Source organism: Xenia sp. Carnegie-2017, unplaced genomic scaffold (genome assembly GCF_021976095.1).
Source record: "Xenia sp. Carnegie-2017 unplaced genomic scaffold, XeniaSp_v1 HiC_scaffold_6, whole genome shotgun sequence".
Lineage (NCBI taxonomy): Eukaryota > Metazoa > Cnidaria > Anthozoa > Malacalcyonacea > Xeniidae > Xenia > Xenia sp. Carnegie-2017.
In genome coordinates, this window is record NW_025813526.1 from 5,540,693 (window position 1) to 5,611,605 (window position 70,913).

At 33.4% G+C, this 70,913-nt stretch overlaps 11 protein-coding genes and 1 long non-coding RNA gene across 12 annotated transcripts in view; 7 read left to right on the forward strand and 5 right to left on the reverse strand.

The window, feature by feature from the left end:
* The first annotated feature begins 202 nt into the window (after nucleotides 1-202).
* Nucleotides 203-6,386, forward strand: LOC124457721 (nucleolar protein 10-like). The gene is made up of 4 exons (XM_047007914.1): nucleotides 203-270; nucleotides 2,225-2,257; nucleotides 5,867-6,021; nucleotides 6,261-6,386. Exons 1-4 carry the CDS (start codon nucleotides 219-221, stop codon nucleotides 6,324-6,326), a joined length of 306 nt encoding a protein of 101 aa, XP_046863870.1. The 5' UTR covers nucleotides 203-218; the 3' UTR covers nucleotides 6,327-6,386.
* A 1,945-nt stretch (nucleotides 6,387-8,331) lies between these two features.
* On the reverse strand, nucleotides 8,332-8,967 carry LOC124456992 (protein ALP1-like). The gene has a single exon (XM_047007291.1). It carries the CDS (start codon nucleotides 8,965-8,967, stop codon nucleotides 8,332-8,334), a length of 636 nt encoding a protein of 211 aa, XP_046863247.1.
* An 8,560-nt stretch (nucleotides 8,968-17,527) lies between these two features.
* Nucleotides 17,528-19,817, forward strand: LOC124456993. The gene is made up of 6 exons (XM_047007292.1): nucleotides 17,528-17,629; nucleotides 17,712-17,816; nucleotides 17,895-17,957; nucleotides 18,019-18,246; nucleotides 18,310-18,572; nucleotides 18,653-19,817. Exons 1-6 carry the CDS (start codon nucleotides 17,528-17,530, stop codon nucleotides 19,815-19,817), a joined length of 1,926 nt encoding a protein of 641 aa, XP_046863248.1.
* Nucleotides 19,818-33,160: 13,343 nt separating this feature from the next.
* On the forward strand, nucleotides 33,161-34,264 carry LOC124456995 (protein ALP1-like). Its single transcript, XM_047007293.1, has one exon. The coding sequence runs from the start codon at nucleotides 33,161-33,163 to the stop codon at nucleotides 34,262-34,264; it is 1,104 nt and encodes a 367-aa protein (XP_046863249.1).
* A 910-nt stretch (nucleotides 34,265-35,174) lies between these two features.
* On the reverse strand, nucleotides 35,175-36,161 carry LOC124456996 (transcription factor Adf-1-like). The gene is made up of 2 exons (XM_047007294.1): nucleotides 35,993-36,161; nucleotides 35,175-35,806 (listed from the first exon to the last, which is right to left on the reverse strand). Exons 1-2 carry the CDS (start codon nucleotides 36,159-36,161, stop codon nucleotides 35,175-35,177), a joined length of 801 nt encoding a protein of 266 aa, XP_046863250.1.
* Nucleotides 36,162-39,601: 3,440 nt separating this feature from the next.
* LOC124456997 lies at nucleotides 39,602-40,612 on the forward strand. Its single transcript, XM_047007295.1, has one exon. It carries the CDS (start codon nucleotides 39,602-39,604, stop codon nucleotides 40,610-40,612), a length of 1,011 nt encoding a protein of 336 aa, XP_046863251.1.
* Nucleotides 40,613-41,258: 646 nt separating this feature from the next.
* On the reverse strand, nucleotides 41,259-42,397 carry LOC124457682. The gene is made up of 2 exons (XM_047007888.1): nucleotides 42,095-42,397; nucleotides 41,259-41,911 (listed from the first exon to the last, which is right to left on the reverse strand). Exons 1-2 carry the CDS (start codon nucleotides 42,313-42,315, stop codon nucleotides 41,494-41,496), a joined length of 639 nt encoding a protein of 212 aa, XP_046863844.1. The 5' UTR covers nucleotides 42,316-42,397; the 3' UTR covers nucleotides 41,259-41,493.
* Nucleotides 42,398-60,168: 17,771 nt separating this feature from the next.
* On the forward strand, nucleotides 60,169-60,518 carry LOC124457863. Its single transcript, XR_006952847.1, has 2 exons — nucleotides 60,169-60,230; nucleotides 60,363-60,518. It is a non-coding gene; the product is annotated as an uncharacterized LOC124457863 (long non-coding RNA).
* Nucleotides 60,519-62,967: 2,449 nt separating this feature from the next.
* LOC124456998 lies at nucleotides 62,968-64,054 on the reverse strand. The gene has a single exon (XM_047007297.1). It carries the CDS (start codon nucleotides 64,052-64,054, stop codon nucleotides 63,209-63,211), a length of 846 nt encoding a protein of 281 aa, XP_046863253.1. The 3' UTR covers nucleotides 62,968-63,208.
* A 2,497-nt stretch (nucleotides 64,055-66,551) lies between these two features.
* Nucleotides 66,552-68,067, forward strand: LOC124456999. The gene is made up of 2 exons (XM_047007298.1): nucleotides 66,552-66,701; nucleotides 67,081-68,067. The coding sequence occupies exons 1-2, from the start codon at nucleotides 66,552-66,554 to the stop codon at nucleotides 68,065-68,067; spliced, it is 1,137 nt and encodes a 378-aa protein (XP_046863254.1).
* Nucleotides 68,068-68,195: 128 nt separating this feature from the next.
* On the reverse strand, nucleotides 68,196-70,050 carry LOC124457000. The gene is made up of 3 exons (XM_047007299.1): nucleotides 69,780-70,050; nucleotides 68,650-68,745; nucleotides 68,196-68,452 (listed from the first exon to the last, which is right to left on the reverse strand). The coding sequence occupies exons 1-3, from the start codon at nucleotides 70,048-70,050 to the stop codon at nucleotides 68,196-68,198; spliced, it is 624 nt and encodes a 207-aa protein (XP_046863255.1).
* Nucleotides 70,051-70,531: 481 nt separating this feature from the next.
* The window catches only part of LOC124457001, a 675-nt gene continuing 293 nt past the window's right edge, over nucleotides 70,532-70,913 (forward strand). Inside the window, exons 1-2 of the mRNA XM_047007301.1 lie at nucleotides 70,532-70,705; nucleotides 70,844-70,913. The exon at nucleotides 70,844-70,913 is cut by the window's right edge and continues 77 nt beyond it. Of these exons, the coding sequence (XP_046863257.1) occupies nucleotides 70,610-70,705; nucleotides 70,844-70,913 (166 nt within the window). The 5' untranslated portion in view covers nucleotides 70,532-70,609. The remainder of the gene's footprint in view (nucleotides 70,706-70,843) is intronic.

Here is a 70,913-nt window from a genome sequence, read left to right on the forward strand (position 1 = left end):
ATTTTTATATCATGTGTCACTTGCTTTGAACGTCCGTTTGCTCTTGTAAAGGCATGAGCATCGCCGCGTTTACGCATCTCGGTGCCCAAGGCATTTTCTTATCGCGGTACCCCATGACGCACTGTTACTACCTTTTTGCATGAATCGCGGGGCACATGGCATATTTACCACTGTGCGATATCGGCGCTGGTCATAAGTTTGTTCACGCTGTACAGCTAATGATAAACATTACCTTCTATTTAGAAATGGCTGAAAAAGAAGCACGAAATGGTAAAAAGATAAGTAACATTTTTTGCAAAGTTTCTTAGTATCTGCATGTGAAAAGAAATATTGCAACTTGTCTTTATGGCAAAGTGTGAAATGTTCAACAGTAGTTGATACAATTTTCTTAAATCACCATCAACCTTGCTTGAAGGGCAATGGCAATGAAATTTTTTTTTCCATACGTTTATCATAGATAGCTATGGAATACTTAATTTTGTGTTTCTGTATCTCTTTTAAATTTTGTTGTCGAGAAAATTTGACAAAGTTGAATCCTTATCCGCCATTTTTGAAAAAAAGCTTTGCTAAATTATGTCAGAATACATTACTGACGTCATTGGCTGGTATCACTGAATGACACAATATAACATAATAGTATTTTATAAAATATAGCACATTTGTTCACTGGAATTTTAAAACAAAAACAACAGTCGGCGGTTGTTAAGATTAAAAAGTTGTGTAGTATATCACGCTTATATACTTTTCCAATATTTAGTCGTTATAAGACGTAGAAACGTTTATTTTAGCAGATCTTACAACGAGGCTTTCGCGACATACCAAGTGTAAGCCCAGACAACAATAAGCGTGTTTTGTACACTGAACATTTCGTGCAGTAGAAATATTTCCTTTTCCCATATTAGAAACCTGTGACCAACAAAGAGTTTAAGTTTAATTTATTATTTCTATATATGAGTCTGCGAGATTATGTAGTTTTATATAGGTGATAAGCTCTAAGCCGCTATGTTTTGTTCTTGACTGTACAGTTTCGTTTATCCATAAATTTTACGTGCGTGTTTGCGTGCACAATGTAGAAGTACACTTTTCTATTAACTTTATAACTTATGAATGAATACAAGTTTTGGGCGGATCACTCATGCATTTTGATTTTGCGCAGTTCGTGACAATCCTTCGACAATGTATGGCATCGCAATTGCAGACCATAACAAAGAACATCAAAGAGCGTCTGTCTAAGATTAAATTTACGGTATATCGTAATAACATGCGTATTTAAAATGTGTATAACGTCCGTCTGGTGAAGCGAAGCGTTTTCGCATGCCAGCATAAACACAAGCAGGAAATGGTCTTCGATGTTTATTCCCTAAAATTTGAAAAATCCACCTAGAACATCTTTGATATGCGACTAATCGATACAGCTTGTGTATTCTCTCCAGATCCTCATCAGACAGGGGACAGTTTTCTTCAAGATTCCGACACACATCTATCTTTAACACACTTTCTGACAGCATATTGTCCCTAAATTCTTGGTGAGTTGTCAAGCATTACTCTCCTTGAGTTTCTGTTTGGCCTAGCAAAGCCTCATACTCATCGTATTCAAGCGCTTTTTCATGGCAACAAAGACACTCGATTGCCTTTTTCGACAAAGTACAATGTCCAAACTTACACCAACTAAGAGTTTGAAGGCGGCAAGTATTTGCTCATTCAAATTCAGCATCTATTTCATCCTCCGACGAGGACAAGTCGCTCTGCTCACTCTCCTGTTTGGAACCGCTTTCTTCGCTTGTTTCAGCCTTCATTTCAGGTTCATATTGATAGGGCAGAACCTCACTTGGTTCATTTTCGTGTATGTCATCCATTACAGCAAAAAAACCCCGTAAAATACGCTTTAAATGTGTTGTAACGCCGTAAATCACAAAGTATATTGTATTGTTGTTTTCACTGCTCACCAGCCAATGACGTCACTACCCTCGAGATAATTTTATCAAAATTTTATCCAAGATGGCGACATTTATAAAACTTTTGCTGCAAATATCTCAGCAACAAAATATTTTTGAAAAATTTTTTTGCTATTTTAGTTGTTAGACATCACAAAGGTTCAAATATAAGCTATAAATTTTTCGTTAATGTCCTTTAAACGAGCTTATGAGAAAGAATAGTCTCAAAAGAATTGTGTTTATTAACATGAATGTTGTCCAATCAGTTTAATGTGTGTTCTTTGTTTCAGATAAGCAAAACAAACGAGAGAGAGGGGATGAAGGTGAGCCAGTTCTTCAGAATAGATATAGAATTTCAGAAATGTTAATAGCTAAAAACATTTGCATGCAGCTGACTCAAACCTACATAAAATATCTCTTTTATTATGAATCGTCTTAAAGGAGTAGTCAGACCTTAACACAACTTTCACTCATATGAAAGTGTATATTGTTCTTACATCTCTCGCAAAATCCTAGGTTTCCAATTCAAATTTAACTCCAGAAATAATGCCTTAAATGTGTGTATTTTTGCCTCTTCTTCGATCGCCATTGTGTACTTGCAAGCGAAGCCGCAGTCCAGCAGTGGTTTTTCGTCGTTACATCACTGCGCGGTGATCGTTGTCAACATTGGACAAAATATACTAGCAAAACTAGAAATTGCGCATAAGCATATTCATAGTTGCATTTTATTTTCTAAGTTTTTAAATTAATTTGCGCAATGGATACGGATAACTCAAACGATTCCTCTAGTAATTATTCTAGAAGCAGTGTTTCACACTACAAATAAATGATTAACGATCAAAACATGATTCAACCATATGCTTATGAGCCGATTAAAACAGACTCTAGCAACGAGCCTATGCACGACTTCGACGAAGTTGCCGCAGCACCATCGACTGAATCTGTATCGGAACGCAACAGACTTCAGGATAAATTCAGGTAAATACTATTATTTTACTCGTTTCTGCAATTTATGTCGTTTTTGTTTTTACATGTTTCATCGCACGAATTACGCTGCCGAATTATGTTATGCGTATGTCAAATATCACATTACACTTGAGTTTTCAACCTTTAAATATTTTGATATAAAATGATTTAGTTGCTGTTTTACCTGAATAGGTGCACATGTAGCCATTGTGGAAGAATGTGTTTGTTGCAAAGAAATTTCAGCTGTTGTAACAATGAATGAAGACTCAGCACAATTTGAGGGAATAGATCCTCCAGACTGTATTACAGATAATCCTGTTTTTCGAAATCTTTGTTTAAATTATTGGGTATTATACTGGCATAGAGTGAGTACAAACAACACTATGGTTCAAGAGCTGAAGAAGGACCTGAACACAAAGACAAAGACATGTGGCTTACAGGTAACTGGTTCGATGGTGTTGGAATGTATTGCAGGGAAATCAGAGTACCACTACCATCTTGCGCTGTTAGCTGCATTAGAGCACATTTCCCACCACCAGGTCTAGAAGAGGACTTTGTCTTTGAGGGTTTTAAATTTGCTGATGAATAATAATGGTAATGTAAACTATTATAGCCATATTTATAAGTATTGTTAATGATGAATTACTAATAAATGAAAATATAAATTGGATTTAGTAAATGAACAATAAATACAAATTATAATGGCCCCTCTGAAACCAATACTTTATTTGTGCTATGCAAGGATTTTGGTGTACATTATTGAAAAGTGCCTTAGCTAATGAATTTGCATAGCAAAACAAAAAATTGGGCTACTTTACTATTAGAGATTCTCTTATTATTAATTATAAATATTGATATATACATAAATATTTTTGGGGACTATTTACCCATTCTTGATTTATGCTTGTAAAACACTTTCTTTGTTTGGCTTTTCTATAGATGCAATATTTCTTGGAATGTTTGCTGGTAAAGAAAGCTTGTTATGTACATTTTTTACATTAAAACAACAGACATCTTCCATCATACCTTGCACAAAAGAATATGACTTACTCGCCATAATTGGCTTGGCTACCTAATTTTTTCGCCCTTTTGGGAACACGATATTGTTTCCCTTGCTGCTTTCCACATTGAACTAGTGCTTGTTTTCTGCCATGTTTACATTGTGGTCTATCACTGCCAATTTGGTTCTTGCAAGCATACCTTTGTACCTAAAAGTGAAGACGTTGGGGAAGTATTTTAGGAGAAGTGAGTGGTAAACTTGCATATGCTCCATATTGGAGGACTCTCTAGGCTCATTATTACACTGTTCTAACAAGCTCCACACTTCCTACATAGAATATATATTAAAACATCTAATACATAAAGATAAAAGTTTCTCCAAAAAAATGGATTACAATCTTTTAATCCATGCCTGGATTACAAATTTTCAAACTTAAAACATCTAAGTATATAATGCAAGGACAACAGTGTTTAAATTTTGTGAATTACAAAGAACAGTACCTGTCGTCGTGCAATTTTTCTCTTGTTTGGGCTCTATTGCTTGACAACTCATTCCGGTTTCCATTTCACTTAATGGAAATATGGACGGAAACTACCAGGTTTTAACGTCTTCTTTGCTTTCATGTTAAATAGCTCTTTTAAGGAATTTTGAAAACAATCAGGCGTAAAATGCGCGCTGCAAACGTAACATGAATTTGTTTTCTAACAAGCTCCACACTTCCTAAATAGAATATATATTAAAACATCTAATACATAAAAGATAAAAGTTTCTCCGAAAAAAAAAAGGATTACAAATCGTTTAAATCCATGCCTGGATTACAAATGTTCAAACTTAAAACATCTAAGTATATAATGCAAGGGCAACGGTGTTTAAATTTTGTGAATTACAAAGAACAGTACCTGTCGTCGTGCAATTTTTTCTCTTGTTTGGGCTCTATTGCTTGACAACTCACATTCCGGTTTCCATTTTACGAATGGAAATATGGACTGTAAACTACCAGGTTTTAGCGTCTTCTTTGCTTTCATGTTAAATAGCTCTTTTAAGAAATTTTGAAAACAATCAGGCGTAAAATGCGCGCTGCAAACGTAACATGAATTTGCTTTAGGTAGGTTTTCGCGTCTGACACGACTTAGCCACATTCGAGGAAGATTTTTGTTGTTTGGCAATCGGTGAAATGATATTTTGCTACCTTTGGTTTTCTTCCAACAATTGTTACATCCTGGTACCATACAGTAGGGCATTTTTACAATTGTATTAAAATAAAGTGAAACAATTGTGTCTTTAAATCTGTGTTTGTATTGTGATTTGTATTTAAGTATACTCGCCAAACCGTGCAGTGACGTAACGACGAAAAACCGCTGCTGGACTGCGGCTTCGCTTGCATGTACACAATGGCGATCAAACAAGAGGCAAAAATACACACATTTAAGGCATTATATCTCAAGTTAAATTTGAATTGGAAACCTAGGATTTCGCGAGAGAGGTAAGAACAATATACACTTTCATATGAGTGAAAGTTGTGTTAAGGTCTGACTACTCCTTTAATAAGAAGAAGCAAATCAAAAAAAGCAAAAAGGTTTGTTGCATAATTTTTACAATATATCTACTATAAGTGTTTTTTGTACTTGTGCTTAACATAGTATTTATACATGTATGCGAATGCCAATGAATATAGTATAAAAAGCAGCTCCGCAACACTGTAAAATTCAATCTCGCTTTTTATAACAACCATCTAAATGCATTTTGCGAAATGCAAAACTAAGTATTTGTAATGCAGTATTTGTTTTGTTTTGCAATTCTGAGACATGTTTTTTTGTATTTTGTTGGACATGGAAAATCTCTAATGTCTTAATCGTTCGCAACTTTTTAGCATATGTTGAAAAGCTAGAAGAAATCAGTAAGCTTAAACTAATGACACACTTGTTCACACAAATTATATGTTTATTTTATTACTTTATTATTTCAGAATGTAACAGATGCAGTGAGGTGGGGCACGCCCCTGATGATTGCCCTACCAAAAACAGGCGAGGAAGGCGGGGTAGCGGGAGAGGCCGCGGCGGACGGCGTGGTCGTTGCCAAGGGCGTGGGCGTGAGCCGAGTAATCATAAATATTTTTACAATGTAAAACGATTTTCATTAAACATATACCAAACAATAAACATTAAAAATTTACTTGATTAATTAAGTAGTGAAGTTTACAAAAACAGAGTTTTTTAAGCTATATTCGTGTAGGGTAAAAAGAAAACATTCTGATTCTGAAACTATTTGATCAATCAAAAATAAAGCTTATTTCAAAACATTGCAAAAAATAAATATGATTTCCTTTTGTTATCTTACAAAGTTCTTACCATCTTTTGCAGGGAGTAAAGACGTCATCCGTAAGAAAAAGTAAAAAAAATAACTCTAAGAAAATAAAAATATTCTGAAAACATCTTTTTGTGTCCAATCATTATTACCAACAACTATTCATTATCAAACAATAAAATTCGCCTAGATCGGGGCAAATTTAGGTCCCGTTATTATGACCTTGCTTTGAAGCACTAAAAAGTATACACAAAGAAGCCAAAATCATTTTGCTATCTGCTATCCAGTTTTGTTTGGCTTGTTTTTTAAAATACTGCATGTAAGTTTTTTCATTCTTAAGAAATTTGATTAACTAAAACGTTAAAAATGTTTTTTGCAAGCTGTTATTGTAGTTATATGTTGTTTATAATCTATATGATTTGTTCATTCAAAGAAACAACATACAAAACATTTTTCTTCCTATTTGTAATCTTCAGAACAAGATCTTTAAGATAATACTAAACACAAGTATATTGCAGCGTATTAACCTCTTTAAAATCAGGTATATATATACATGTCAGTTGAGTACAGGAAATATTAATTAATGTGAAACTCATAAGTATTTACTAAGCTGTAGAATTACTCCACGAATTTGGGCCAAGAAATAAAACCATACTTGTAATCCTAAGAGCAATATCTTTAAGGCTACGTTTACACGAGACCGGATAAGTTTTCGTCCGCTCAAAAACTTGCACGGGCGAAGGTGTTTACACAAGTCGTTTAAAACTCGAGCGTTTACGCTTTCCGTTTACACACTATTTAGCTTTGTAGCACTTATTAATGGGTAAGAAAGGATTCGTGGGCATTGTTCGTGGGTCGTTTATGAGAAGTGAGAACACTTTATGATAGCTTGTGCACACAGCCGCGCATGTGTAATACATTTCACTTAAAACATGGCGTTCGAAATCATAATTTTGTTTGGAGTGACGAAGAGACTGCTCTTTGATGCGCGTAGTTATCGATTATAAATCTGATAAATGTAATGCTGGTTTCGACTGGGAAACAATCAAGAACAAGTACGAAGAAATACTACAGCGTTTTCGCGCAGCCTACCCAAAAAATGAAACAAGCATGGAACACTATCCGAACTGCAACAATTTAGCTGTTTTACCTAAGAAAAGATATCGCAAAGATAAAGCGTATCAAAGCTAATTTTCGTAAGGCTGTGGACAGTGGTCGAAAAGTGGTGGTGGAAGAGTTGTGCTGGGTCTGTATGACGAATGCTTTGAAATTTGGGCAGGATCTCCAGCAGTTGAAAGTATGCCAGAGGGAATTGAAACCGTTGACCTGGATGGTGGCAATGTTGGAAGCTCAACTCCAAATGTTAGGAGTATCTCACCAACATCTTCTAGTAGTCAATGCGATGATTCCATTGATTTATATGAAAGGAGTGAAGTTGATTTGAGAGTGAAATTGAGAGAAATGCTTCAGATAAACAAGATTTGTCTCACAAGGTCAAAGATATGGGTGAATTCAGACGTAATTTAATTAGAAATCTGAAAGAAAAGAAAGATTCAAAGCTGACTAAGAAGCGATCTTTAGATGAGAGCACAGGCTTCAATTAATTAGCAATTCAAAGGAAGAAGTTGTTCTCAAGAAAAGAGTTGTTGATATGATGGAGGAAGCCAATAGAAAACATGAGAATGACATGCAGTGCTTAAAAGAAAGCATTGGAAATCTCACATCAGCTATTAACAATGGATTTAGTTCCTTGCAAGTGTTCTTTCAACAGCCAATGCTGCCAACTGACCAACATGGCTACAGAAACCATCAAAATGGATATTCGCAATCTTTCCCATCTTATCCAAACTTTGATAGCCATGCTTTACTTTTTGGCTTTTAATAGCCCAAAATTTGTATTTTTCTATACTTAAGCTGTTTTTTTTATTGGAAAATTATTTCTAGACTTCATGTTTTGTGTTTGTAACACTGAAATTGGATTATTCTTATTGAGCTAAAACACATGTCCTTTTTCAGCTAATACACAATTAAAAATATTCATATTATCATCCGATAACTTTAACTAGAAAATTTTAAGTGATTGTTATTGGTTTCATCAATCAAAAAATTTTACAAAAATGTCTCTAATTATTTTCCCACTTTGTTCATCATTATTACCAAGGGTGTATCTGTTTCCCAGAATGCTGGTTGGAATTGTTTTTCACATTCTATTGCTTTGCTTATTTCTTCTTCAGCAACAACCTGCTTTTCCCCTTCACAATAGTTGTGGAGAACAAAGCATGCATAAATGACATATGGTAAATCTTCAGTGTTGATATCCATTTCACGCTTTAATATTCCAAACCTGCCTTTCAGTCTTCCAAATGCACATTCTATGACCATTCTCGCTGAAGAAAGGCGCCACCCAAAATATTGTTGTTGCACACTGTTGCCACCACCTGGGAACTCTTTCATAAGAAATGGAAGGAGAGGATAAGCGGGGTCACCCAGTATACACACAGGGACTGGCATCTCATCATCAACAGTTTGTTTTTGACATTTAAAACTCTCATTTTCACGAAACTTACGGTTAATGTTGGAATTAGAAAATATCCGTGCATCATGTACACTACCCAGCCATTTAATGACCACATCCATGAAACGATATTTAAAGTCACAAACAGCTTGAACATTAAGAGAATACCTGTTCTTTTTGTTAAGGTAATCTGTTGGTGAGGTACTGGGGCGTTTAATGAAAATATGCGTACCATCTATTGCACCCATGCACTGTGGAAACCCATGTTTAACAAAGAATTTTGAGACAAGAGTTTGCGTCTCTTCCTTATTTTGCGGTAGTTTTATGTATTTGGATCCCAGACTTTTTGTCAAAACATGGCATACTCGTCGAACGATTAGTGAGACTGATGATCTCGATACACCAAAGGCATTTGCCACTTTACGATATCTACCCTCGTCCGACAAATAATAGTGTTATTGCCAGTTGCTTTTCAACCGATATAGGTACGTGCATATTAGTAACTTTTTTCTCGAGAAACGGCTGAAGTAAATTGCATAATTTGGTAAAAGCCATTTTCGACATTTGAAAATTTTCTCGCCATTCTTCCTCAACAACAAAACCATTCATGAAATTCGTCCACCATTCGGAGCTCCTTGCTGGTCTCACCCAGAACCTTCGCCTTCTTCCTTTTCGCTTCCCTCTTTTAATGGAGTGTAAAAGCAAGCTGAATTTTTTTGTTTGCATGCCCAAAATGGCTGTCATAGCTGTCAACCGTTGCCTTCGTTCACGCTCTCTTTCTAATGACATTACAACAGCCGGAATAATTTCCAAAGTTGCAACGGAGCTTAATAAAGCCGACGTGAATAAAACTAAAGGAAGTTTTTTCTTCCATTGGTCCATGATTCGTGTATATATGTATTGCTACTACTGTTTTGTATACATCTATATTACCGAAAAAATCAGAGACATAGTGAGGGGTATGGATCGAATCCGATCGAAAAAACAACTGGATTGCGTTTACACAGTACAGCCAAAATATTCATCCGCACAAGTTTTATTTGCTCGCTTTTACAGCAGCACGAATATTCTTCGGATACATGTTAAAAATTAGTACGGATGCGTGTTGTAGTGTAAAGGAAGGGCTAACGGCGCGAGTTTTGAGCGGACGAAAACTTATCCGGTCTCGTGTAAACTAGTTCAAAATTAGGCTTATATATGCATGCCAGTTAAATACCGCGTATATTAACGCGAAAGTCACATACTTATGTTTTTCTTCGCTGTAGAATTGCTCCACGAATTTGGGCCAGGATAGTAAAACATATTTGTAATCCTCAGAACAAGATCTTTAAGCTGATACCAAACACAACTATATTGCAGCGTGTAAACTAGTTCAAAATCAGGCATATTTAGACATGAGTGAAATAATGCTACATGACAACATGAATATTAATTAATGCAAAATGTTCTACCTTTCTCAAGCTTTAGATTCGCTCCTGGACTTTGGGCCATGATAATAATGACATATTTAAAATCCTTGAAACACGCTCTTTCAGATGATATGAAACACAAGTAGATTGTAGCGTGGTTATAAAAAGCGTACTATCTTGAATCCTATTATTGCTGACTCATTGACATTTATATTTAACCATTCTATTACATCTTGTAACTTCCCTAATGATTGGAAAAATGCTAGACTTACTCCATTGTTGAAAACGCCAAAAGAATTTGACAACCAACTACAAACCGATTTTTGTTTTACCGGTACTCAACAAAATTATGGAGAGAATTTTATACCACCAGCTTTATGATCACTTAACAAAATTTCAATAGGTCCCAAATCACTTACTACTTTATTTAGTTTTAAAAGTGCGTCTACTGATTATCAACTTTGTGGTATTAAAAAAAGTCCTAAGCTTACCCCAGCCACAAACAAATAGCCTTGCAATAAATGGTCCACAAATCTGGAACTTATTACCTATTGATATCAGAGAATCATGCTCTCTAACGTCCTTTCAAAACAAAATTGCTGCTCACTCCCAAATAAATTCGTGATGTTTAAATGTAAATATTTACCTAACTTTGTAGTCAATGGAATGTAATTTTATTAATTTAGTATTCCTGTTAAAATTCATTTGTATTAAATTTGCGCACGCCCAAATTGAGAAACAACTCACTTGTTGACAATGGTTAGCAGGTTGAAATAAAATTATTCATTCTTTCATTCATTCCTGTGGTACCTTCACAGTTGACTTTGCATGGCTTTAGATTAAGCTTCACGAATTTGGGCCACAAAAGTAAAGATTTATTTGAAATCCTCAGAAAACTTACTTTCGGATCTTACCAAACAGAAGTATTTACCAGCGTGTTTACTTATGGTATATATATAACTTATATATGTAACTTATATATATATTTGAAAAAAAGACATTTAAATTTTTAAATAGTATTTTATATTTAAAATTATTTACAAAAAAATGAGAACTGATCGACAAAGAGGAGGAAGACAACAAAAGGTGGATTTATTATGTTTCTAAAATTCGCAATATGCTTAAATCTGGATTTAAAAAAGCATTAAGTAAAAAACATTTAGCGTTAAAATCTGCAAAAGCTGCAAGAGCTTTAGCAATATCAGTAATACTGGGTTTTAAAGCAAAAAAAGTGTAAATTCGCCTTTAATGGATAAAGCATTTGAAATTGCAAATAATCAATTGGGTAAAGGTGCATTTAGAGGACAAATGTATGTAAGGGGTAAAAGAAGAGATGAAAAGGGAGGAATTATAGGATTGTTACCATTATTAGGGAAAATGTTTTAATTCATTAAATAAAACATTATTTATGTAAAAAATATTTTATTCAATAAAAATAATATTTATATACAAATTATTTTACTTTCTATTGTGTAAATTGAGAGAATACTAATAATATCTCAAACAAAATTCGTTTGCTGTTATCACATCTATTAAACAATTATCTTCAATACCTGTGACTGGTACAATCTGACACTGACTTCAACAAAATCGAAAATGTGAATTTTGTATTAAACCAAGATGCAAAAAATTGTTTTCACCGCTTTAATGTATTTAATAATCAACGCAGTTTGTGTTATGACAAAAATCGCAAGTTTTAATATATAGAATCATACCTAAATTAAAACAGAATTGTGTAAATTCGAGAGAATACTAATAATATCTCAAACAAAACCTGTTTGCTATCATCACATTTATTAAACAATTATCTTCAACAAAATCAAATATAAGTTTTCTATTAAAATTTAGTAAAATTCTGACATTTACAGTATAACTTTTCAGTTTTTATGTTCTTTTGTATTTCTTTGATTCACTTGAGATAAGCTTTACATATCAGAAAATATTGATGAACTTGAACTTGATCGTAATTTTTGTTTTTTAATTCAACGCCAAAAACAATTAAAGTGCCCAACTTTTTCGAGAATGAAATCTAGGCATTATTCCTAGTATTTTTGCGAAAACAGAAATTAATTTGGTCAAATTGTTAAATTTTTATCATAATATATATTTAGTATTTAATGGCTTAGGAATCTTTATTTTGCAACGGCAAATAGGCTGGTTCTAGCTTTGTTTTTCACTCATTCTATAACCTTTTAATCATAGGTAAACTTTTTTGTCATTTTGTGGTCTATTATCAAAATGTAGATTTTGAGTTCAAAATCTGTTATGCAACAAAATGACAATAATAAAATGACTAAAATATTATAAAATCCTAGATATGACAATATATTTTCATATAATGACAAATTTTTACTGACATTTTCATAAAATATTTAGGAGCATCCACTTAATGACAAAAAATAATCCACAATATGACAAGACAGCTTTATTTTCTTATTATAACTATGTCATGTTTTAATATTAGGTAGCAAATGTGCCACACATCAAGTGCCTGCATTTTGATGTAAAAAACGATCTATTGAAAGATTGTCTTTGATATATAAAGCAAAATTTCTAATCCACAAAATAACAATTAACTACCAAGAAATCATAAAATCCAAAATATGACAATATTATTTCATCTAAATGACAATTTGTCCACAAAATGACACATAGTTCCATATAATGACAATAAACTACCAATTTTTACTGACATTTTTATAAATTATTCAGGATCATCCACTTAATGACAAAAAAGTAATCCACAATATGAAAAGACGGTTTTATTTTCTTATTACTAATATGAGATGTCTTAATTTTAGGTAGCAAGTGTGCAACACATCAGTGCCTGCATTTTGATGTAAAAAACGTTCTATTGAAATATTATTCTCGTGATATATTAAAATAAAACTAATTGTCTGCAAAATGACTTTAATAAACTGACCAAAAAAATCATAAAATCCAAAATACAACAATAATATTTCATCTAAATGACAATTTGTACGTAAAATGACAATTAATCCACATATTGACAAGCTTTACTAACAATTTCAAAAAAAATCAATAAGAGTCCATTGAAGTTCAAGGGTTTATCCACAAAATGACAATTAAATAAACATAATGAAAACAAAAATTTTAAAAATATCCACAAAATATCAATTGATAGAATTGTAAAAGTTTAATGAGATATTTCTTAAGAAGGAAAATTGGGGGTTTTATGAAATTTTGATATAGTTTACTTGAGATGTAATACTACACACATACAAAAAATTATTGCTTTTAACATAACGATCGTTACATTTTAAAGACAAACACATAACTATTGATTAATCAAACAGGATTCAACAAAATTTAATTAAGCTTGGAGTACTAATAAAGTTGAGCATGCGCAAAATTTCTGCAAAGTTTCAATGATATTGATTAAAACAAGGTACACAAGTACACTCTACTTTCCAAGTGTTAAAAAGTGGTTTTTCAAGGTCTGCTACCTTTATGAAGTTTTCTGTCACCACGCCAAATTTTCACAGAATTTGGGTAACTCTAAAAACATACATCAAAAAAAATGCATCCCATGGAGAAATTGCACAAAATCGTATTACGTTTATATGAATACATTAATTCTTGTTAAAGGCCTTTACTCAAAACCAAATTTATTTTATCGTCTTTATTATGTGATGTTCTATTTTTCATGATTGATTAAAAAGTAGGTAAGTTACCATCTTTAATAAAAAACCACAAAATGACAAAAAAATACTGACTTAAAATCAAAATATCCAAATAATGATAATAATTTGTAAACAATATGACAAATATCAACAAAATTACAGTTAATCCAATAAATAACATGAATAAACTAACATGACAAAACTGACCTTTTTTGTGTTTTCACTTACTAACAATTAAAAATCCATGCAAGGACAAATAAAATAATTTTCTTAATTACTCATTAAAATTAAGAGGTCAGGCTTTGATGATAGGTAAGCGATTCAATAAGAACATTACCTTTAAGTAGGCATAAAAATTTTCATAAAACAAATTTACTAATTATCGATCAAAATAAAAATCATCAAAATCACAACTAACCCACAAAATAACAATTTTTTGCTGAACTTCAAAAAAGTTTAAAAATATGTCAAAAATCGATAAATATTGCAAAAAAGATATCATCATGTAGAAAATCAAACGCTCTATTTAAATCTGAATTTTTTTGTAAAATTTTCATTTTTTTATGCCATATCTTAAAAAATTAGTATTAACAGGTTAATTATTAACTATTCATGGCAAATTCTTCCAGTATCATAAAGAGGCAATTATAATGCAACATTCAAGAACTCGTTAAGTAATACCCAATAGATTCCCTTAAATAAAGTAAAATAGAAATCCACATATTTACAACAAAATCAATCAAATGACAAATACATCCTGAGTTTGCACAATTTTTTCCACTAAATCACATCTCAAAATGGCAATTGTCATTTTGACGGGATCCACAAAATGACGGTTGTCATTTTGAAAAATAAAATTGTAATTATGAGGATCGAAATCCACAAAATGACACTATGATCCTGGCCCTAATTAGGACCATTGGAAATTTGTTGATCGATACTTTAATGGCATTTAAGAAGTAACGAGGCCGTCTTTGGTGACCTGCTTTTGCATGAGGATAGTGCTGCTGACACACAATTACATACCTCTTGGGGACGGCTGTATCTCTAAAAGGGGCGGAGTTAAAAAATAATACAAAAAAAAAATCAACAAATTTCCACTTTTCTGAAAAGGCCACGCCCTTTTCACCGCGTGAGCTGAAATTTCGTGGGTGCACTCCCCTGCCTCCCCCGACCTTCCAGTGCGAAACCCTGTCGATGGTCCTACCTCTTTTTTTCTTTTTCGGCAAAGTCTAGGTAGTGTCAAGTAGTTCACTCATTGATACATCTTCTTCATACGAAGACCAAATTTTGAAAAAGTTAACTTAAAATATCTCAGAAAAGAAAAAGCTATTGTTCCCTAAGTAAAATGCGATGCTTAGAATGAATCTGTGCTTTTTTCAAAAAAATTCGATCTTTATGCTGAAATCTGAACAAATTGAATTATTATGGAATTTTGTTGATTTTGGAAATTTGTTGATCTGTGGAAATTTGTTGATTTTTTATGGAAACTTGTTGATTTTTTAAAATGAGTTAGGACCATCGTGGAAATTTGTGGATTTTAAAAATTGTTTTATCTAAGGAATTTTTAATATTGAAGCACCAAACACTGCATGAGTGTTCTAATAACAAATTATTCTTGTGCTATGTTGTTTGATTCATTTTTAGACAAAAACTGGCTGATTTACTTTTTCTTAATTGTCGTTTTACCCTTAAGAGATATGAAAATTTGTCCTTAGCTACCAATGATTGGCATTTCATAAGCTATCTAACTGTGTGTTTTTTTTCAAATTTGGGAAAATCTCAATAAACTACCTCCAAGACAAAAAATGTGGAATATTGTTGATTATTTGGAAATTTGTTGATTTTTTACTTTTTTTGATGGAAATTTGTGGATTGAAGGGAAATTGTCTTTAAATCTTATTCAGTTTTTACAAAAATGGCCATGTGCGTGTGTCTATGGTTATACAGACTTTGAGACTTTGCCATACAGACTTTGAGAAGTATCTGTCATATTGATCCTATTTTTTTTTAAAAATATCTTTTTTATTTGTTTAATATGCTTACTTTTCAAGATATGAAATTTTGTCCTTAGCTACCTATGATTGGCATTTTATAAGCTATCTAAATGTGCTTTTTTTTACAAATTTTGGGAAAATCTCAATAAACTACCTCCAAGACAAAAAATGTGGAATATTGTTGATTATTTGGAAATTTGTTGATTTTTTACTTTTTTTGATGGAAATTTGTGGATTGAAGGGAAATTGTCTTTAAATCTTACTTTCAGGAGTATCTGTCATATTGATTCTATTTTTTTGTAAAATATCATTTTTAAAAGTCTGGATTCTTTTAAAAGTCATCAAAATTACATGGTTATATTTTCCATCTAATAATCTTACAACATATATCATTTTAAAATGTTTAAGAAAATATGAAATTGATTTTTTCCAAAAATATAAAATTTTAAATGGTCCATATCCCCCCTGGATTTTTTTAACAGTAACCGAAGTTTCATAGTATATTTGGCATGTAGTGTTCTTACATATGGCTTTAAGATGTTTAAGAAAATATATCTTTAAAACAAGTTTCTTCTAATAATTCTGTAAAAGCTCCTGGATTTCTTCAACAGTCACCGAAGTTTAATGGTATATTTGGCATACAGTGTTCTTACATATGGCTTTAACATGTTTAAGAAAATATTAAACTATATCTATAAAACAAGTTTATTCCAATAAACGCCTGTTTTATAAGTTTCACTTCCTTTTTCACCTGGCAGCCATATTGGAAACACCTTGTTTTGAGAGAGGAGTGTTTTTGGTTCGTTTGGGGGAATCTGAAGCTTTTTCGTTAGCTTTTTCTAATAATTAGCAACATAAGGTATGTAAGAACCTGCTTGATACGAAAATTTAAAGTTTTTCATTTAAAAAGAGGGTAAACTTTGACAATATCATTTCACTCCATGTTTTTATTTTTTCATCTTTGTATTTCAACTTCCATTTGAAAATTAAAACTTCATCTTAAGCATGTAACGTGCTTCTTATGCTTGCAACTGCTTTTTATTTGGTTTTTGAACTTTGTCAATCTAGTTTGCAGTGTTTTTTTTTTGTCATCATTACTACAGATGATATATTGTTAAACTTGTTGTTAAGTGTATACCCTTCCGAGTCCATAACTCATTTGTTTAATCGTTTTAAGAAAAGAACACCATGCTATCTTCTTTATCATTACCAAATCTAGGCAAATGCCTTTGAGCGTCTCGAGCCGCCATGAAATCCAGGGGGGGAAAATTGACTTTCTTCATTTTTTCCAATTATTTAAAAGTGATACTTATTTACTTAAACGTTTTAAAGCCATATGTAAGAACATTCAATGGCCAATCTAACCATTTAACTTTGGTGACTGTTAAAAAAATCCAGGGGGGGAGATACAGCTTTAAAATTTGAAATTTTTGTAAAATGTCAATTTCCTATTTTCTTTAATGTTTTAAAGGTATATGTAAGGACATTCAATGGCCAATGTAACCATTTAATTTTGGTGACAGTGGAAATAATCCGGGGGGAGATAAATCTTTAAATTTTTTTAGCAAAATTACAAAAAAATCCATTTTTCATCTTTATTACTTAGGAAGATGTCAGCAAAAAAAGTCAATGTAAAACTTGTCTTTAATGAGATTGCTGAAGATTTGGACATGATCTGACAGGGTGAAGGTGATTGTGAAAGATACAGACTTTTTATAAGTCTTCCGTGACCGAGATGACTTAAACTTTAATGTCCCAATGGGTTTTTTTACAACGAATGAACATGAGGAGACATTGCAGTTAATTCTTGAAAGATACAACATTACCAAAGCCAGTAATCTATTTGACTTTGCATCTTCGGTGCTTCTACCTGAAGCACTCATTAGAATTTATGGAACTGCCAACAATTTCAATTACAAAAGGCAAGCAAATTTGTTTATAGAAAAAGTGGCGATCAACAACATCAAAAGAGGAGGGAGAGATTATTCAAACATCATCGAATGAAGAAAAAGAAGAGGGTGAACTGTCATCAAGTAGTAGCGAAGAGGTAGTTTTGTAACTAAAAAGAACAAAGCTTTACTATCTATGCTTTTTTTATATGAAATATGTTTTATTTCATTTTTAGGAGATTTGTGACAGTCCAACAAGAACAAGGCACAAAATGAAAAATATTGCTTTTCATTTTGAGGTATTTTTATCTATTCAATTTTACATTGTATGAATAAATTTAACAAACCTTTTTCCAAAAGGAAAGTGATAATGAGCCTCCCGAAAAAAGAAGAAAAGAACTGGAATGTGAAACTGAGGAAGAAATTGACGAAACGCCTGGGGATGACGTGTCTTCAAATGGAGAAGAGAAGGTGCTATTTTCGGTGTCTTTCCCTGATTTTGTATTTTTAGTTGTTACACATTTATATTTGAAGGAAATAGAAACACTTTCTGAAAGTAAGTATTATTCTGACAAGAAGAACAAAAAGGTAAAAAACTTTTTTAGATGCTTTCATTTGAAGTTTTGTCAATTTAATATTTTAATTATTCAGTGGCAAAGACGATACAAGCGATGCCCTCAGTGCAAAGGACAATTCAAGTATTTATCATCTCATTTAAAAAAATACCACAAAATGTCCAAGCGTCGTGCACAAACGTTGGCCTCAAAGCACAGAGCTTTAAAAGATAATCCAAAATCTGCAAGACAACGAAAAACTAAATGTCCTGTTATAAACTGTGAAAAAACTCTAATTAGACTTGACAAACACCTAATTAATTTTCATCGCTTTCAAAGGGAAAGTGAAGAATATAATCGGTATGACAAAAAATTCTTGTTAAATGAGCATTCTCTATCTAACCAGTGGTGATGTCATTACGTATTCCACTATTTTGTAGTTACAACAGACAAGCCATTGCTGCAAGAAAATATAAAAAAGATGAGTTGAAAATGAAGAAAACAATGGCAAAACGACGGAAAGAAAGAAGCAACTACGTAAATTACTCACAGTTTGTACCTCATGAAGAAGAACAACAAAACACAACAGAGGATGATGATGTCGAACAAGCAGTCCAAAACATGTCCCAAAGACCAAGGAAACCGAAAGATGAGCTTTCATCGGAAAGAATAAAAAGAATAGAAAAACTGCCTCTTATCAAAATGTTTTACCAATACTTGATATCATTTGAAGGAAAGTTCAGAAAACCAAGGGATGCATCAGATCATTCTCGTCGGATTTGTCGCTTGCTTTACGAGCTACAAGATGAACCAAATGACGCATCCATCTTGTGGCAAGATGAAAGCTTAGATCAGCTAAGAAATTCATTCTTCCTTGGAAACGATCTCTTACAAAAGCCAAGGGCTCCAAACACGCTAAAAACATATGTTGTCTCTCTGAAGTTATGGTTGAAGTTTATGCTTGCCAGAAAAGTGATGATAAACAACATTTTCCCTCAGTTAAATTCAGAGCAATTTGAATTAATTCAAAGTGCAATAAAAAGATTGGAATGTTGGCCATCTTCATTCAGAACGGCTAGTCAACAACGCAAAAATGAAAATAGAAAAAAAGCAGAAAAACAACGGCTGAGGTCAAAGGACTTTGAGAAGTTGACCAACACTTCAATATTGAAAGAAGTGAAAGGAATTTGTGCTAGAGCACAAAAACCTAACTACTACATTGAAGTGAATGAATTTTGCACAGTCCGAGATTATCTCATGTTAATGCTTGTCCTTGGAAGTGCCCAACGATCCGGGGCACTTGCAAACTTAACTGTGGATGAGTTTGAAAAAGGGGAATGGATAGAGCACACTTATGTAACAAAAACACTATTACACAAGACACAATCCTTAGGTCCCGCAAAGCTATATTGGGACAATACCCTAAAATGCATAGCAGATGCCTACTTAAATAACATGAGGCAAATTTTTGCTACATTGTCTTCTCATCATCGTCCTGAGCCTGGCAGAAGCAATAGTAGAGGTGCATTTTCATTGCCATTTCTGGAAAAGCTCTGGATGAGAGCCGAAGTTAGTAGAAGGCTGATAGAGTTCGGAAAAAGTTGAACATAGACTTACCTGGAACACTGAAAAGTAGTAACTTACGCAAATCTATAATATCATTGCAAAGAGAGCAGCACTCCACCATAACAAAAGATCAGTTGGCAAGACAAATGACGCATGATGTGAGGACTGCTGAGAAATATTACAATGTGTGCAACACCGACCGAGAAGATGTGAACATATCTAAAGCCATTTCAAAATTGACCACTAACTTAAAGGAAATTGCTGATCATGAAAGCAAAGATGAAGAGTCAGAAGAAATAAATGCAGAAAAAATACGTCAAGAAGCCTTGCAAGTACAGGAAGAACAAGTTTCAAAAGATGAAGAAGAGTGTGAATCATCACAAGTCCAGTATTCGACATGTAAAATGAAGCCTTAACACCTGCTGAAAAAGCTGAGACTTGGGTTGAAAGCCACTTTGAAAGAATTTCTCCAAAAATTGTGCCTTTGGAGGCAAGAGTAGTTATTGCAAAGAGAAACTTGTTTTAGCAAGAAACTTCCTCTAAGTCATCATCTGTATCATTGAAAAACGTTTAGTGAGGCAGATTTTCAAGCTATTCAAGAAGCAACATCACACCTGCCACCAAGTAGTATTACAAAAGACATAATCCATGCAATTGGTGAGTCCAAGGACTGTCAATATTACCAAATTTTGAAAAAATACACTAGACAGCAACTCAGGGATAAGTTCAGAAACATAAAACGAGCAAAGAAGCGATAAGGAAGGAATGTGAAATGTAAATTTTTATGTAAATAATATTCATATTTTGATATCATATATTTAAAAGTTAGGCTATTTGGACAGAAATATTTATGTTATGTTAATTGAGGTCAGTACATTTAGAATGTATTACATTAATAGAATATTGGTAATATGTGACTAACTTTGATCAGCTAAAAAGAATATTTTGAAGTACGTTTTATATTATATTTGTTATTATAAATGACTTGTACAACAAAAAAAAATTCTTAAACTTGTAGATCACTGTTTTATTCAAGCTCATAAGCATTCGTTAAAGGCAAACTGCACCTATGAAATGGAAATCAAAAATTTTACATTTCTCTGGATTTACTACTTTTCAGCGTTCCACAGCTTTGCTTGGAACCCTGGAAAATAGTAATCTGATGAAATGAATAAACATGGAAGAAGCCAATAACGGACTTAAAAAGAATAAATTCTTCATACAGACAAAAGAGATATTTCAAGAGCAATGTTAATCTCAATTTCGTAGAAATATTAAGGTAAGAAAAAATAAATTTTCTTTAAAAAAATGAATAAAAACACTTTTTCCTTAATAATTAATCCACATTCAACAAATTTCAAAAAAAAAAAATTGAAATAATCAAATTTCCACATTCCACAATTTTCCAAAAATATAAATAAACAAATTTCCACAAATTTCCACAAATTTCCAAAAAAAAAATTCCAAAAAATGAGATCATCAAATTTCCAACTTCAACAAATTTCCATAGTGGATGTTATGGAAATTTGTGGACCGAAATCCACAAATTTCCACGATGGTCCTAGCCCTAACCCTAACCGATATTTTTGTATTATTTAACTAAAAATTTAATTTAGAAAAATTTAATTAAAGAAATACCAAGATGTCCAACACAAGGACCAAACTCAGAAGCCCCAAATGGCATTCCTCATCACTAACCATATGGCTGAGCGCAAGGATGCCGGAACGGCAAAAGGGCAGGAGGGGCAAGCCTTTGTGGAAGGGCACATTAGTGAAATATACTAAAAATAATCTAATAGTGATAAACAGCAAAGAGATGTGCTACATTCAATACACTGTACAGAAGCACATGTCCACAGTGTTGTCGATGAATATTAACGATAATATAACTATCAAACGATGTACCGTCACTAATTTACAATTTGTCATCACTCGTGTATTGTATTTTCCAAAGTATTTAATTCTTCTTTCATTTCTCTGTGAAAACTCTTTGGCAATTATGTCTATTTCCACCATATCCATGTATTGCTTCTGAATATTGGAGAACATAATATCATTCAGATGATTTCCTTCAGTGTTTGAGCGCAGCCATGTTTTGAGACGATGCATTACGCTGAATGTACGTTCGCACGGGGCAGATGAGAGTGGCACTGTGTAATATAATGTCATTAGTTTGTGGATCTCTGAGCACCTTTTCTTGGCTGACAGCATGGCATTGAATACCTCTGCTATTGTTGAAATACGCGTGACTTCTGTTATTTCTTTCTTCTTATCCGCGTTGTAAAGCCCAAGACCTGTAGGAAGATCATCAAGCTGCATTCTTAGAACATCTTTATCAATCAAGAATTGCTTAATCCATCTAAGGATACTCCTCTTTCTTTCAAAGAGTTAAGTAACAGTTCCTCGATACATTTGATCTGGAAAAGATCGTCTTGCTCAAATCGCGATCGCAGACCTGAGATGATTGCATCAATGGCTTGGTAAGTACGAGCTTTGCATTGGTGTTATATTCACACTGTGTTGTAAACTGAGGCATCTGTGACATGAAGGTTTTCTGTCATCAACATTTCTTTATTATTCATCCATCTGGGAACTTTTCTTAGTGTAGTGCCAGTGCTAAAAATTTTCACTAGATTCCAGTGGAAACGACATCATAACATGAAAAACTTTCTTAGCGTCATCAAGTGTACGCTCAAGCTCTTCTTCCCTTCTTATCACATGAAGATGTTTCAGGATATGTCTTATTGAAATTAGAGCATACTCAGCTTAAATATCAACCGCATGGAGCTCTTTAGAAAGCTTCTCGAGTAAAGCCAATAGCTTTCTTGTTGCGTTTAAATCAAAGATGACAATTAAGGAAGACAGTTGTCACCTTAATATTCCTATAATCTTTGCTTTTGTGTGTGCCGAAATGCTAGGATCTTCATGCAATTTTTCAAGGATTGCATGTAGTTCAGCCGATTTCTCGAAGATGACGTCGCAGCCTTTACTCTTGTTGTCCATCTTGTTGTAGAAAGACTTTGGAGTCATAGAACTTTGTAATCGTTTGGTCCTGGTTTCATTTGTAAAATCTGCCTGTATTTCTTTGAACAATAAAATACATTTTGGATGGGCACTTGCGATTGCATACAGGGATTGGCATAAATCCAGTGATGTAGACAATAAATTAGATTGCTTAGCTGCATCCTGTATAATAAGTTCATTGCAGTGACTGAAACAATGAACATAAATTGCGTTTGGTGTAATATCTTCCTTGAGCTTTCTTGCCAGGGATTTCATTGCTGAAGCCCCATCAAAGCCCATAGGTGCCATTTTGTGACCTTCCATGCCACACCTGAGAAGGTTGTCTTTGGTGTAGTACAGCAATGCATCAGATGAAATTCCTTGCAAACATTAATAAATTCCAACAAAAACTTCTGATACTTCGTAATTATCATCACAGGTCTATACTGAAGAGAAAGACAACTGTTCCCTCTTAGACACGTCTGATAATTCATCAGCCAGAATTAAAAATACTTCTCTCACTAGAATTTTAGAATATCAATGAAATGTCTTCGAGCATTTAATACAATCATCTGTTTCTGGTCGTCCAGGATGTCGTGTGCAGTTTCGTATCAGTTCTCGTTAAGTAAAAGTTTTAGTGCCTTGTCGTTAATAGCTTTATCAAGATTGAACTGATGAATATTAGATTCAAAATCCGATCTACCTCTAATCGCTATACCTTGGCGTAAGAGTGTTTTTAATGTTTGAAGATGTGAAATTAACCCTTTCCGCCTTAACTGCTGCGTTTCAAGAGCAAGCGAACTGTAGGCTATGCTAATAGAAAATTGCCCTTTCTCTGATGGGGCACAAGCTTCTTTATGAGCGCAACTGTTTTCATGTTTGTTGAATTTCGCACAGCTTTTTTCCAGTTATCAAATCCAACTTCATAACTGCCAAACACTCCCTTTATCTTAGAGTGAGTAGAACAAATTTTGCAAAATCCTTACTTCTTGATTGTAAACTAACCACTCAATAATTTCGAAACCATTGACCATGGAAATATCGACCATGCTTCACATTACTTTCCTTGTCTTTACTTGTAAAGTCTTTCTTAAAGTCTATCAATATTTTACCAATGTCATTTTCATGCATATCTTTTCTGTTTCACCAATCAAACTTTTTGGTTTGGACCATTTTTGTGACTCACAGTCCCGAGACTTTCAGTATTGATAGAGTTATTACAGTGTCAATTCTGCTTGTTAAAGAAAAATCAAAATCATAACCTGTGTTTCCTTTTGCAAACAGCGATGTTATTTTTGATTGACCCAGTTTAGCTTTCTCTAATGCTTTTGCTGAATCTTGTTTACATCTTTCCGCTCTTGGCATTGCAGAAAAGGCGATAAGATGCAAACATATCCCTTTCAAAGTCAACAGTGTTAAGATGACTGAGCCATTTAAGCCAGCAGATGTTTACCATTAAAAATATCTTTGCTATACGTCATGTTGCTGGCACTTTTGGATTTAATAGTAATGAAAGGAATTTGCAAAGTAGTGTGATCTTTAGTTGTTTACATTTAAAAATGACTTTTCACGGTTAAGTAGTTTTATCTTGGATTAAAACAATAAATTTTCAACCTGTAGGGCACTTTTGCCCCCTTGCTTATCTCCAGAAAAGGCAAGGAGTGGCCGTTGCCCCCCAGTTCCTGCGTCCCTGGCTGAGCATGCTTCTTCCAAAAATATCAAATTATATTGGTTTTTACAAAACATTGCCGGAAGTTACAAATTCAATATGTCAGATCAGGGTGCAATCAGGATTTAGCTGCTTGTCAAATTGGTTGTCTCTGCCATATTGATTTTTCTATAAGTAAATTATATGAAGTATTTCATTAAGCCAAAATGCAAATGTATTATATACTATATATAGACCAAAAACCATGACCAGCCCACAATTTAAAGAATTATAATATAAAACAAATTCCGAAGAAACAAGACATCTTGAGATTGCAAAATATGAATCAAAACTAGACAAGAAGTAAACTGTAAATTTTCGACTTTATTTCAAAGTCATCCTCAGACAGAATGATATTTAAAACCAAACATACACATATATATTTACAACGCATGAAATAAGTAAAGGGAAATAAGCAATAGAAACTAAATAGTGTGATATTGACAATGAGTTGGAAGAGGTGTAGTATTACAAAAGGAGGAATTGAAACTGCCGACCCGACTGGTAGAATGAGTGTGTTATAAATTAAGAAAAGAGTTGTAATTCTTTGCTAGCCTTAAGTCCCGTCTTTAGAAAAGGTTTGTTATGTTTAATGAGTAGTGCTTCAAGAAAAGCAAGAATGTGGTAGTTGCTAGATTTGGTTGAGTGAAGTATTTATAGTTGTTGAATACAAGGTTTTCTATAGGAGAGGGAGTTCTGGGAGGTGGAGGCAGATAATTGACTTGTGAGAACTGGTTTTGTAGAGATGCCAGGAATTGAGAATTTCGCCTTCAGAGAAATAATGGCCAACTGCACTAGAAGAGAGTATGGTTGCATGTTCTCTGAGCCGTACAGACAGGTATCTTTGTGTCATACCGATGTAGGTTTTATCACAGCATGGGCAAGTTATTTCGTATATAAGATTACTGCGAGAAAGTGAAGGAAGTTTGTCCTTGTTAGAGACAAAATAGGACAGTTTTAGTGTCATAAATAGTAATAAATTTCACGGTTGAGAAAGATGTTTTTGTATTTTCTTAAAACAGGATTTTAAGAGGAAATCGCCATGCATGCCAAGATAAGGAATACGAACCCAGATTTTGGTAGATTATCATCTATAGAAGCGGTTGTCAATGGGAATAGAATCATTGTATTTGGATTTTAGTTTTTTAAACAAAAAGTTTTTAACGCTGTTAGGATAACCGTTCCAAGACATGTAAGATTTGATTATTTCAATTTGTTGAAAAGTGTTTTATTGCTACAAATTTTGAAGGCACGGTGATAAAGAGATTTTACCCATGCAATTTTACGATGAAAATGTTCGAAGCTAGAGAAGTGTGAGTACTGACCAGTGTGGGTGTCTTTTCGGTAAATGTCAGTTCCGTCAACTGAAATTTTTATATCTAGAAAGTGAATTATGCCATCGTGAAATGTATCAACTGTGAATGTGAGATTGGCATCAAAACTATTAAATTTCGATAAGACAGCGCAAATATTGGAGGGTTTAATCAAAACAAGCGTGTCATCAACGTAACGGTTATAGAATTTTATTGTGCCATCATTAATGAGATCGAAACTATTGATTTTCAAATTCGGTTAAAATAATATTAGCAAGGACAGGTCTAATGAGGAACCCATAGAAACGCCGTCTTTTTGGGTGTAAATGGTGTTATTAAAAGAAAAGGCAGTTTTGTTGCAGCAATCTAATATGAGTTTTTTTAATGTAGACTTTTTTAAAGTTGTTGAAATTATGTGTTCATCGCAAATGCGGTCTAAAATGATTTTGACTGTGCGAGACAATGGAACGTTGGTAAAAAGGGATTCAACGTCGAATGAAACAAATTGATAGCCTTCGAACAGATGTTTAGGAATGTTATTAATATTAGTTACGTCAAAAGAGTCAGAAAGGGAAAAGGAATTTAGAGTGAGAGGATATAGTAGGGAAGATAAAAATTTGCCAACGTTGTAGTGAGGAGTGTTAGTAGTGTCAATTATTGGTCTGAATTTTGGTAAAGTATCATAGAGTACCAAAGACACACAAGAAATATGATCTTTGCAAAATTCAGACCAATGAATTTTTACTAACCTCACTAACACATTATCCTTTCTCACTATCGATTTGTGCATTCATTAATAACATTCTAACATCTGTTCATTGAAGTATCAATTTTGACGTTAATTTGTCTCGCACAATCTAATAATTTTTAACTTTAAAAAGTCTACATTAAAAACTCATTAGATTGCTGCAACAAAACTGCCTTTTCTTTAATAACACCATTTACACCCAAAAAGACGGGTTTTAGGATCATATAATTTTAACCTAATTTGAAAAATTAATAGTTTTCGATCTCATTAATGATGGCACAATAAATTCTATAACCGTTACGTTGATGACACGCTTGTTTTGATTAAACCTCCAATATTTGCGCTGTCTTATCGAAATTTAGTTTTGATGCCAATCTCACATTAACAGTTGATACATTTAACGATGGCATAATTCACTTTCTAGATATAAAATTTCAGTTGACGGAACTGACATTTGACACCCACACTGGTCAGTACTCACACTTTCTAGCTTCAACATTTTCATCGTAAATTGCATGGGTAAAATCTCTTTATCGTGCCTTCAAAATTTGTAGCAATAAAACACTTTTCAGCAATCAAATTGAAATAATCAAATTTACATGTCTTGGAACGGTTATCCTAACGTTAAAACCTTTTGTTTAAAAACTAAAATCCAAATACAATGATTCATTTTCTATTGATAATCTACCTAAAATCTGGGTTCGTATTATCTTGGCATGCGTGTGCATTTCTCTTAAAATCCTGTTTTAAGAAAATACAAAAACATCTTTCTCAACTGGTGAAATTTATTACTATTTATGACACTAAAAAACTGTCCTATTTTGTCTCTAACAAGGACAAACTTCCTTCACTTTCTTGAAGTAATCTTATATACAAAATAACTTGCCCTGGCTGTGGTTATACCTACATTGGCATGACACAAAGATGCTTGTATGTACGGCTCAGAGAACATGCAACCAGACTCAAGACTAGTGCAGTTGGCCAGCATTTCTCTGAGTGCAAAAACGCTCAATTCCTGGCCACTCTACAAAACCTGTTCTCACAACTCAATGATCTCCCTCCACCCTCCCAGAACTCCCTCTCCTATAGAAAACCTTGTATTCAACAACTATAAAATACTTCACTCAACCAAATCTAACAACTACCACATTCTTGCTTTTCTTGAAGCACTACTCATTAAACATAACAAACCTTTTCTAAAGACAGGACTTAAGGCTAGCAAAAAATTACAACTCTTTTCTTAATTTATAACACACTCATTCTACCAGTCGGGTCGGCAGTTTCAATTCATCCTTTTGTAATACACCTCTTCCAACTCATTGTAAATATCACACTATTTAATTTCTATTGCTTATTTCCGTTTACTTATTTCATGCGTTGTAAATTTATGTGTATGTTTGGTTTTAAATATCATTCTGTCTGAGGATGACTTTGAAATAAAGTCAAAAATTTACAGTTTCCTTCTCGTCTAGTTTTGATTCATATTTTGCAATCTCAAGATGTCTTTTTTCTTCGGAATTTGTTTTATATTATATACTATATTTAATATGAATCTATAATTAACTACATAGTTGCCTGCAAGCGTTGACCAAGTTAAGGCTCTTACAGACGAACAAATTTTCTATGACAAAACTCTATGTTACCATTTTTTTGTGACAAATGTCCATGTGTATGTGCAGCAAATTTTCTATGGCAAGTTTTTCATGTGGCATATTTTCTTTCACACCGTCTGTACCAATCAAAAAATTTTGTGTGACAAATGTTGCGGCCCGCGATATAATAGCACAGCATATATCAAAGAGAATACGCGGGAAAATCAGCGATGATCAAAGTAAACAATCGTCGGCTGTTCAGCGATGCCATATTTGAGTAAACACAAACGGATGCTTGCTTGTGGCATAGGCATAACACTATTTATGCAATACGAGTACTCAGAGGCACTTAAATCGCCGTTGGTGGGTTCGTCAATGGGCCACACAGGAACGTCGACAAAGACAAGGTTTTGCATGTAATCTAATCCAAGAACTCAGAACAGTCGATGATAGAGCCTTCAATAATTTTTTCCGGTGAGTTTCGAAGTTTGAAACAGAGATTGTTCATAAACTATTTTTCGTAATTTAAATTCTAAAATTGCTTGGTTCTTTGTTTTGAAGAATGGATGTCAGCCTGTTTGACGAATTACTAGAAAAATTGAAGCCACTCATTACAGGAAAAACACTACTATGCGTGAATCCATTCCTGCTCACGACAAGTTGTGTGTGACGCTGCGGTTTCTCGCTTCGGGAGAGTCCTATACACAACTTAGATATACTTTAATAGTATTAACCTATTTTAAATTTATTTCTGTTGTTATATAGATTTTTAGTGATAATACCCACTGAAGTGTGGTGTCTCATTTTATTTATATTTTATTTTCTTGAGATCTAATCTCACTACTATAAAGCGTGTGCATGTTGACCTTGCAGTAAAATCATTTATGTAGCTGGGAGAATCAACAGCAAAGTATTTTTAACAAAAATTATAAAAAAAACTGATGAGACAAAGGCAGGATTTAATTGTCATGGCTATGAAAATTGAAAATGATTCATTGAACTGTCCATGGCTGTCTGGCTAATTCATTCTCTGAGTATTGTGATAAGATATGATTTTGTGCAAAACATTAAATATTTTATGACTGTTCCATGTTTTTATGCGAAACCTCATCATTTTCTAAACTATGTGAAACTTCATGCAGTTTTGTTATCTGACTTATATTTCTTAAAAATTGCACTAGATTGGATTAACACTCCAATCTCTTATAGTATTGTAAAAATAGCGCTAGATGAGATTTAGATTCTAATCTCTTATAGTAAAAATGGTGCTAGATTAGATTCACATTCCAATTTCTTACAGTAAAAATGATGGTGGATTAGATTCACATTCCAATCTCTAATAGTATAAATGGCACTAGATTCGATTCATTTCGTGCAAATTTATTTCAATGGGTGCTTTGACCATTATATGCCGTGCTTTGATCATTATACACGGTGCTTTGACCGTTATACGCGGTGCTATATGATTAAAGATAGTAGAGACCTTACGATTAAGCGACTGCAACGGCAACGGCAACTCTAGGGGACTGGAACGGTCGCGCGGTTGACGTTGCCGTTTCCCGTTTAAATTTAACCTTACGATTGCATGTGCTAATCTGCTTACGACTGCATGACTTTTGTGTGTAAATAAAGATTCATTAAATTTTAATATGCCGAGTCTTAGGGAAATTACTGTGTTCGCTCATGCTTTGAACGCGATAGATGACGAAGAATTTGCTCTGCTATACGATGTGAATAAACCCAAAAGCCCTAGGATACCATTTTGGCGTTATGAAGACTTCGATTTAGATCGAATGACGGATGATGAATGTTTAGCAGAATTTCGCTTCTTTCGAAATGATATTTACAACCTTGCTGAAATATTGGAGTTGCCTGGGGAAATAAAATGCTATAATGGACTAAAAGTAGACAACATTGAGGGGCTATGTATTTTTTTGAAGAGGTTTGCTTATCCGTGCAGATATGTTGATATGATTCATAGATTTGCCAGACCTGAACCTCAGTTGTGCATGATATCGAATCAATTTCTGAACGTAATTCATGAACGATGGCATCATTTGCTCACTGATCTTAACCAGGCATGGTTGCAACCAGAAAATTTAGAGGAATTTGCCACAGTTATACACCAAAAGGGTGCAGCTCTTAACAACTGCTGGGGGTTTATCGACGGGACTGTTCGTCCTGTTGCACGACCAGGTCGATTGCAACGTACACTTTATAATGGACACAAGAAAGTTCATGCTATTAAGTTTCAATCCATTGCAACACCATCAGGCATGATAGCTAATCTTTATGGTCCAGTCGAAGGAAAAAGGCATGATAGCGCAATGCTTGCCCAATCTGGTATTCTCAACATGTTGCAGCAATATTCATTTAACATGCAAGGGGATATTTTATGCATATATGGTGATCCTGCATACCCTCAGACCACAATTACAGGGCCCTTTCCGAGTAGCTGTAGTTACAGAACAACACAAACAATGGAATAAATCTATGAGTCAAGTGAGAATAGCTGATGAATGGTTGTTTGGTGACATTGTAAATTACTTCAAATTTGTAGACTTTAAAAAAAATTTGAAAGTACGTTTGAGTGCAGTTGGGAAAATGTATGTTGTGTGTGCTCTTATAGAAAATGCAAGGGCATGCCTGTATGGGACAACAACAGCAAAATACTTTGGCATTGACCCACCAACTATACACAATTACTTCATGTAAATGATTAAAAAAACGCCATTGTTCATAAGAAATTGTTTCAAAACAGAACATTAATAAATGGATTTAAATGCAAAAATTTAAACATTTGCACAATAGTTGTAAAATATGAAAGACAGCATGAAACTGCATATACTTTTTTACATATTTACTTTAAAAAACTGAAACAGTTGAGATTTGTAAACAAGTTTACTTTGATCTGTTATCATCACAGCATAAACAAAATAAGGAGGCTGTTCTCTGGTAATAGTCTATGTCATTGCTCATTTTCCAGAAGTTAACTTATTCAAAAGGGCCATCATGCATGAACTTTGCTCCTGCTGGTGCCTCATCAACTGCATCAATTGCTGTTGTTGAGTCCTTTGCAGTTTGATAAGCTGATTCAGCACAGAATTATTTGATTTTGGGCTACTTCCATTGCTTCTTTTCTAAGTTTCATGTCATTTTCTTTTAATTCATAATCTTTGTCAGTTTGCTGCTGCATTATTTCCAATTCCTTTTTCTTCAACTCAGCCTCTCTCTCACTTTTTTCTCTTAAATACAAAACCATGTTAGAACCACTACTGCATTTTCTTTTGGCAGTTTTAACCTCAGAATCAGTAAACTCTGATCTCTTGCGAGTTTCACCAAACGATTCAAGGGATTGCTGTCTCATTTCAGCTGCCTGACTGGCTTCCTCCTCAAGTTTTCTTTTCTTTTCCTTTGATGCTCTTTCGTGCTCCATATCAGCTTCATGAAACAATGTAATAATTTCATCCATGCCAAGATCTACTTCATTCTCCTGGCATATTCCACTTGCAAGATTTTCATCACGTATTTTCTTCTTATGTTTCTTTTCAAGCACAGCATATTGATCACGTACGGACCTTTGAGTTACACGAAAAGTTGGTGTTTCCAAAGAATTCAATGAAGTAGCTATCTTCATCCATGCTTCTCCTCTTTCAGGAGATGCTTTCTTACTGCTCCATGGTTGAATCAACAAAATTTCTCGTACAAATATCTGATCATGCAGCTCAGTCCATTTCATAGGAACACTAATTGAAAAGAAAAATACGATTTCTTAGCAAAATAATGTAACCTCGAAGTATATTGCAGTTAAATAATTCATCCTTCAGAGTTATAATAAAAATATAAACAGAAATACAAAAGCAAGTGAAGCTTTGACTTAACATGATATTTTAAAGCCTCAATACTTGTAAAATTATAATAAATAACTAGTCTAATATCAAAACAATTTACCTTGATGTTGTTCTTTCAGAAGACATCGATTGTTTGTGCAATTTATCGATGCCGTTCTCGCACAACGTCAAATTAAAGAGAATGGCGTCGGGCACGCTTAGCCAGAACGGCACTATTTTGATCGGCGCATGCGTACACGTATTTACACCCACGTTGCCGTTGCCGTTCGCATTGCTGTCGGTAGAACGTAAGGTCCATAATAGATGAAACCGAACCTTCCACAAGCCAGACAAACGACATTCTTCAAGAGCGACTATCGCTTTTTAACCCACGAAGGTCTAATAGCCGCAATAGCACACGTGCTGCATCTAGAAATGCGACTGGGAATATTCGTAAGCATTCATTATCATAGAGCCATCCTTGGACACCGACTTTCGTCTGCTTGGCTAAGCATCTAGCTCGCAAAGCACCATCGTCGCTGGTCAAGGAGATCCTATTTAAGGCCAGGCTAGGAGTAAAAAAGATAAAACTCGACATGGAAGATGAAGAAAATGTTGTCAGTAAAATAACATTAAATTCATTGGACGACAATGTAAGTCATTTGTGTCTTCCTCAACTTAAGACAAGTGGTGGCATTGAAATGATGCACTGTGCTCCCAACTGTTGTGAATTGACTGTGCTTGATTGCTCATAGAACGCAAAGGACCTTCGTGCAAATTTGGGTGGCGGTCAAGGTAAGATATCGTTAAAGAGAAAGTGGGTTTGTGATGTAGCGATGTTGAACAATTGTTTTAAGTCATATCTGTTGATTTGAAAGTTGGGTTGTTGTATAAATAAGTCGAGTGCGATGTCTATTGTTTCAGTTAGTGGAATGTTAGTAAAGAGGCTCTTGACATCAAAGGAAACGATATATTTGCTGTTGATGTCTTGGTTGTTGAATTCGTCGACGAAAGTGAATAAGTCTTTAGTGGTGTAATCGTTGGAAACTAAAGAGCTAAAGGCTCTTTTCCACTCATCGCAAAATGCTCTCGCTGCGAGCTTGCGAGGAGTATCAGCTCGCGCTGCCAATTTCCACTCTTTGCTTTGCTTCATAATATATTACATGGCGGTTTGTTTTTGCTTACAATATGGCGGCCGTTGTCAATCGCCGTATTTTGTTATTACTGTATTTAAGACGTCGTATGCGAAGATGCAAGAAGTATAGAAAGCGTTTTTGGGTTAGGCCGATATTCGAAAGACGACAACAGCATGGGGAATACTTCAGATTGGTAAAAGAAATGAAAGAAGAAGATCACGAAAGCTATTTTGCCTACTTCAGAATGCTCCCTCGACATTTTGATTTTTTACTATCTCTGGTCGCGCCTCTTATCTCTAAATGCAGCACAAGAAGGGATGCTATTTCTCCGTCAGAAAGGCTTGCTTTGACTTTACGTTATTTGGCGTCGGGTGACAGCCCTCAAAGCTTATCATTCAGCTACAGGATTGGTATGACAACAGTACATAAAATAATTGGTGAAGTTACAGAAGCAATTTGGTCTACTCTCTTTAAGAAAGGATATATTAAAGCTCCAGAGAGTTCTTTTGAGTGGGAGAAAGTAGCAGAAGAGTTCGAAAAAAGGTGGAACTTTCCTCACTGTTGTGGAGCAATGGATGGAAAGCACATTAGAATGCAAGCTCCCCCATCAGCTGGTAGCAGATATTTCAACTATAAACTGTGGCATAGTATTGTCCTACTTGCAGTTGTATCAGCTGATTACACTTTTCTCTTGGTTGATGTTGGTGATTGTGGTCGTCATAGTGATGGTGGTGTTCTGCAGAATTCCCAGTTTGGTGAAGCACTAGTAACAAATCAACTAGGTCTACCATGCCCTAAACCACTTGCTGGTGCCCATCCAAATGGAAAGATTCCTTACATGTTCGTGGCCGATGAAGCATTTCCATTAAGATGCAACATTATGCGTCCTTATCCAGGTAAACACCTGACAGAAGAAAAAAGGGTTTTGAATTACCACTTGTCAAGGGCAAGAAGGATTGTTGGAAATGCTTTTGGCATAGCCGCATCACGCTTCCGCATCTTAAGACAAGAAATTATTGCCCATCCGAGCAAAGTGGAAGCAATTTCCAAAGCAGTGGTTGCTTGGCATAATTATCTCATTATTTCTGAGCAACACGTACCTGCTGGATCTAGGATGTATTGCCCACCAGGATTTGTAGACAATGAAGACAGGTAAAAAACCTTCGTACTAGATTTGAGAATGATTCTAGATCTTTTTTTTAAATTAACATACTCTAGATTTTGTGTTGTTTTTACTCGTTGAAAACGTGTAAAATGACTCAAGCACACGTAAGATGTAACGTGTTGTAAATGTAGTTCAATATCGAATTTCACTTCATCTAGAGTTACATTGTAATTATGAGAATATTTAGCTGATTGACAACTCCTAGTTTTACTCACTTGATACAACTGTATACTCCATCCAACAGGCTTTTAATTATTTCTCTTTTAATTTGAAGATCAGGTAATTTAGTTGCTGGCCAGTGGAGGCATTTAACAGAATGTGAGGCTACACTTCAGTCACTGAATAGACAAGGAAGCAATTTTTTTACTAAAGATGCTGCACAAGTTCGAGAAGAGCTTACAAATTACTTTTGTTCAGGAACAGGTCAGGTTTCATGGCAGTTGCAACATGTTAGGTCAGATGGAAATGACATAAATGAAACCAATTCTTTATAATTTTATACCTTGTGTTAAATAAGCCATTACAGTCTTTATTTAGCAAATAGGGTATGACTTTTGTTTTGTTTGTTTTGTGTAAAAAATAAAAATAAACACAATTGTACTTTAATTTTGTTTTTCAATTTTGCATTACCAGATTGCTTTGTCAATTAATTGAATAAATTTAGATGCACAATTACACTTATGATCAAATTGATCCACAAGCTTTTGTAATCATTTAATTTTTTTCAGTTGTACACTTTAAATAGTTATAACACAAAGGTATTTACATAAACAGGATGTTTTGCTACCTCATATATTAATTATATAAATTAACAATCAACAATTAAACAAATTCAATCAACATAAAATGTTGAGAATACAACCTCAACAAGCAGAAATGAGGGTTGGTCAATATTTCAAGATCAATCTTCTGAGAGTGGCAACTCACACTCCATCTGAAACAATACTTCTGTGATTTTCATTTTTGCCAAAGCTTTATGATAATTGTCAAAGCTTCTCAGTGTGTGGGCAATTGAATTTCCAAAAGAAGCTTCTGCATCTGGTTCACTTGAGCTGACATTACAACTTTTCTTTTTATTATCTTCCTTTAACAATTTCAAGATTGCTATATCAATTTCCCGATCAACATTTTTTTTCTTCTTCACTGGTGATTTATTCACACCAATTGATAATTGATCATTGTGCACTCTTTTTAAATCCAAGTTTTGTGAAATAGTTTGATTGTTGTTTGTTACTTCAGAAGAAGCAACTTCCAATATGCTACTGCATGGTAATGATGAATCAATTATATTCATTTCAATGCTTTCATCTGTCTCAGAAAAACCAGCTCTTTCATTTTCACTGCATGTTGACACAAAACCAATGTTACCCGAGCTAGCTCTGTGTGAAATGCAGTCTCTAACAAACTGCATATGGTTGAACCACTTCCATCTAATAGCTTTCTTTCTTCCTGATCCAGATGGATGTCTTTCACGTCGGATGTTTTCTGAAAACGTGTCACGAAGTCCTTTCCATTTTGTTTGACAAACGTGAACTAAATATTAAAAATAATGTCAGGACCCACAAAGCAAGGGGTTAGTTGTCATCATTTTTCAAAACATCTGGAATGTAAAAAGTATAAAACCAGAAAGGAAAACGCAAATAATTAAAAATTTCGAGCACACTGGGAAAGAAACTAGCAACACCTGATAAAATTGTAAAAGTTAAAACTTCATCTAACCTGGAAATTCCAACTCATCAGCGACTTTCTTCCACGTATTCTCTTTCATTCCTTTATTCTTGTACTCTTTATAAGTGACATCAAAGAGCACTCTATATTTTTTAACACTTTCCACCAGTATTTTAATCTTCGCGTCGGTCCACACGGATGCTTCACTGTTTACAGCCATTTTGGTTTTAAGACTAGTCACGTGATATTTTCAACAAATTTTATTGGCTAATGGACATTTAGTTCGCGCGATGAAAAAATTTTGTTGAAATATTTTAACTATGCTCCAGCTCATGGTTAGCTCGCTGCGAGTTACTCGCAGCACTCGCAGCGAGCTTGCGAGTACGTTTTGCGATGAGTGGAAAGAGCCCTAAGTATAGGTATTTCGATAGTTTGTAGTTGTAAGAGTTTATGGAAGAGACTATTGGTCTTAGTGGAGGTGGTGTGCTGTGGTCTACGTGTTTATAGAGTTTAGGGAGGCCATAGAACCTTGCTGGTTGTGAGCCTGAAGGAAAGATCTTGGAATAGGTGTTGTTGTCAACAGAGCCCTGTTTTTTGAGTTTCCTAAGAAAGCACTGTAGTTTAGCTTCTCGAGAGAGTGTGGGGTCTTTGTCTAGTAATTTAACTTGGATTTAATTTAATTTAATTTAATTTAATTCTTTTGTTCTTTTGTTCTGCCCCTTTTTGACTACGGCGATATAATATGGGGAGACCGGGGCAACACCACACTTATGACAGAGCTACAGATCCTTCACAATAAGGCTGCGCGAATCATTTTAGATCTTCCCCCTACTGCTTCCGCGAGCGATGCACTTTCAAGGCTCCATCGGAAACCTCTAGAAAGGCGGAGAGCCGAGCATCGTGCTATTTTCATGTTTAAGGTAGTTAATAACCATTTTATGCACACTTTTCACTGCTGTTTCAACAGTAACTATAATACACGATCAAAGCGAAATATCCGCAAATCATTCGCACACAGAAGATGGGGGCACTGGATAACAATAAATTTTGCAGCGGACGTTTGGAATGCCTTACCCCTTTCCCTAAGATGTGCCCACCTTAAGCCAATTTAAGCGTGGTATCAAAAAAGCACTATTTTAATTAGTTTCGTTTTTAGCATGTTAATTTTCAAATGATGTAGTTTTATCTTCATATTTTTTGATGTGTATTCTCTCTTTTTATTTTTAAGTAGTTATATTATATTTAGTTACTTTTTAGAGGACCCCTCTGTAAACCACTTTTTAGTGATGTTGGCATCCTTAATAAAGATTAGCTATTATTATTATATTTATTGCTAATAATTTTTAAACATGAGCTATTGTATACTTCTCTGTCCATGATGACTACTCCGTTGCCTTTGTCTGGTTTTAACAATATAATGTTCTTATTATTCCTAATGTCCTTTAGTATGCGATGTTTCTTGAGATCTGATGGTGCGGAGTATATGAGGAAATGTAGCTTTGAGCAATGTGGATGAGTTCATTCTTTACGTGGATGTAATCTTCTTGGTTTTGGAGCTTGTTTTGTATAGTGTAATTGATCCGTTCAAATGTTGCGAGGATTTCAGCATCGTTGAGTCTTGGAGGTCTTATGGAGAAGTATAGTCCGTTCTTGAGTAGGTCGAGTTGATCAGGTTTTAGTTTATGTGAAGACAGATTTGTGAAGGTTTCTCTGTGTGTGAAAGGTTGCGTTTTGTTACGTGTGAGATTCTTTAACTTCTTTCTGTGGTTACATAAGAGTGTGTTTATCTTTTTCGTAATAGTCTTAGCTATAGCCTTTTCTAGAATGTGCCAGTCGACTGTATTTAGTATTGCTTTGAGTTTCGATGATATCTTGTCTATATCATTCTCAAGTTTCCTCTTTTCTTTTGACCGTTTTAATACAGCAGAGCGAAGAAATCGCTTACGAATCGCATGGACATCCCGGGCATTAACATTTGGAAGAGGGAAGCAAATAAATTTCGGAAAAACTTCAAATGACTGACAATCCCTCAAGAAATTCACATCGAGATCGTCTTTGCGTTTCTTCGTTGATAGCTTCTCAAGTGATCGAAAGTCGGACAGGGAAACCTTCCCTTTGTATTTATGTGCCAAGTCTTGTATGATATTTCCATAATTTCTTAAAAGCACGATAGATATCAGACATTTTAAATTAACGACGAGTTTTTTTATCGTAAACATGTTTGGCATGCTTATGCCATCTTCAGTACATCGAGTGAAGGTGATGCTATTTAAGCATAATCACCTTATGCATAATCACCTTAAGCATAATCATATTATGCTATTATGCTGGAAGTTAACAAAACGCTTCTGTGTTGATTAAAAAATCAAATTGGTCTTCTCATCTTACAAAATAAAATCTTTTTACTTTTAAAAACAGTATTCCATCTCTACTCAAATCTTGCGTGGTTTATGAATTTTCATGTGCGGGATGTAATTCCCGTTACATTGCTGAGACAACTCGCCATCTCTCCTTTTTCTCTTAAACTGAAAGAAGCGCTCTACATTAAAAAACTCAAACCAGACCTCAACAAACAAATATACCACGTTAATACAATATTTAACCTATAATATAATATCTAACACTAATTCTGTAATTTAATACACTTAAAGGGGTAGTCTGACCTTAACACAACTTTCGCTCATATGAAAGTATATATTGTTCTTACCTCTCTCGCGAAATCCTAGGTTTCCAATTCAAATTTAACTCGAGAAATAATGCTTTAAATGTGTGTATTTTTGTATCGCCATTGTGTACATGCAAGCGAAGCCGCAGTCCAGCAGCGGTTTTTCGTCGTGACGTCACTGCGCGGTTTGGCGGGTATACTTAAATACAAATCACAATACAAACACAGATTTAAAGACGCAATTGTCTCACTTAATTTTATTACCATTGTAAAAATGCCCTACTGTATGGTACCAGGATGTAACAATTGTTCGAAGAAAACCAAAGGGAGCGAAATATCATTTCACCGATTGCCAAACGACAAAAATCTTCGTCGAAAGTGGCTAAGTCGTGTCAGACGCGAAAATCTACCGAAAGCAAATTCATGTTACGTTTGCAGCGCGCATTTTAGGCCTGATTGTTTTCAAAACTCCTTAAAAGAGTTATTTAACATGAAAGCAAAGAAGACGCTAAAACCTGGTAGTTTACCGTCCATATTTCCATTCATAAAACGGAAACAGGAACGTGAGTTGTCAAGCAATAGAGCCCAAACAAGAGAAAAAAATGCACGACAACAGGTACTGTACTTTGTAATTCAAAAAATTTAAACACCGTTGTCCTTCCATCATATACTTAGATGTTCTAATGTCTATTCTATGTAGGAAGTGTGGAGCTTGTTAGAGCAGAGTAATGAGCCTAGAGAGTCCTCCAATATTGAGCATATGGAGGATACGACTGATGTTGATGTTACAAATTTCGGAAGTGTTGAAACACAATGCGACCAAAAATTTTCGTCGATGAAATCCAATGTGATATGATATCAAAGCGAAGCATTGCTATTCAAACCCTTGCCCACGGAAAAGAAAAAGAAAGGGAAAACGTTCCAAAATTCATAAAGGACCTCCTTTGAAATCAAAAAATGTAAACAAAGGTAGTCAATTAAAATGTAAAAAAATAATGGCCCAAAATGAAGTAATGGAAGAAAAAGAAGAAGAATCATTCAAGACAATTAACAATGATGCAACATCTTCAGACAGTTGTGGGTCATCAGGAAGTGATGAGGACTATTTATGCCCGGAAACTTGCACTGATGATGAATCTGACTCAAGTGACATTGAAGGGACACTTAACAATGAGAAAAAATTTATTGTGTTTGAAAGTATGCTTGATCAGTTGTTTATCAATTGCAAAACATGTGGTTCTCTTTGTGACATTGAAAAATCTACAACTGGCAGCATGGTAGAAGTAAGAGCAACATGCAACAAAAATCATACCCATCATTGGACATCACAGCCTTTGCTTCACAACAAGCCAGCTGGAAATGTTTTGATTCCTGCAGCAATAATATTAACCGGGGAGACTTTTGAGCCAATGAAGCAATTTTCCATGGCATTTAATTTGACTTTTGTGAATAAGTATCAATTCTATAAAGTTCAAGATGAAATTGTATTCCCAGTCATAAATTCAACCTATGAAAAGCAACAAAACAATTTATTGCAAATAATAAAAGAAGCTAAGGCAATTAACTTATGTGGTGATGGACGATCTGACAGTCCTGGGCACAATGCCAAATATGGAACTTACACTTTAATGGACGAAAGTTCTGGAAAAATTCTTGACTTCTCCTTGGTTCATGTATCAGAGGTTTCTTCTTCATATGCCATGGAAAATGAAGGTTGTCAACGGTCTCTCAACAAACTCATCAACCAAGATGTGAAGATAAGGTCATTGACAACTGATCGTCATGTTCAAATCACATCTGAGTTGAAGAAGAAATATCCTTCAATAATCCATCAGTTTGATGTGTGGCATTTGTCAAAGTGGGTTACCAGAAAGTTGTCAAAAAAAGCCCAGAAACATGAACCCCTACTCAAATGGGTGCAGTCTGTATCCAACCATTTGTGGTGGTGCTCTCAGTCTTGCAAGGAGATGCAGATTTGTTGCAAGAAAAATGGGTTTCCATATTAAATCATGTTGTCAATAAGCACAAGTGGAAGGAGGAAAATACTTTAAAAGTGCCCATGGTCGGCTTTCTGAAAGAAAACAAAGAAAAACAAAGTGGTTAGAAAATGGCTCTGCTGCTCATGTTGCTTTAGAAGAAATCGTACTTAACAAAAAACTATTAAAAGACTTAACAAAGCTAACAGAATTTCACCACACTGGGGAACTTGAGGTTTACCACTCACTTCTCCTAAAATACTTACCCAAACGTCTTCACTTTTCGTACAAAGGTATGCTTGCAAGAACCAAGTTGGCAGTGATAGACCACAATGTAAACACTGGCAGAAAACAAGCACAAGTTCAATGTGGAAAGCAGCAAGGGGAAAAGCGATATAATATCGTGTTCCCAAAAGGGCGAAAAAATTGGGTAGCCAAGCCAATTATGGCGAGTAAGTCATATTCTTTTGTGCAAGGTATGATGGAAGATGTCTGCTGTTTTAATGTAAAAAATGTACATTACAAGATTTCTTTACCAGCAAACATTCCAAGAAATATTGCATCCATAGAAAAGCCAAACAAAGAAAGTGTTATACAAGCACACAAATCAAGAATGGGTAAATAGTCCCCAAAAATATTTATGTATATATCAATATTTATTAATAATAAGAGAATCTCTAATAGTAAAGTAGCCCAATTTTTTGTTTTGCTATGCAAATTCATTAGCAAAGGCACTTTTCAATTATGTACACCAAAATCCTTGCATAGCACAAATAAAGAATTGGTTTGGCTTGGCCATTATAATTTGTATTTATTGTTCATTTACTAAATCCAATTTATATTTTTATTTATTAGTAATTCATCATTAACGATACTTATAAATATGGCTATAATAATTTACATTACCATTATTATTCATCACCAAATTTAAAACCCTCAAAGACAAAGTCCTCTTCTAGACCTGGTGGTGGGAAATGTGCTCGAATGCAGCTAACAGCACAAGATGGTAGTGGTACTCTAATTTCCTTGCCCAATACATTCCAACACCATCGAACCAGTTGCCTGTAAGCCACATGTCTTTGTCTTTTGTGTTCAGGTCCTTCTTCAGCTCTTGAACCATAGTGTTGTTTGTACTCACTCCATGCCAGTCGTAATACCCAATAATTCAAACAAAGATTTCGAAAAACAGGATTATCTGTAATACAGTCTGGAGTATCTATTCCCTCAAATTGTGCTGAGTCTTCATTCATTGTTACAACAGCTGAAATTTCTTTGCAACAAACACATTCTTCCACCCTATCCATGATTTGACAATGGCTACATGTGCACCTATTCCGGTAAAATAGCAACTAAATAATCATTTTATATCAAAATATTTAAAGGTTGAAAACTCAAGCGTAATGTCATATTCGAAGTACGCGTAACATAATTCGGCAGCGTAATCCGTGCTATGAAACATGTAAAAACAAAAACGACATAAATTGCAGAAACGAGTAAAATAATAGTATTTACCAGAATTTATCCTGAAGTCTGTTTGGTTCCGATACGGATTCAGTCGATGATGCAGCGGCAACTTCGTCGGAGTCGTCCATAGGCTCGTCGCTAGAGTCTGTTTCAATCGGCTCATAAGCATATGGTTGAATCATGTTTTGATCGTTAACCATTTCTTCGTAGTGTGAAACACTGCTTCCAGAATAATTACTAGAGGAATCGTTTGAGTAATCCGTATCCATTGCGCAAAATAATTTAAAAACTTAGAAAATAAAATGCAACTATGAATATGCTTATGCGTAATATCTACTTTTGCTAGTATATTTTGTCTTATGTTGACAACGATCACCGCGCAGTGACGTCACGACGAAAAACCGCTGCTGGACTGCGGCAGCACATGTACACAATGGCGATCGAACAAGAGGCAAAATACACACATTTAAGGCATTATTTCTCGAGTTAAATTTGAATTGGAAACCTAGATTTCGTGAGAGAGGTAAGAACAATATACACTTTCATATGAGCGAAAGTTGTGTTAAGGTCAGACTACCCCTTTAACGATAGTCACATACACACATATATATATATATACCATGTAAATAGCATAATCACCTTCACTCAATGTACTGAAGATGGCATAAGCATGCCGAAACATGTTTACCATAAAAATGTTCATTTAAAATGTTTGATAATGTTGACTATGTGTGTATAGTAAGACATCTAAGTCATGGCACTATAGTAAATACATCAAATGCCTGGTAGCCTCTTAGTTGATAAAATTTTATGTAATAAATAAGTGGATGCCATTTCACATCTCCATAGAATTTATATGTGAGAAATTGTCTCCATCATGCAATGATTTTTCTTTGTTGTCAATTGCTCTTTCATTTCTTGCTTCATTTTGTTTGTCTCTGCAGTTTGAAACATCTGCCATTTTCCCATTATTAAGCAATTGTAAAGTCTGTCAGCATTGTGTAGACATCACTTCCTGTTGAATATTACTTCCGCTTATAATGTATATATATATATAGAGGACATTTAGATAAGAGGGCACTTAATAAGAACTCTACATGGTGGTAGCGATGGGATTCTGTCTAAAATGGTAAAGACCAGTGGACAAGAGACGTGGAGATAAATAAGAAATGGCATTTCAAACACAAATTCCATTGCCAGAAAAATTAGAATCAAAAAAGCCCGAAGATTGGAAGCGATGGATTGAACGATTTGAATGTTATCGCATCGCAGTTGGCTTAGACGAAAAAGATGATAAAGTACAAATCAATACTTTGGTATAAGCTATGGGAGGCAATACCAATGATCTTTTAAAAAGCTTTCAAATAAGCGAAAGAGATATGGTGTACGGAAATGTTGTAGAACAATTTGCATCGCACTTTGTTGGTCGATCGAACACAATTTTCGAGCGTGCTCGGTTCAATAAACGAATACAAGGTGAAAAAGAATCAGTCATCGACTTTGTGGAAGATTTAAAACAAACTGGCGGAAACTTGCCAATTTGGAACACTGAAAGACGAGTTGATACGAGACAGAATTGTCGTCGGTATACAAAAATGCAAACCTTTCACAAAGGCTAATGCAAGATGATAAATTAACATGGGAGAAAGCTATTAGGGAGGTGAAATCATCGGAGCTTGTCAAGCACCATCACGATATTCTAAAAGGAGACAGCGAACATGGGCTGATTGTTCGCGTAATAACAAATCAACGAAAAGGTAACGATACGACACAAAAATCGAAGTTAAAATGGAATCAGAATAGGAGTCCCGATCAACAATCGAGAAAGAAAAACCGTCAATGTTCTCGATGTGGAAGATCAACAATTCACAAAAGAGAGGATTGTCCAGCAAACAGTACAACTTGTTTAAAGTGTAATAAACAAACGCATTTTGCAGTGGTATGCAGAAGTAACTCAAGTGCAAAAATTCAATCAGTTGATGACAAAAGCACGGATTCCCTAGGAGATTTTTTTCTTGTGACAATTAACGATACAGAAAATGAGCGAAAATGGGCAATCGACTTATTATTAGGAAAGTCTACAGTGAAATTTAAGATTGATACGGGCGCTGATGTGACGGTGATTCCAGAACCGGTGTTTATGCAAACAGGCATAACTCGGATGCAATCAACTAATAAAGAATTGTTCGTGCCAAATCAAGCAAAGCTGTCAGTAAAGGGAAAAATTCGAGAACATTGAGAACTGCTACTTCAAAAACAACAGAGCAAGATATTTATATTGTGAAAAATTTGAAAGAGCCATTGTTGGGACGTCCAGCTCAAAGGTTAATATTCCTACCGATTGGTGTGCTGGTATGGTTGTTGTTCCAAAAGCAGATGGTAAAATAAGGATCTGTCTTGATTTCACAAAGTTAAATGAGTGGGTCTTGCGAGAAATTTATCCACTTCCGAAGATCGAAAGTCTTTCGGCAGAAATAAGAGGATCAAAATAATTTTCGAAGCTAGATTGTAACTCTGGTTTCTGGCAAGAAAAACTAGAACAAAACTCTCGTTTGTTAACTACATTTATTACTCCGTTCGGAAGATTCTGTTTCAACAGAATGCCTTTCGGTATTAAATCTGCACCTGAGCATTTTCAGAAAAGGATGAAACAGCTGCTGGAGAAACAAGATGGTCAAGTAAGCATAATTGATGACGTACTTGTTCGTGGAAAGACAAAAAATGAACATGACAGTAGACTGAAAGCTGTGCTGAAAAAATTTGACAGTGCTGGAGTAACACTAAATCCTGAGAAGTGTGAGTTTGCTAAGAAGATGGTAAAGTTTGCTGGTAATATAGTGAGTGAAGATGGAATTCAAGTAGACCCAGAAAAGATTGAAGCAGTACAAGGTATGGAAGTGCCACAAAATGTGAGTGATGTGCGAAGATTTTTGGGAATGGTTAATCAATTGGGAAAATTCATTCCAAATTTGTCTGAAAAAACAAAACCTATTAGAGATCTATTGAGTACAAAGAATGAATTTCAGTGGGGAGGTGCTCAACAAAAAGCTTTTGAAGAGATGAAAACTGAATTAAGTTCAATACCAGTTTTAGCTTATTATGACCCAACGAAGCGAACTGTTTTGGTAGCCGCCGCATCGTCGTATGGTATAGGAGCAGTTCTTTGGCAATTAAATAAGAAAGGAGAAAAGAAACCAGTCGCTTATGCGCCTTTACTCATAAATTTGCAGTTAAAACTAACCCACATCCGCTTTCGCCAAGAAACACTGAAAACACAGTTGATGGGAAACAAACACATTCATCACAATTTTCATCGCAGTTTTTGAACAATTTTGCAGACCAAACTTACAAGGCTAGGGAAATGAAACAAAACAAAATTTCCAAAGCATGCAATACCAAGGAAAGCAATATTCCCCCGGTATTTCCCCATTTCAACAAGTAATTTGCTGCGATTATTGCAAACGAAAAGGACACAAAAAATCTGAATGTTATTTGTTGAAATCAAACAGACCACCACCAAAACCGATGAGAATTCTTTGAACATCCGATCAAAATATACACAACACAAATAGATCTGTAAACAAAACCACTCGTAATATCACAGGAACCGAGCACAAAGATTTCAATGACAGTGATATGTAAACTTTTAATCCTTTTATTCATGATGGTAATGTCACAATTAACTCCAACAGTCAACCAGTTTATGTTCCAATTAAAATACTCCGAAATACAGGAGCTTCACAATCAGTAATATTGGGCAATACTTTGCCATTTTCCGAACAGTCATACTAGTAGTTAACTAATATATATATATATATCATCGCAGGCTCAAGTTTTTTTATTATAAAATGTATTATGTCTAAAAATAGTCATAATACATCTTATAATAAAAACCGGGGATCGTTTTGAGGCAGTCAGCGGTAGTAAACATAAAAATAGAGAAGGGTGAGCCTGTGATAATATACATATATATATTAGAATAGTGGATAAGAGTAATATAAAATATATAAACAAGAAGATTTTATAAAAAAGATATATTTCAAATACAATATAAAATAATTACATTGATGAAAGTCCAAAGTCCAATTTTTAATGATAATATGGAAAGTCCAAAGTCCAATTTACTGATGATACAAATTGTCTTCAATGCTTCATCCACATTAAAAAACGATAAAAGGAATCAATCTTTTCACCAAATTCTTCATCCCAAAACCAGTTAAGCCAATCTTCTATTTGTAAACAAAGACATGGATAAAAACTTGACCCAACTTGTATGTTACACATTCTAAATTTTGCCAAAGTCCAATTTACTGATGGTATAAATTGTTTCGTTTCAATATATCATCGACAAGAAAGAATCGCAAATATGACTCAGTCTTTTCACCAACTTTGTCGTCCCAAAACCAATTAATCCAATCTTCTATTTGTACACAAACGCATGTAAAAGAATTTGTAGAAGATGGTATGTCACACATTGTACACACATTGTAAATGAGGGTTTTTTATTGCTTTGAGTTATTTCTTAAAAACGACTTCAAACGATTGCAAACACCAACATATTTATATTCTTTTGCCTTATCCATAAATAAAAGAATAGGGAACATATTCAACTTCACCTCTATTTGATTTATATGGAAATTGAAAAGTTCATCATCTCCTTCATAATAAAGTTGATTCTGTTGAATTCTTTCTTGTCGATTATTCAACCAATGAACAATATTTCCTCTCCAAAGAAATTCATTTGCATTGTGGCTGTAAATACATTTTCCATTGGGATATTTCTTAGAATGTTTTTCAACATAGTTAATACAGTTCAGTGGTTTAGTATTTTCTCTTGTATTTAGTCTTGATGCATTTACCAGTTTCTTTGACATCATGTAAATAATACCATGAAAGCAAGCCTCACAATGATTACTAGTAACCAATCATTGTAATGCTCCCTTTATGGGTTTTTATTTTTCTTTTTATAAGTACAAACATTTTTACCCAAATAATTTTATTTTGAATTAATAAAATCTTTTGTTTGTCTTTTTTTCTTACTTTATATCTTTTTCTACTTTTTCATACATTTCTTTTATATTAAACTCAAATTCTATTCTTAGATGATTTATAAATTCATCAATTTTCTCTGTAAGTCTTTCTTCAATTTTTTTTATTTCTCCATTTATTACTGGTATTATTTTGTTAAATTCAGAAAAAACTTTTGAATTTACAGAAGATTCAATTTCACAATAGATACATTTTGTACATGTTGATTGCTTACATATTTTAGAGGAGAAATACGGTGTGAATTAAAATTATTAAATTCACGAAATGTTGGTGGTTTTCCATATGAAATATTTCCAAATCCACCATAATTTTTGGAAGGGTTATCCACATCATTTTTTTCCATCTTTCTTTATCCAATACCAATGTGGTTATCTACTCTACATTGATATTAAGGATTTATATATTACACTTTTTTAGTAAATAAATAAAAAAACATATTTCTTATTTTTATAAAAAAATTCGAATTTCTCAATTTTTTCATCATATTTCTTTTTTTATTTTTTAAAAAAATTCGAATTTCTTACCCTTTTTATCACTCTTTTAATGTAAAATCTTCAATAAAAGATTTATTTTCATTTGAATGTTTTGCTGTCTAATTGATAATGGCAAAATCTTCAAATCATAGCATTACTTTTATATTTGAGCGCGATGAAGATTTTGATGAAGAAAAGATTTAAGTCAAATTATTATGAAATCAGAATATATATCTAAATTCATTGATGGTGGTGGAATGATTATTTTTAATAAAGAAATTGAAGATGGAAGAAAATTTAATTTCAAATTATATGATGAAGGGATGATAATCAGCGAAAAAGATAGTATTGACATATTTATAGAAAAATTGGAAGACTACTTTTATTATCATGATGAAAAGAATTTTATAAGCACATTACACAATTGGATTTAATTAAAGTGTTTTATAAAAATATTATTGAAAAATTGTAATAGTAACTATATGATATATATAAGATGGTAAAAGTAGCGGATATTGCATAATATAATTTCTTACTGGTAAAATGACTGTTTTGTACAGAATTATTGTATTAATTGCTGAAATTTCGGAAAAATGGTTGCGGTCTTCAAATGCAAATTTAATATGGATAAAGTATTATATATATCACCGCAATCATCATGCGACAACCAGATCGCTTCAGTTTACCAGATGATGTAGAAAATATATTTAAGAAGACGAAGTTTGATTGACATTTGAGTGTTAGATGTTTAGTATCATTTCTTGCTGGTGATAATGGCGGATTGGCGAAGCAGAACTATAGTATTTTTCTTAACTCCTGATGATGATGCTGATGTTGATATTTCGAATAAAGTGTTTCTATCTTCAGATGTTATTTTGAGTTGGAAAAAGCAGTGCAGGGTTTTTGATGTTATTGATGAATGTCAAGAAGATAATTTATTAATGAATTTTGATGCAACTGAAAAGAAATATATCTTGGAACAAAAATCACTTATTGAAGCATTTATTAAAGTATGAAAAAAATATTTGGATGAAAAGGATGATGATCATCAACATTTTGAACAAATGAAAGTACTTATGAACAGTAATGTTGAAAAAATATTTTCCTATGTAGCTGAATAGGTGAAGATGTGTGTATATATATAATTTACCCCTCCATGTAAAAACAGATTGATGAAAAAATGTCTCGGATACAGAAGTATCAATGTATGTTTACAAATTGTATACACTCTAAAAAAAATTGTTCTTTTTATTTTAAATGTTGTGAAAGATTTTATCCATGTCATCATTGTCATAATAAAGATCATTTTGCAATAAAAAGTCAATCAAAAGATATTTCCTGGATAATGTGTAATTATTGTGGGTTTGAGCAAGGAATTCATCAATATTGTTTCAAGTGTAAGAAAAAGTTGGCTGATTATTTTTGTGACAAATGTAAGGTTTACGATGATTATTCGAAAGATCCTTATCATTGTGTAAAATGTGGTGTTTGTAGAGTTAAATTACATAGATCATTTCATTGTGATGCTTGTGGATCGTGTTTCGAAAAGGAAAAAGGAAAAATCAATATCATATATGCAAAACGAACATGTTCAATGTATGATATGTTTGGAAGATACATTAACTGGAATCGGAATGTTAAAATGTGGTCACAAGATACATTTTGATTGTTTGACACAATTATTATTACAAGGATTTTCTAACTGTCCGATATGTAGAACTGATTTATTAACACCAACAACCATTCCATCAATTAAGCGAGCATCTTTAAGAACCGTGTCTGGTACAACCTGATACTAACCTCAATAAAATACAAAAAACATGAATTTTTTATTATATGAAGTATTATATAAAGTATTAGATGAAGTATTTACAATTTGATGTATATAAAAGAATTTTAAGACATTTTTCTAAAAAAATACTCCATTGTGTTGTTTAAATTAATTTCTTGGTTGAGTTCTTTTAATTGATCAAGTAATTTTTTTCTTCTCTCAAACAGATCAATTAAAAATTGGCTTCTTCCTCATTTTACATATTATATTTCCTTTTATAAGTGAATAAAATTGTCTATTAACATAATTTTGTCCATTGTTGAAAGATAACATATTACAAGAGTATTCAGGATTTTTCCGATTTCGTTGTTGTATTCTTCAAGTTTTTTTTGGTCGGACGTCCTCTCTTTTTTTTTATACTTTCAGTAGCATCCATTAATTGTCTTTTTTCCTACCCATTCATTAAGATTATGAGGAGGACTTGTAAATACTAGATTGGGATGAGCAAATACTTGATCTTGATTCATTTGTTCAGGAGGAGGAGATGTATTTCCTTGATTTTGAATCACAGTATTATTATTGGGAGGAGTTGTAAATCCTTGATCTTGATTAAATTCAATGTCTCCAAGTTCTCTTAAAAAGTGCGGTGTGGGGACATTGTAATTTAAGAAAGACTCGTGTTTGGTGACATCATACTTGTACTTGTGATTGGAGACATGATATTCATAAGAGTTGTATTTTTTTTAGTAGGAGAATCTTTTGTTGAATATACATTATTAATTATGGGTAAAGGAGATGATTTTTGAATATTATCGTTATAAGTATTCAAAGGACTTTTACCATCACTCTTTTCTGCTGTATCTTCATCCATGGGTTGTGGAGAATTTGGTGATGATGATATACGATTTTGATTTTCGATGCCACTTGTCTCAGAATTTGTCTCGTTATTTTTCTCAGTATTTATCCAATTCGGTATGGGTGTATGTAGAGAGAGATATTCATTATTCTCTTGAAATTGATTTTCTTTTGCTTTTAAATTTTTTTCTTTATTTCTTTTTATAAACAAATCGAAACGATTTTTGTTTTTTTTATCTTTCAAATAAAGTAAAAAATCTTCATATGACACGTTTGATCCCATTTTTCTTTATAATAAAGAAATTTTTAACGAGCAAGCTCTTATATACTACTGGAATTTGATATAAAAAATTGTATTTCCTTTCATTTAATCTATTTATGGTATGATTACCCTTGGATGAACTTGCTACATAGCCTTGGTTGTACTTGGTACAATCTGATACCATTTTTTGTTTAAATTTAGAATATAACCTTGACATTACTGAGTGTCTAGAAGTTACTAATTGAGATGCTTTGCATTTTTTGACGTCAATGAAGAATTACTACATGTTTTTATTACTATATATGGTTATTACATGCACGATAACCTTGAACGCTTCATATTTGCATTGAATTTTTTGGTTTTTAATATTGGTGCGGTATATAAAAGACCTGTTATTTGAAATTGTATGCATTGAAGAACTAACGTGTCATATATTTGTTAAGTTTGTTTATAAAATGGAATCACAAGAATCAAACGCAAATACATCACACATTTCAACTCCAAATTCATCTGAAGATGAAAGTCCTAACACATCGCATTGGCTCAAAAGAAAATTTTATTATATATCTGATGATGATGATGATGTAAACATCGAACTTAGCGAAAATTATAAAAAACTTAACGATTTTAGAAAACAAATACTTGACTTGCAGAGTGAATTAGAAGAAACGAGAGAGAAGCTAACGCAAAATGAAGCAAAATTGAGCGAGTTTTCAAAAGAAATTCAAGCTTTAAAAGATGAGTTGGAAAAAAAGAAAGAGCAAAATGAAGCAAAGCATATTGAATATTTAAAAGATGTTCAAGATTTGCAAGATGAATGCGATTGTTTAAACAATTCGTTAACTGATTATGAAAAATAAAAGAAAATACTCAAGTAAAGTTAATATTAGCACAAGCTAAGTTGGATGAAGAACTTCAAAGTGATGAAATATAGTTCATATAACGATTTTAATATAACTCTTCAAATATTTTGTTTAGACGATTAACATGCAACTGTTTTTCATTGTCAGACATGTCAACATCTAAAAAATAAAGTCTAAATAATCTTTAGATTTTCTAATTACTTTTCTTTTTCTTCTTTCTTCTTCTTCTATTTGTTTTTATTTAGTTCGAAGATTTCTTCAAATTGTTTTGTTTCTTTTCAATAAACTCTACCATCTCGTCGCAAACCTCTTTCCAAATATGACTGTATATTTTAATATATTTTATATTGCGTTGTTTCTTTTTTCTTCGCGTCTTTTGTATCGTAGAACTCTTTCTTTTGACATTTTCCCATCTTTTCTTTGTTTCACCGTTTTTCTCACTGTCTTTGCGATAAGTGTATGCTTGCAAGTGAAGTAAACGAAACAAATGCTTGAATTTTATAGATCAATTTTTGCGCAAATATAACCTTTGACCCAGTGAAACATACTGTTGTTGCGTTTACTTGTTTCACATATGTTAAAACTTGCGATTTTGTAATAACATAAACCGCATCGAGTATTCACTACATTAATGTGTTGAAAAAAATTGCATTTAGATTTTCTAATAAAACTTATATTTTGATTTTGTTGAAGCTAGCAGTATCAGATTCCATCATTACCCATAAGATAATTGCTTAATAGATGTGATGACAGCAAATGGATTTTGTTTCAGTTATTATTAGTGTTGTCTAAAATTTACATAATTCTGTTTTGAATTTATTTGAAAAAATTGTTTCTTTATATATTAAAATTGCGTTTTTGTCACAACACAAATTGTATCGATTGTTGGTAGTTGAAGGTTAAAGTGTGTTTTGTAACTCGTGTATCATAATGGGTTTGACACCAGATGGGGATTGGTACAATAGAATAGATGATGAGATATATAAATGTGAAATTCGCATCGACACCCTCAAGGGATTTATAGAAGACATATTAGAGATGATGCACTCTGAATTAAAAGAACAAAATTACGATCAAGTTAAAGTACATCGATATTTTCGGGTGTGTAAAGATGAAATCAAAGCAATCAAAAAATTACAAAAAGAACGTGAAAATATGTTAAATGTGATAAAATTGTACAGAAAATGTTAGAATTTTACAAAATTTTAATACAAATCTCATATTTCGATTTTGTTGAAGATAATACTTTAATAAATGTGATGACAGCATTGGAAGATAATTTTTAATAAATGTGATGACAACCAATGGTCTTTGTTTGAGATATTATTTGTGTTCTGTTTTGAATTTAGGTGTGATTCTATGTATTAAACATGCGTTTTTTATTATAAGATACATCGTTTTGTTTATTAAATACATTAAAACGGTGAAAATAATTTTTTACATCTTTGTTTAATGCAAAATGCATATTTTCGATTTTGTTGAAAATATGTACTAGATTGTACCAGTCACAGGTATTAAAGATAATTGCTTAATAGATGTGATGACAGCAAATGGATTTTGTTTGAGATATTATTAGTATTCTCTAGAGTTTGTGCAATTCTGTTTTGAATTTAGGTGTGATTTTATGTATTAAATCTTGATTTTTGTCATGGTACAATTCGCTTTGATTATTAAATACATTAAAGATATGAAAACAATTTTGTATCTTTCTTTATTACATAATGTTCATTTTCGATTCTGTTGAAGTCAGTGCCAGATTGTACCAGTCACAGGTGTTTAATTGATATTTAATTGATATGATGACAGTAAATGGGTTTGTTTGTGTTCTCGAATGTTCAAGGGCAACTAGCAAACAAAGATACAGTGTATTGAGATGTAGATACGATCGTTCAAGGTGAAACGGAAACAAAGGGTATTTTGTTGTAACGAGAGTATTTAAGAACGTGTAAATATCACAATTGCATCGAAGTTTCTCAAGCTCTGTTGAAGTTATCTTGTTGGAAATCGGTTGAAATCTTGTTGGAAATCGTTGACCACTCGCTATTTGTTGAGACGAAACTTGTACTGGTAAGAATTTTGCCTTTATTTATTTACGCGGTAATTTTTTAATATCGCAATTGAATTAACGTTTCTCTAGTTACGTTAAAGTCTGTTTACTTGAGAGTCTTCCAAATAATGGTAATAAAGCTAACAATTTAATACCATTTGCGTTTATTTACGAGATAGTTCTTAATAATGCAATTGTATTTTCTAGTTACGTTAAAATCTGTTTATTGGAAAGCGATATATTAAAACGAAAAAATTTATATCATCAGTAAATTGGAGTTTGGTAAAATTTAGAATGTGTAACATACCAACTAATTCAAGGTTTTATCCATGTCTTTGTTTACAAATGAAAGATTGGTTAGACTGGTTTTGGGACGATGAATATGGTGAAAAGTTTGAATGCTTTTTCCGATTTTTTATTGTGGATGATGTATTGAAACGAGACAATTTGTATCATCAGTAAATTGGGTTTTGAACATTCTATAGCTACGCTAAAGTGTGTTTATTGGAAGGAGTATACACTGTTTGAAATAAAGGTAAAATTTAAATATTATTTGCTTTTACTTACGAAGTATGATATTATTTATGTAAAAATTATAGATGATCACACGGTATAGAAAACAATTAATGGGTCATTTGAAAGAGTATTTGCGTCATACTGATGAAATATCACACTGGGTTTTTATTATAAAATGTTATTGTAAAGATGTATATCAGTTACCCTTAGAATTTTTAATGTGGATGAAAAATCATTTTATTATAAAAGTTAGTCAATATGAAAAGAACTTTTATGATATTAAAGATCTTGATAAAGTTTGAAATATTTTTATATGCATAATCCAAAGAATCAGGTTTTTAAAAAAGAACAAGAGATTTTTATGTTAACTTTTTTTGCTAGGGAAAATTATGGGTTATTTCGAAAATAAAAGAGTTATGAGCTTATTTAAAGAACTCTGCGAAAGTAAATTTCAGAACTGTGAAAAGTGCTATTATTGTGTAAGGTTCAAGTTAAGCTTAGCAAAATTAATACTGGACTATATTGAAGCTGATTTCTTTCATTTTATTCGTGGAAAGATACAAAGAAAGGATCATTTTCAAATTAAAGACAATTTTCTATTAAAAATTTTGAAAAAAGGAAATATGGATTGTACTTTATTAAACCCAAATGGATTGTTGAATAAAATTTATGTGGGGTTAAAAAAAGACGAAAATAATGATACTGAAGAAGAAGACAATTATATGGAAGAAGAAGAATATGACAATGATAAATTTGAATTTAATAAAAACAAAGGTCAGAAAAGAAAAATAATATCTGACAAAAAAGCTATGAAACGAGTTAAACTAAATTAATGATACTTTTTTTTTCCTTAGTAATTTTTTGGAAATTGTATAATGGAAAAACATTATATCAAAAGTCATGTGCTGTTATAGATCACAATGGATATATTTTTTGTCGTGTAGGACATTTTGGTGGACATACTTGTAATTTTTATTATAATCAATATAAACCACGAGTTGATATTAACTCTAACTATACAATGTATATAAATGAATATGCTATTAAAAATCAATTGTTTCATTTTTAAATGGTTTTTATTAGTATTTCTTTCCAGATAACATAGTGACAAAGAAATTGGTTATATTTGATACCGTTTTTTGTGTATTTCACCCATTACATAACCTCGAAAGAATTAACGTTTATTATATTTTTTATAGTTTAACGATATGGATTTTTATCTATCCAAGTATTTGCCATTTTATTGAACGAATATCCGGTCATCCATTGTTATATCCGTTGTATTTTGTATGCAGTTGTTTATTAAAATTGAAAAGAACTTCGTCACTAATGAAAGTGCTTAAAATTAAACCAACTGTAGAAGATTTAAAATATTCGCTTTATTTTAAATCTTTTTCAAATAATGAAAAATTCAAATCCGTCTTCAAAATGTAGATTTCATTGAATTTCTATATGGAACAGTAGGGATAATACGTTGTTGGGAGAATGAAAATACCGAACATCTTTATTTAATTTCGACTTATTGGTTACCCAAAGTTTATATGCAACATAAAAAATATTATTATTTAATGAAAATTTTGTTGCAGATATCATTATTTTAATGTAAATAAACAAACGAATATAATTTTATATGATTATTTCAACATTTATTTGCATGATTCTCAGGTTGTAAAAAGATAGTTTTCATTTAGGTTTAGAGTGTAATGGGATATATAGATATTTTTTCAACATGTTAGTAATGTAAAATTTATATATCTTGTAAAAATTTTTAATACAATTGAAAAATAAAATTGAAAAATGTAAATAAAGATGTAATTTATAATTTTTAATAGAAAACGAAATTTATACGGATTATGCACGCATATATTATCTTGTAAATATTGTAATATATTGTTTGATGATTTTATAACTTTACTTATTATAAAATGTAAACAATTAGAAAAACCTAATTTTACATTAACAACACGTACTTTTTTAACGTTTGAACAAATGGGATTAATATTTGATAGAGATCCTAATTTTCATACGTCAACTTGTGATGATATTTTATTTATTTTAAAAAAAAATGGACTTGATAGATACAAATTATTTTTTCAAATTTTAATGGAAATAATTGATTAATTAAATACAAATTTTCTATTTTTTCTATTTTCATTCATCATTGTCTTTAAATAACCACCTCCCTTTTGTTTTATTTTTTTTATTGATCCTCTTATACAATAATTTTTCCTTTTTCTTTTCCTTTTACACATTTTTTGTTTCATCAGAAAGAAATTATTCCTTATTAATTTATTATTTAAATATTTTTTTAACAACTCCACCGGTTATAGCTGGAACAATACCCTTTAATGCCAATCCTGCTAGTCCACCAATAATTCCTCCTCTTTGTGCTTTTTCTATATTTTCTTTTTTAATTCTTTTTCGTTTTCTTTTATACATTTTTTATTTTTATTTTAAAAAGAATAAATAAGTAAAATAAATAGTAAGCAAATTCAATAAATATATGCATGGGAAGCAATATCTGTTTATTTATGCAGAAGTAGTACAATTGTTATAACATATATATAGATTTTTTTACAAAATCACATTTTAAATTTCTGAAATAATATTTTTTTAAAATTACTAAAAAATGGGAAGACGTCAAAGAGGAGGGAGACGACAAAAAGGAGGATTTATTAAATTTTCTAAAATTCGCAATACACTTAAATCAGGATTTAAAAAAGCATTAAGTAAAAAACATTTAGCGTTAAAATCTGCAAAAGCTGCCAGAGCTATAGCAAAATCAGGAATACTGGGTTCTAAAGCAAAAAAATTTGTAAATTCACCCTTAATGGATAAAGCATTTGAAATTGCAAATAATCAATTGGGTAAAGGTGCATATAGAGGTCAGATGTATGTAAGGGGTAAAAGAAGAAGAGGTCAAAAAGGAGGAATATTACCATTGTTAGCACCAATATTGGGATCGATATTTTAGTTGAAATCAATTTGTGTACTTAATTAATTAATTAAAAACATTTATGTAAAAATATATTTTTATTCAATAAAAATATTATTTATTTACAAAATATTTTACTTTTTACTTTTTTTCCAATATTCTCTACCATAATTAGTAAATATTTCTTGGTGTGGTTTAATGTTTTTGATGATTTTAAGAAATAATTAAATTTTTTCCAAGTAAAACGAGTTGTTTTAAAGCGTGACCCTCGAGCATCATTTGCATATCTTGGTGCGCCATCAGTTGTTTCATTAGCATCAACACATTTTCCTTTATCGCAAATTGCGTATTCTGCTAAACCATCACCATATTTTCTTATTACTTGACTTGAGGTAAGATGTCTTCCTGTATAATTTGCAATTTTTTGTTTTTGAATTTTTTTGTATGCAAATAATCCTTTACCACCGTTTGAAATGTTTGAAGTTTTAATTTTAAATTAAACTTTTTTCCCAAGTGAATCCAACATAAATTGGTCATTGAAGTTTTTTCGACATCTTACATTTTTAAGGTAATTCCATCACATTGTTGTACTTTTCGTATACTTTGTTTCATTTTTAGTAAATTAATCTTATTCCAGCATAAAGTTCAATATTTGTTTCAATATATTCTATTAATTTCTCAATTTTAAAACATATATCAGAATGATTTGACTCGAGATTATATATTTCTTTTTAAAAAGAAAATTCTTTTTAATGAATTGACATCATAATACCTTACAGAATTATCATCATTATCATCTGATTTCCAATCTTGAATTGATTGATGAAATAAGAAAGGTGAGAATAAAATACATTTATCATTATCCAGTATTTGATAGGTACATTTAGTACTAGCTCTTTTATTATTTTTATTTTTTCTTTTCATTTTCATTTAAGAATAAATGAACTTCTATATAACATAGTGTTTCTCCAGCCATTTTGTTAATTAATTTTAGCAATGGGTTCTATGTGTAAACCATCCAACGATACACCGCTTATAAAATTAAATCTAAACTGCATGTGTATAAAAGGTTCGAAAATGAAATTGATTATCATGATAATGTAGACGGTGAAAAAAATAAAGGAAAAAGAAAAAATAAAGAAAAAAACCATGTCAAAACGGAAAAATGAAGAAATTGAAGAAGAAAGAAGAAAAAATGAAAATTATTTGAATGATGAAATAAAGAAAATAGTTAGTATATTTCATTCAAAATTGGTGAAAAAATTGAATACATCAAAAAATAAAAATTAATTGATTTACAATATAAAAATACCATTTTACATTAAATGGTGAAGTTAAGGATCACATATATCAAATTTTATAAAAAACAATTTCAACAGTTTACCAGATTTTTGAAACAATTTTCAAAATATTACAATATTTGCTCAATATAGCAAAATTATCCGTAAAATCTGAGAATGATTTAATTAGATTTTTTTTCGAAAAAGCTCCGTTAAAACCTTTTTCAACATCCTTATTACCCTTAAAGGAATTTACTATACAGAGATTATTAGATACTTTTGAACATAATTTACAAAGTAATATTTCAGAATTTTTAAATAATGACTGGGAAACTAATGTATGTCTTATAATTGTCCCACATCAATATAAAAATGAGAAAATCTCATTTAGGAAAAAAAAGACCAATTCGGAAAAACAAAACAAAAAACTTATTTATAATTTAAACCCTGATGATGATTATGGCGTTCCGTTGCGGACAAAATTATATGTCAGTATTGTCTAAAATTGACTATTGAAATTTTAAAATCGTATATTGAAACTTCAAAATAGTATATCGAAATTTTAAAATCGTATATCGAAATTTTAAAATCGTATATTGAAATTTTAAAATCGTATATCGAAATTTTAAAATCGTATATTGAAAGGAAACGGAAATTTTAAAATCGTATATCGAAAGGAAACGGAAATTTTAAAATCGTATATCGAAAGGAAACGGAAGTGTTCGACAAACTCAACCGGAAATATGACAATACAAACTCCTTTCCCCTTCACATGTGGCCGCACAGCACATGTATATTGTTATGGCGGAAAGCAATAAAGACGATGAGCTTAATCGAATAGTGAGAGCAGTAATAGGAGAGTTGAACAATCATGCAAACAACGCTAAAGTGGAGCAGACCTCTTCTCACTCAACAAGTAACAGAAGTACAGAAGAGGAAATATATAAAGCCTTTCAAATTCCTAGAGCAACAAGTACTAGTTTGACTTCGAGTTCAAATAGCTACAGCCAGCTGCCATTGTCATCGCAATATTCGCCAGTACCAACTATAGCACTAAAACTAGTAGTAATAGTAGCCGTAAAGGAAAGGAAACAATGCGGGCGGCTAGTGGTCGTTTCACTTAAAAAAAGCCTTGGTAAAGAAGCCACTGTCTCAGCACCCATCATAAAAGATGTTTGCCTTTTGCCTACTCCTACTTGGGATGACGTACCTAGACGGAAAGTGAAAGCCCAGCTCGTTCGGGCAGGGTTATTCGTCGATGCATGGCCTTTCTATGTGCATCTCGGAGAAGTGCAACTCGAGAAGAATTAAGACATGCTTTTTCAGCACCTGTGGCAAGAAGAAGAAGAAGTAGGGTAAGATTACTGGTACATAGTTTTTAGCAGATTGCATTTTTGGTGCAGTTTGGTTTATCATAGCAGACTGTATTAAATAGTTGTATTTTTTAATCAATGAAAACAGTTTTGTTGTGTGCATGCTGACTAAGCATAAAGCCCACATATGTCAATAGTATTGGTTTATGGTATTATGTTTATTGTATGCATCTCAAATGAAGAAGTGTGAAGAGTAGTCATGGCAGAAAGTGTGTTGGACAGTTTTCCATTTTTTCCTACACCCAAATATTGTGATATAGCCAGCATTACCATTTTATTGAAAATGCGAATTTAGAATAAACAAGTACAAGATGGCTAATACATGTACTACATTTAGATTTGAATTTGTGAGGTCTATTGGAAGTGAGATTGTACCCATAAAGCTCCAAGAAGGTCAAGAACTCACAGGGAAAGTACTTAAACATATTTCCGGAACTGGGCCCATATATATTAGAGCATCTAAAGAGTTAATCTATGACAGAGTAAGTTATATTAAATGAGTTTGGAGGGCATAATTATCCCACATTCATAAACATATGAATGCAAGTTTGCCATTGCTTAATTTATAAAGATAAAGCAACTGGATGCACAGGATAGTCCTAGGAAACCCAGTTTCAGTTGTGTGTTAACTAAATCTCTACTGGGCAGTAGAATAGTTGATAACTGATTCACATTTCTTTCTGAGGCGGATAATGAATGTAGAGCTGAAAAGATAACCTACTATATACCTGGAGGTGAATCATCACAAAAGGATGAAGAGGTGATTATTATAGTGAGTTCATGTTATTCCAACATTTTTATTAAATGTAACAAGGATCCATGCTTAATCACATTTGTAAACTATATGCAACATTAACATGCAATTTTCTGTTACGATGGATGCAAAATTCAGAAGGATACACATGTTCCTATGAGCGATTCTTCACTCCAGAACCATCAAGAAGTGAGTTAATTTCTTTCATTTGTTGATACTATTCTGGTATGTTGGTAGTTCAATATTTTTGGTATATAATATAAAATGTTTAACATTGCATATTGCAGTTACAAATAAAGCGAAGGAAAGAGAGTGGGGATAATGTTAAGTAAGTGGAATTTCCAGTTACATGCTGAATTTCCAAGCTTTGCTTTATGTTCTTGCCTGGTTTAACCAAAGCTGTATTCAAATGCAAAAGCAACCAAACAGGTGTGACAACATTATATGAATTGCAACAGAACTAGAGTGAGACGGTCCCTGGATGAAAGTCACCATGAAACACCCCTTAATTGTGTGGGGTTCTTCTATCATATCAGTGTATTGTATTTTTTTCATAACTAGTGTTCAAAGTAATATTTTGCTTGATGTTGTGCCCACTGCCTCAGCAGAAGAAATAGAGTCAGCATTATCCAATGCAGGAGGAGATGTGGATGCTGCTGCACAGCAACTGTTGGGTTAGTCATTACCCACATTTTTCCTAATTTTTCATGTTTTGCAGTTCATGCTCTATCATACATAGCAACAGTGTAAAAGATCTAAGTGATAAGGCTATGCTAGAACATTAATTAAGGAATTATATTTATATGTGCCCAAATGATTTCTTTTGAAATTGAATTGGATTTCTGCCAAATGACTTAAAGTGTCATGTGTTTGGACATTGCTTCCAAAATAATGAATTTGACATTTTGGAAAATAAACCCATCCATATAAATAAATTTCATGTTGATAGCGACAGTTTGTAAGTACTTTTGTCAACTTTTCGAAGGCTTGGATGATGATGATGATTCTGAAGATTTACCTTCATCTTCACTGGCAAATGTCTCCGAGGCTCCTGAAACAAGGAAGTCATCAAATTTAAGTCTTGAAAGCTATCAAGCAGAAAACTTAGATTACAACCTGCCAAAACAGAAGTTCAATGTTTCTAGAGAGGATGGTATGGACGACCTCAAACGGGACATCTTGAGTTGTTACAAACAACCAGAATGCAACTTGAAGGCACCATTGCGTGTGAGATTTGAAGGGGAAGATGGTGTAGGCAATGGCCCTATTCGAGAATTTCTTTTATGTGCCATGAAAATTGTTGAAGAAGGGCTTTCCAAAAACAAAAAGCCACTGGTCTTTTTTTATGGTGAAGACAATCATTTACTGCCTATACATGATCAAGCATTCAGATGCACGGGTGTTTTTAAGGCAATTGGGCGTATCATAGGTCACACTGTACTTCACGGAGGTCCTCTTCCTTATGGCTTTTCACCAGCAATTTTGCATTACTGGCATGTAACAGGATCACCACAAATTAAAGACAAAGATATTGCTACACATGCACTCCCGATTGTTCCAGATGATATTGCCGATCTTGAATTACGTGAAATGATAACTGAGGTATGTACCTGTAAACATGATCACCTATTTGTTTTACTTGGATTATGGGTTTAATTGGATCAACAATGACTTATATAAGACTTTTTGCATATTTAGTATCTGTTTTTCCAGCTAGAAAATTGTCATACCCCATCACCTGAGATGTTAAACAAGCTTTGCCCATATCTTTTTGAGTCTGGAGTTGACATGGACATATTATCAGGAAACACACAGCTTGCCATTCAAGACCTGATGTTTTATCAAGTCATTGATAAGAGACGCAGAGAACTTGATGACATTGCTAAAGGTTTGGCCTATATTTTTTACTATTTTTGATACAATGCTTATCATGTGATTCAGTCACAATTGAAATCGGCTGCATTAACTATGCCAATATTTTCCATGAGAGCACTGTTGAATGTTTTTGCTCTATTTGATGTCAAAGTGTGAAATAAATGCTGGAGAGATGCTACCTTGTTCTTTCTTTTGGATGCATTGCATTTCGGGAAGGAAAATTAGCTTGAGACCTAGATTTCATCCAGTCATGCAAACTATTTTGGATATTGATTTTTCTGTTGTTTGTTGCTACAGGTATGGAGGATGCTGGTTTGCATTCCTTTATTGGTCACTTACCCACCAACATGTTAGAAATTGTCTTTCCGCCCATTGAAAAAAGAAGATTATCCTTTGATGAGATCAAAGAAGTACTTATCTTTGAAGAAGAGAAAGAAAATGAAAGAACATTTGCCTTTTTCACAGAGTATTTATATTTCCTGGCAAAATATGAAGAAGGTACTATTAATCACTACTTGCTTTCAATCATACCAAACACAAACTATTTTACAAGTTCTACCCAAGAGTTTTCTATTACACTTATCTTTTTTTGGCCCCACATTACTCGAGTGTAGAAGACAAGGGCAACACTTGTGTGATTAAAATCACATTTATTCACAGGCACCTGATACCCCATGTCAGTACTGAATAATGCTACAGTATTTCTTGTCATTTTAATTAAAGACATTTGAATTTTTGTGGTTCTTTTATCAATGGTACAAAGTTGCTGTCTAAGGTTACATTTCACACTGTATTGTTTTACTTTTAGGTCAACCATCATTAACAGACTTATGTTGCTTTTGTTGTGCAACAAATACCTTACCAAGGGGATCATTATTGGTCAAATTTGATGATTCAAGTGAACTGCCGCATGCTGAGACATGCTTCTCTACTATTACACTGCCATCTAAACACAAGTCATATGAAGACTTCAAAAAATTTATGGATGTTGCACTGAAGTATGGCTCACTTGGTTTGGAACTGGTGTAGTTAGACTGCTATGAGCGATGTTAGTTATTGTTACAATATTTATATGAAGGTGAAAATGATGCATATCATCAAGTTCGAAGTCACTGTCCATTGAGCAGCAAGGAAACATGTTCAACAGCAGCTAAATAAGATTCAATTTTATGTGGATCATCTTCAGTTTGTCCCTGTCTTATCACAGTAAGGATCGAGTCCATTTGTTCATTGTTTAATCTAAGTTGGGTTTGTGGGACAACGACAACATGAGAAGGATTTTCTTCTGCCACAGGCCCATCCTCAGAAATACCATAGGAAGAAAATGCATTGTTTCTAATAACATCATTCACAGCACTGTAACCAGAATGTCTCAACTCTACCATTCCCCTAACCCATATTTGTTGCGGTGAATGGTTGCTTTCTGTTGTGACTGGATGGTTGTTCCATTGAGCCACAAACTCTTGTAGAGCGATATTAATAAAGTCAATATAGACCAATTGAAGACAAAATAAATGAACCTCATTGACTGGATTAAAAACACCTCTATTTTCCAAAAACAAGAAAATGTTTAAGAACTTTGATATCACAATACGATTAACATCTCTCCATAGTCGTTCAATCCTTTGATTATGTACGGATGTGCCTGTGATGATACTCCCCCGGTTTAGACCTCTTTCATTTAGCATATATCTCCCAACTTCAATATTTTCCAATCCAAGATCACAACGGACTCTTGACGGTAAATTATAGCACTGAACAGCATATTCAAACAAGCTCAATACTGTTTCTGCTCTGTTATTAGTTGATGCATGGAGATAGGTTACCAGCCTTGAGTAGCCATCTATGCCCCCATGGACAACTATGCGATATGGCTCAATCAATTTATGATTTCCATCAATATGCCTGTAAATAGCAAATGTAGATTTGAAGAAGAACTTGCAAGAAAAATCCATATATTGCTTGAATGATGATGAAGAAAGACCTCAGGAATATGAAGGAGAAAGTGTAAAGCTTTGAATGTGTCTGATCCTGGAAAGTGAATCCTGAACTCAGGAAAGTGACCTTATAGAACATCTTAAAAATATTTTGCACGTCTTCTTTTGTTGCATTTTCTGCTGCTTTTGAATTGAGCCGTTCGAGTGAATTCATGTATTTTTTCATTTCCATAAAGAAATCATTTAGTTTCCACGTTTAATAAAAGAGAATTTTTATTCTCCAAGAGCGACACGTTTTGGTAAATAGTATCGGCAAATTCGCTCATTGCAATGGCTGGCCTCAGTAACCATTCGTTGCTTACTGGTTTCGTGCGTCGCATTATCACCTCTTGTGAGGGCACATCATCAGCCAGGCCATAAGGTTTAAGGAAATTTGCTGGAAAGAAATGACCATATTGCAGGTAAGCAAAAGTTTATATCCTTTTTAACTGATTCTATTGCTCTCTTCATCATGCAAATTATGAGCCATCCTTTGGATGAAGGGATATTATGAGACCATCTGTAAACAAAGAGCTTCATGCTCTTTGCAACCATTAAATCCCTGAAACAGAGTTCCTGTTTTTTTGATGAAGTGTCAACCACTTTAAAATGTAAGAATCTGACAAGATTGCAAGCTGAAACGTTAACAAGGACTTTAATGCCAAGCAAAGTCATACTATGCTTGACCTGGAAACAAAAGTTATGGTTAGTCACAGAAGCCTTTTTTACGGGAGTGAATAAGCTACTAGCCATATAGAAAGAAGGTGTGGACCCTACATCACAGAAAAGAAGACAAGAAAACTTCCTTGAAACAATTTAAACAATACTTCATGATGTAAGTATATGTGATACTCTTTTACCAAATCTTATTGCAGACTTTGAAAAAAATGTCAAAGGCTTCAGAGCAGGTTAACTTTCCAGTTTTCTTACCAAACGGAAATAATTGACAAATGACAAGGAAATTAGTGTCATGATTACTGGTAGAACCATTAAATTTGCAAACATACCTGTTCAATTGAGGCCACCGGCCATGCACAAGTTTTCTGAGGCACAAATTATTAATATTAAGGTTAATAAGCTTCTGAAAAACTGGGTAATTGTGAGACCAGCATTGAAACTCGGCAACTTTCTTTCCTCCATATTAGTAGAATACCTGCAGCAGGGGTACATCTATGATTTTTCAAAGTCAAGCAACTGCATAGGTGTTTCGAGTACAATTTCCAGCATTTGGGAATGGACGATAATCGTATTTTATGAGTATCATTTTAATGTAAAAATCTACATTTTCTAACATTGTAATAGTTATTAAGTTCTTTGGCTTTTTCACTCTATTTAAGGGACTCATTTCCATGCCTAGAAATCGGACTGTTGCTTTTATTTAACAGCCAGATTCTGACATGGACAGCCCCACACCATCACCAACTGCAAGGAGTACTTATTAATCCAGAACTTCTAGAACATTTTGAAGCATAAAGATCCTCAGAAGGGAAATAACAAAGCCATTGAAAATCTTCAAATCATTCATATCTAAAAGCTCTCTTGTTCTTATCACTGAAGGGAGGAAAAACATAATTCTTTTGAAACCTAAAAGCTTTCTTAATCAGATTACACATCTTATAGGCAGGTATACCTCAACCATTTCTCTATAAAGGGCTAATCAAATTGTTTAGTAGTTGCATGCATTGGTTTGCAATCAAATTGTTTTGAGCTTTGTAGTAAATGTACAGAGTCAGGTAGATATTGTGCCGGTCACACTCTCGATCTTATTATCTCAAAGAACTCTGAAAATATTCTTAATTCATTTAATGTTGTTGATGTACCCATATCTGACCACAGGCTTATAATCTGTTCCTTGGATCTCAAGAAGCCACCTTTTGAAAAGAGGAGGATACAGTATCGTCAACTCAAATCTGTAAACTATGACAATTTCCGCAAGGATATTATGAATTCTCCTCTTGGCCCTGAAGTCCAACATGCGCCTGTCGATTCTTCAATGAATCCCTTTGAAGTTGCTTCACATCTCGTTGATTTGTATGATAATGTCTTGCTATCCTTCATTGATTCTTACGCTCCAGTCAAGATGAAGACCATCATCCTTAGACCTAGAGCTGCATGGTATTCAAATGGCATTGCTGAATGCAAGAAACGAAGAAGACAATTGAGCGCAAGTGGAGACTAACTAGGCTTCTTTGTGATCAAGTTAACTACGAGAAACAGGGTGCTGAGTGTAGAGATTTGATCTATAAAACTAAAGGACTATTTCAACACAGTCATCTCAGAGAATATACATGACCAAAGGGTTTTTTCCAAACAGTCAACCATGTTCTATGTGGTGGCATCAAGGATGGGATTTAGTATTTGTACAGCAGTTCATCTCGTGACGTCACTTGTGCCGATTGCGTAATAACACGAAAACTACTTTTGAGCGATGAAATTAAGTCAATTTCAAGTTTATTTTTGCGCGATCATTTGCATAATGGCGGGTAATTTAAATAATGCAAACAATCGAGATATTCGACAGGTTATAAGCCGATATTTAAAAGAGGTCGTAGAGAATGGTGAATATTTCACAGGCTGGATTGATGGAGAGACTAAAGGCCGATCTCCACTTCGACCGTACCGTAGCGTAACGTAGCAAAACGCGACGTAGCGTATCGTATGCATATACGTGTTACATTCTCCACTTTGGCGGTTTTAACGAACCGTACCGAAACGAAGCATGGCGCGAATTTTGATTATAATCATAACATGGCGGTTGTCAGTAAAAACACACTTCTTCTTTTCTTGTTAAAAAGAAGGATGACTAAAGGAAATAAAAATAAAAAGTCAATATGGGTACGAAAAATATTTCAAGAACGCAAAACTAAAGGAGAATTCTATTTATTAGTCCAAGATTTAAGTTTATTTGATGAAGAATTTTTTTTCAAATATTTTCGTATGACTCCTGTTCAATATGAAGAACTTTTGAAAAAAAATTCTAGTGAGCGACTTTGTGTAACACTCAGGTATCTACAGGAGATTCTCAAACAACCATAGGGATGAACTTTCGAATGAGCCCAACCACTGTTGGACGAATCATCTTTTCAACATGTGAAGCACTGTGGAAAGTACTGTCATTGGTATTCATGAAATGTCCAAGCAATGAGGCAGAGTGGAAGTGCATAGCACAGGGGTTTGAAATTAAATGGAATTTTCCACACTGCATTGGTGCGCTTGATGGAAAACACGTCGTGATGCAGGCACCAGCTAACTCTGGATCGATGTTCTTTAATTATAAGAAAACCCATTCTATTGTCTTAATGGCTATTTGCAATGCAGACTACCAGTTCACATTGGTTGATATTGGTGACTCAGGACGGAATAGTGACGGTGGGGTATTTTCTTACAGTACAATGGGTGAATCAATTAAGAAAAACAGTTTAGGCATCCCTAGGCCCGAGGCATTCCCTTCCACTCAAAAATGCTATCCATTTGTCATAGTGGCAGATGAGGCGTTTCAGTTACAGCAAAATATCATGAAACCGTACCCTAGAGAAGCCTTGGGAATATCTGAGCGGGTATTCAATTATCGGTTGTCTCGAGCGAGGAGGGTAATTGAAAATGCGTTTGGAATTGTAGCAGCACGATTTCGGGTATTTCGTCGACCAATTCACGCCAGAGTTGAAATGGTTATTCAAGTTACAAAAGCAGTAATCGCTCTGCACAATTATCTTATGGCTGGAAGGTCTTTTTCGCACAGCACAAAATACTGTCCAGCTGGTTTCGTGGACAACAACACAGAAAATGGAAGAGAGCTTGGAGAATGGAGAAAAGTGACACAATCAGATGAGGGTTTAAGAGATGTCAGCAACGCTGGGTCAAACAACTACTCTCGTGATGCAAAGCTTGTTAGAGAAGATTTTAAAAACTACTTCATGTCCCCAAAAGGACAAGTACGCTGGCAGTGGAACGCAGCACATGCTACAGTTGATTGTTTTCAAAACGAAGCTTAACTAAATCAAAGAATCATTTATTAGTTTTGTCACTGTTTTTATAACATAACGTGGTAGTTAACGCATGCAAACGTAAAGTTATTTGTAACAATAAATTTCTTGAAAAAGTTTATGGAAAAAACATTCTGTTACATTTCGTCATCATCTTCAAACTCAGCAAGAACTTGCAATACTTTGATCTTAGCCAATTTGTTTTTCTTTCCAGTCAAATTCCTAAAGGTAGTAACCAAACTGGAACAGAAAAGAATGTCCTGGTCTTCTGGGTTAGTTGTCTTTTTTGAATCACCATTTTTAGCATATGCTATATCATTGGCAAGGCTTAAGGCCAAAAGATCGTCAATCTGATCTGATCGCCTTTTCCGAGTCTTTTGAAGAGGTTTTGAGTCTGAAATTTCAAGTTTTGCATGGGAATTGTCCACAGTGATTGGTGAAAATGATGTAAATGGTCTTTCCTCATCGGTGGAGAGCACATCAGGATTCTCGGCAATTTCAATTGGATGTTGGTTTCAGTTTTTCGTCCAGTCATCACATCACGCAAAAAGGACAACTCAACGAAATATTCACAAGTTGGCAATTTCTTACTTGCCCCACTCCCTGATCGTGTCGTCAACTCTCGCTTTTTAATGCATCTTCTATAATTATCCTTCAGCCTGTCAAACTCTTTACAAACTACATTCTCTAGATTTAAAAAAATAAAAACCTGTATATCAAACTTTGTTCAGTGCATTTGTTAGAAGATGTTATGCCCTTCATAAACATAGTTGTTTTGTAGCCAATTGCAGAGCCATAGCTAAAACAATAAATGGGGAGGTGTGTTTATTCTTATATTCAGTAGCGTCAGACTGATTCCTTTTGAAAATGATTTGGCTTTCTAAAGAAATCAGTCAAGCTCAAATAAATATATGAAAAAACAAACCTCCCCTCTCCCAATTTAGTTCTCTAGCTATGGCCCATGCCAATTGACTTAGTTTTAACACCAATAAGAAGGCATGCACAAGTATTTCTTACAGTCTAACACCAGACAAGACCTTCTTAGGATGGGAATGGTTTGCCCCATATACAAAATGTAAGAAGAGTATCATAAGGAAATTGCAATATAACGATGGTTACAGGTACAATGCAGAAAAAATAGTGAGCTACACTAAATTTAATCTGGAATGTTGCAAAATGGACATATTTATTCTTATCCATGAATATCAACTTCCATTTAAAGCTCATTTAATACTATCATTTCTTAATTAACTGGCATATTGATGATCAGTGTCATGTCACTGTGATAATTGCATGGATGAGTACCACATTTGAATAATATAATGTTTTAATAAATAGAAGGTGTAATATGTACTGCTTGCTTGTTTTTACTCATAACAGCTCTGTTGTATAAGTTTTGTAAACTGAAGTATTGAATAAAATAAAGCAAAACCCACATAACTAGATATTTGTAATCAAACACATTTCAATAGACATAAATTTATACCCAACAAGTGGCAGTTGATAGCAATACAATTTTCACACTCAATAGTAAATATAGGACTCACTTCAATTGCAGAAGCTGGACCAAGAACTGTAGTGATTACACAAATGGCTACTGTATTTTATTACAGAGTTTTACCTGTTTTATAAATTTAACGATTTTGTGCTCATGAAAACCAGGTATCTTGTTCTTTTAGGTTTCAAAATTTTAAGCAATGTATATTGTTAAGATAACATACCAGGTAAACACAAAGCAGCAGAAATTCGTCGCAATGCTTCCAGTTTCCTTGGTTTGTCTTTATGCAACTTTGACGAAACGTTCCAGATGCAAGGGTATTTTCGCACTTCTTCGATTAAGTTAATCAAAAATGGAGGTTCTTGTACACTTATAGCGCGAGCAGTAAATTCGCTGTTACTTCTATTGAAAGATTCCGCCACAGATGCCTCTGAGTTTTCTTTTTCTCTGGAAAATTCGTTTATATTGTCTTGCCATTCCTCAAACGACTCCATTTTGAAAAAAAAAAACAAGCCAACTTGAGTAGAAAACTTGTTATTTCATTGGTTCAAATCAAACGTAGTACGAATTCGTTTCAAAAATGTTGACCGTCGGCGAACTCTGGTTTTGATACGCGTATTAAAGCTTTCGACACGTTCGATATCAATCGTCCTTAGTGATAGTGACACTGCGCATGCTCGTCGTTACGTTTTACTACGTTACGCTACGATACGGTCGAAGTGGAGATCGGCCTTAACTTGAACGAGTTTTTACAAAAATACGAAGTTGCTGGATCGACATCTTTCAAGCTTCGTTCGTCTGCGCTACGAGGTTCGGCAAAGCGATATGGAAATGAAGGTACATAAATTAAACTGATACGACGTATTGCACTTGTAGTATTTTACACGTGAAAAATTGTATTGTTTCGACGAAAGTTCCACTTCTCACTCACTATAAATTTTGTTCATAACTCACGTTACTCATCAGTTGTTGTAAATATATAATTATAAATAAAATTATCAACATTTTTTGTAATAATTGTTGTTATTAAAGGTAGTTTGAGATGAAGCAGCAATGTTGGTGATCTATCCATACCATGTTTTGGCACACCGTTTTGTATCGATGTGTATTTTTGGACCATGCAGGCCGACAAATAGAGATTCTGAGGAGGTACGTAGTCTTGAAACCTGAAATATTAAACTCTATAAACTCGAACCACACCTATAACGCAATTATAATAGTAGATAATATACTTTTGAACAAATCATTTTTAACATTAACTGCAGTACACTTCAACCTATACTATAGGGAATCAACGGCCATCCAACTGGCCAAAAAAGACGATTTCGAGTGCAGCCAACTAAAAAGCTTGGGTGTA

Excerpts from the sequence above, each read along its gene's own strand:
- LOC124456999 (XM_047007298.1), top strand. The coding sequence starts at position 66,552 with ATGGCGGGTAATTTAAATAATGCAAACAATCGAGATATTCGACAGGTT. Across the intron at positions 66,702-67,080 it reads CACTTCGACCGTACCGTAGC|GTATCTACAGGAGATTCTCA; the intron begins GTAACGTAGCAA and ends TGTAACACTCAG.
- LOC124457721 (XM_047007914.1), top strand. The coding sequence starts at position 219 with ATGATAAACATTACCTTCTATTTAGAAATGGCTGAAAAAGAAGCACGA. Across the intron at positions 271-2,224 it reads TGAAAAAGAAGCACGAAATG|ATAAGCAAAACAAACGAGAG; the intron begins GTAAAAAGATAA and ends TCTTTGTTTCAG. Across the intron at positions 6,022-6,260 it reads ATCATAAATATTTTTACAAT|GGAGTAAAGACGTCATCCGT; the intron begins GTAAAACGATTT and ends CATCTTTTGCAG.
- LOC124457000 (XM_047007299.1), bottom strand. The coding sequence starts at position 70,050 with ATGGAGTCGTTTGAGGAATGGCAAGACAATATAAACGAATTTTCCAGA. Across the intron at positions 68,746-69,779 it reads TGCTGCTTTGTGTTTACCTG|AGAATGTAGTTTGTAAAGAG; the intron begins GTATGTTATCTT and ends TTTTAAATCTAG. Across the intron at positions 68,453-68,649 it reads ACGATCAGGGAGTGGGGCAA|ACTCAAAACCTCTTCAAAAG; the intron begins GTAAGAAATTGC and ends TTGAAATTTCAG.
- LOC124456995 (XM_047007293.1), top strand. The coding sequence starts at position 33,161 with ATGGCGGCCGTTGTCAATCGCCGTATTTTGTTATTACTGTATTTAAGA.
- LOC124456993 (XM_047007292.1), top strand. The coding sequence starts at position 17,528 with ATGGGTTTTTTTACAACGAATGAACATGAGGAGACATTGCAGTTAATT. Across the intron at positions 17,630-17,711 it reads TATTTGACTTTGCATCTTCG|AAAAAGTGGCGATCAACAAC; the intron begins GTGCTTCTACCT and ends ATTTGTTTATAG. Across the intron at positions 18,247-18,309 it reads CTGACAAGAAGAACAAAAAG|TGGCAAAGACGATACAAGCG; the intron begins GTAAAAAACTTT and ends TTAATTATTCAG.
- LOC124457682 (XM_047007888.1), bottom strand. The coding sequence starts at position 42,315 with ATGGATACGGATTACTCAAACGATTCCTCTAGTAATTATTCTGGAAGC. Across the intron at positions 41,912-42,094 it reads AGACTTCAGGATAAATTCTG|GTGCACATGTAGCCATTGTC; the intron begins GTAAATACTATT and ends TTACCGGAATAG.
- LOC124456997 (XM_047007295.1), top strand. The coding sequence starts at position 39,602 with ATGGCCCAAAATGAAGTAATGGAAGAAAAAGAAGAAGAATCATTCAAG.
- LOC124456996 (XM_047007294.1), bottom strand. The coding sequence starts at position 36,161 with ATGGCTGTAAACAGTGAAGCATCCGTGTGGACCGACGCGAAGATTAAA. Across the intron at positions 35,807-35,992 it reads TGATGAGTTGGAATTTCCAG|TTCACGTTTGTCAAACAAAA; the intron begins GTTAGATGAAGT and ends TTTAATATTTAG.
- LOC124456998 (XM_047007297.1), bottom strand. The coding sequence starts at position 64,054 with ATGGATTTTTCTTGCAAGTTCTTCTTCAAATCTACATTTGCTATTTAC.
- LOC124456992 (XM_047007291.1), bottom strand. The coding sequence starts at position 8,967 with ATGGGTGCAATAGATGGTACGCATATTTTCATTAAACGCCCCAGTACC.